The sequence below is a fragment of the Phacochoerus africanus genome, chromosome 2 (assembly GCF_016906955.1).
Source record: "Phacochoerus africanus isolate WHEZ1 chromosome 2, ROS_Pafr_v1, whole genome shotgun sequence".
In the NCBI taxonomy this organism is placed as follows: Eukaryota; Metazoa; Chordata; class Mammalia; order Artiodactyla; family Suidae; genus Phacochoerus; species Phacochoerus africanus.
This window is the reverse complement of record NC_062545.1, coordinates 227,802,404-227,874,492: the sequence shown is the minus strand read 5'-3', so window position 1 is coordinate 227,874,492 and position 72,089 is coordinate 227,802,404. Positions and strand designations below refer to the sequence as shown.

The following is a 72,089-nucleotide window of genomic DNA, read 5'->3' as shown; positions in this document are numbered from 1 at the left end:
TTTTCCTAACCCAGAATTAGAAAAAAATCTAAAGTATAGAAAAGAAGACAGTACTTAGAATCAAGAAATCTGGCTTCAAATATAATAGTGATAATCACCAGTTTTTCTAGAGATGTCTCCTCTTTTTAATGGAGACATAAAAATACCTAATGTAAAGTTGTTACAAAGAGTAATCATATTAACATTTGTGAAAACATACAGTGTAGTGCTAGATGGGTACGAATAGCACATATATTGAATGTTTACAATTTGTCAGAAACTGTAAAACACAACTGCTATGTGCCTTACATCTTTGCTGCAGAAAATGTGGTGCAGCACAAGCATCATTAGCAGAAGCTCGTTATACATGTGGGTTCTCAGGCCTCACCAAAACCTAATGAATCAGGATCTGCATTTTACCAGGATTCTCAGCTGATTCATGTGCATATTAAAGTTTGAAAAGTACAGCTCCATATGTTGTTTAATCATTACCTTTATCCTAAGAAGAAGATTAAGAAACGGAGGTAAAAAATTGAGTCCCAGGGCAATTTGTTCAAGGTTAGTAAAACACAATCTGATTCCAGACAGACTACATCCAGAGCCCATACACTTAATCTGCTTTACTATCTCTCCTAACAGGTGTCTGACCAAAAACTTAATTATAGTTGAATTAACCTATGATTCCATAGCCTTTCCTATCCCACTCTGCACTACCATCCTTGCTATAGGAATGGCCTAGAACTTATCTTGCAATTACAGAGAAGAAAATGGGAGAAAATAATATTGCAAAGCCCTTGGGGGTACTGAGGCAAAAAAGATTTAGAAGTCTTTATAATATCTCTTTCTGTTTCTCTCTTACCTTTTATTATTGCCAAATGTGGTTTCCTATATTAGTATTATTTTAAATATCTAAATGCACTGTTTTTCCCCTCTTACTAAAAGGTCCTGCCCAGAGGGAGACACTTATGTTGACAGGATCCCCTATGTTCAGTGAGGTATACTTGGTACATTCAATCTGTAAGTAAGACAAAAGTTAAATAAGAAAAATATTTGATTTAAATAGCAAGTTCAAGGCAGTATGTTTTAAATCTTTGATGGTTAATAATAACACATATATTATATTACAGATTTTTTTTTACATATTATATACTAATCCTGAAAGTAGGCATATTATTCCAGTCTAATAGATAGGGAAATGAGGCTTGGCTAGTAAGTGATGGACTTGAACTTATGCTTGGAACACATTGACATCTGTCATCCATATTACCATAATTCAGTGTATATTACTATAAAACAGCTTCCCCCAGTAACTGTCAAACTCCAATCCCAATAATTACGACTACTTGGGGAAGACTAGTCTGAAATGCTGAATTCTGAATTTTAATTATTTTTAAAGAAAGATGGGTGATTTTTTTAAAGTAATATGATGGTAATCTGTTCCCTGGTAGAGACATAAATATTTTCCCTACATTTCTTTTTATGTTATTAATTTGCATAGCTAATTCTTTTTTCATAGATTTTGCAGCAAAAATGTCATTTGTGAAAGCAGTTGGCACATGGAAGAAACTGAATAAAAGCTATTTAAAATGGAAAAACAGGAGTTCCCATCATGGCACTGTGGTTAACGAATCTGACTAGGAACCATGAGGTTGTGGGTTCGATCCATGACCTTGCTCAGTGGCTTGAGGATCTGGCATTGCCATGAGCTGTGGTGTAGGTCACAGATGCGGCTCAGATCCTGCATTGCTGTGGCTCTGGCATAGGCCAGCAGCAACAGCTCCGATTAGACCCCTAAGCCTGGGACCCTCCATATGCCACAGGTGCAGCCCTAGAAAAGACAAAATACAAAAACAAATATAATAGTAAAATAAAATGGAAAAACAAAAGCTTCAGCCCAGCATTTTTCCAATCCATCACAGTCTATTTCTGAAATTAAATACAATGTAATCCTTTTTGACATTACTTCAGAGAAAAAAAAATATTGTATATTAAATTGGCTAACAGTATTCAGATATACTTTGGCTACCCATAACTATATCTCTTTTGTATCAATATATGATACATAGTATAGGTGCAAATCAATGACATTAATGATGATGATCTACCATATTTTTCTTTCATTTTGTTAATGTCAATATCTTACCAAATCTACACAGGAAAAAAAAAAAAAACAATTCTTTGTGCCAAACTGGTAACTTCTATTATTTGGAAAAGCACACCAGGCCTGTGCAAGATTGCCAGGGTTGTACCCCTCTTGTGTCAATTGGGCATAAGTGAAAATAGCCATTTCTATAAGGCTTCTCCAGGATAATGGCTTTCTACTACTATACAGGCAGTGACATGAACATACCCTTCTTTTTCCAGTTGATGGAGAGTAGGTGGCAAAAGGGAAAATCAATTTGATCTTGTGAAGAGTATTGCCAATGACAGTTACTCTTCTCTGCTCCCTAATTTCAGAGGTTACTGATGCTCATTTAGGGCAAGGTCCTATTTATTGATCTCAGTAAGTTAAGCAAAGACCAAATGGGGAGAAACAATACTGACAAGAATCATAAGAACAAACACCTATTGAGGGTTTACTATGGGCCAGGCTTTATAAATGCCAATAATGATAATAATAATAGTAACTAGCATCTACTAAACACTTACACTGTGCTACTCACGATTATGTATGCTTTACATGTAATAACTTATTTGTCACAACAATTACACAAAATAGGAACTGTGGTTATCCTTATTAAATTATGCAGAAACCAGAAGAAAAAGAGAGGTTAAGAAACTTTCCCAAGATTACACTGCCAACAGGGAACTAGGGAAGGACTTGAATCCAGGTAGGTGGCCAAAGAACCTGAGCTCAAAACCTCTCTATCACTGTCTCATGCAATCCTTACATGCCCCATGACTGATATAATCCTGTTATTATCCCCATTAAAACAAAATAAAAAATAGGAGTTGCCGTTGTGGCTCAGGGGGTTAAGAACCTGACATGGTATCCATGAGGATGCAGGTTCAATCCCTAGCCTCCCTCAGTGGGTTAAGGACCCAGCTTTGCCACAAGCTGCCATGTAGGATTCAGATGCAGCTCGGATGCCACGTTGCTATGACTGTAGCGTAGGCCAGTAAATGCAGCTGCAGCTGCAATTAGACCCCTGGCCCAGGAACTTCCATATTCTACAGGTGTGGTTGTACAAAGAAAAACAGACTATGCCTTAGAGAGGTAAAGTGATTTCTTTAAAATCATTCAACTGGTGGAGTTCCCGTTGTGGCACAGTGGTTAACGAATCCAACAAGGAACCATGAGGTTTCGGGTTCAATCCCTGCCCTTGCTCAGTGGGTTAAGGATCCGGCGTTGCCATGAGCTGTGGGGTAGGTCGTAGATGCAGCATGGATCCTGAGTTGCTGTGGCTGACGCAGGCCAGTGGCTACAGCTCCGATTAGACCCCTAGCCTGGGAACCTCCATATGCGGCCAGAGCGGCCCTAGAAAAGGAAAAAAGACAAAAATAAATAAATAAATAAAATCACTCAACTGGTAAGTAAGATAAACTGGACTTAATCTCAGTCCCAACTGGCACCAAGCTTCAGTACATTAACCACTTGACGATTCCATCACTAGATTGAAAAATTAAAATCTTTTAATCTATTGTCACATTAAGTGATCTATACATAGTAGTTAAAGGCAGAATACAATAGCAGAGAAAAGGATCTGTCATTACTGGTAATTAGAAACGACTAGTGATTATAGCCTGTGATCAAGCAAAAGCTTCACCACCAGGCTTCTTCAGAGATCACATAAAGTAAATGTGTAATCAAAGGAAATGATTCTCACTTAGAACCAATGTCTGGCATCCCTAAAGACTATTATTTACTCCACTATCTAACGTTCTTCGCCTTCATTAAACATCTCAGTAGGAGGGGCCAGGGGTTTGGGGCATAGAAACAACAACACACCTGAAACAAAGCCAGGTATTACAAACACATACTACATCTGGGTCTTTGTAGAAAGTCAATGAAATTCAATAGTAACCTCCAAAAAGCTTGCTTGAGATAAAGGAGAACTAGAAGAGGTTAAAAAAATGAGAAGAAAGTTCACCGTGAAGAGTTATAGGTGATTTTCTCCCTCTATTTTCTAATATTTCCTGAATTTTCTAGGTTTTTTTTATAATAAGTGTATATTATTTTTAAAATAAAAATAAATTTCTAAACTTTAGAGAAAGTACCTGATTGTAACTTTAAGATGAAAAAAAAATGTCCAATTATGAAATGGAATTTTTTTACTTAACATGGTGCCCTAAGGGAGTTGCTCATAGGTACCTAAATTGCTCTTAAAGCAAATAAATGTCCAATTGGTTATGTCTAAGTAGGCCATGCTTAGGATGGTAGTGGAAGTTTTGCTAAGAAAAAAGAAATGAAGATGCTACTGGAAAGTAAGATCAGGAAACAGGAGGGTGAGTATTTCACTATCTTTTATATGAAAACAGTAAGGTGAGTCTCTGCATTAGGCCACCTTATTTGGACTTTTCCCAAAGAGTCTCTCCTAGAAGACATAAGCAAATGTTACCAAGTGATTTTGGTTTACTCCTTATCCTTAGAGACAGAACATATAACAATTTATGGTGTTCTGCATTATGCTTCATTCTAAATAGTTGTCTTCACTTAATTGTCTGATATTTTAAAAAATTCATTGCTTCAAACTTTATATTCATTTCAGATGAAAATGAAAGCACTATTTGCTTTAGATGTTTCCAAATACCAATCTGAATTTTAAAATCTGCTTGATTTAAATATTTTGCTTTTTGCCTTAAGAAGTCAAACTAAGTCTAATGTAAATAGAAAACATTGAAAAAAATATGTAAATTAAAAATTTAAACTTTCCAAGTTTTCTTATTTGTTATGCACTATATTTCTCAGGAGACTGAATCTCACTTAAGGTGAAAAATAATACACTGGAAATGATGAGACTGGAAAGCAGGCCAAAGCTTAACTTGATGAAGTCTTCCTTACTTAGTAGGACATAGGTACTCACCACCCCCCAACCCCGCCACACCTCATCCAAATGAGTATCTAATGCATTAGTTTGCTAGGACTGCCATAACAAAACAACACAGACTGAGCTGCTTAAACAACAGAAATTTACTTTCTCATAGTTCTAGAGGCTAGAAGTCTTAAGATTAAGGTTTTGGCAACTTTGGTTTCTTCTTAAGCCTCCCTCCTTAGCTTGTAGATGGCTGTCTTCCTGTGTGTCCTAACATGGTCTCCTTTCTGTATGTTCATATCCCTGATAGCTCTCTGTGTGTTTTAATCTCTTCTTTTGTGGATACCAGTCAGGTTGGATTAGGGCCCACCCTAAAGACCTATTTTAATTTAATTACGTCTTTAAAGGCCCTACATACAAATACAGCCATGTTCTGAGGCACTGGAGGTTAGAGCTTCAACATATGAATTTGGGGGCCTGTGTGGGGTACACAATTCAGCTCATAACATCTGAGAAACAGCAAAGCAAACTGAATCTATCCTCATTGTTGAGCCAGTGGGAAATATAATCTATCCAAATAATATCTCCATAATAAAGTAACAATATTATTTCTTAAAAAAATGATTTCACAATCTTGGCACTAGTGACATTTTAGGATGGATAATTCTTTGTTGTGGAGGGCTATCCTGTGCATTGTAGAATGTTTAGCATCATCATTGACCTCTATTCAACAGATGTTAGTATCCCCATTGCACATATACCGCTGAGTTTTAGCAACCAAAAAAAATTTTTTCTTTTTTATGACAACACCTGTGTCATATGGAAGTTCCCAGGCCAGGGGTCGAACTGGAGCTGAAGCTGCAGCTTACACCACAACTACAGCAACACTGAATCCAAGCTGCATCTGAGACCTACACCAAAGACTGCAACAACACTGGACCCTTAACCCACTGAGCAAAGCCAGGAATCAAATCCCACATTCTCACAGAGACAATGTTGGGTCCTTAACCCCCTGAGCCACAATGGGAACTCCCCCAAATTTTCTTCAGACATTAGATAAGTGTTCCCTGGGGAGAAAAATCACCTCCCATTGAAAAGCACTATTTCAAAATGAGTCATTTATTCACATGTAAAAAGAGAAAAGGAGGAGAAAACAAATGTTGATCACCTTCCTTCTACAAGAACTGTACAAAGGTGATTTCTCACCTTCAGTAAATCTCCATATCAACCATGAGAAACTGATGTTAGAATTCCTATTTTCCAGAGTAGAAAATGAAGCTGAGAGGATGAATGACTTCAAAATGACCATGTACCTGGTAAGTTATAAAGATGTAAATCTAAATGGGCATCCAAAGTCTGTGTTCTATTAATAGGATCAGATAAACACTGTCATGCATTTACACAAAAATCACACACTATACTCACAAAGAAACCAAGATACCTGTCCCTGGGTTAAACAAAGTTTAACAGTCTACTTTTCAGCAAAACTCCCATAGTCTCTAACTGCACTAAGAATTCTCCATGAAGCTACAGGACTAGAGTTTGAGGACCATACTCTGGGAAACAACACAATGGTGTTGTTATCATTTTGGAGTCATGGGAGGCTGAATTGTACAGAGATTGATAAAGGAATAAACAGTGAAATCCAAACTCTGCTATAACTTGGACAAGTAGCTTAAAATCTTTTAGCTTCTTCACCTGTAATTATTTGTACCTCATGGGGGTATTGTAAGAATTGATGAGATGACATATATTAACTGTTTAAAAAAATGTGTGGCACATAGTAAGGGGATCAATAAAGGTTAGCTGTTATTATTAATGTGTTGAGACAAAAAATTCCATTAAACACAACTGCTATGGTATTTCTATATCAAGTACCTGGTATATTAGTTTCCTAGGCTGCCATAACATAGGACTATTAATTGGGTTGCTTGAAACAACACAAATTTATTCTCTTGCTGTCTATAGGCCAGAAGTCCAAAATCAAGAGGTTAGCAGGGCCACATTTCCTCTGAGAGTCTGAGTAGAATCTTTCCTTGCCTCCTCCTTGCTTCTGGTGTTGGCTATCAATCTTTGGTATTCCTTAGCTTGTAACTCTGGCATTCCAATCACTGCCTATGTCTTCACATGTTCTCTCCTGTGTGTCTCAGTATGCAAATTTCCCTCATCTTATAAGGACACAAACAATATTGGATTGGGGCCCACACTAATCTGGTATGGAATTATCTTAACTAATTTTACCTACAACAACTCTATTTCCAAATTAAGTCACATTCTGAGGTACTGGGAGACTTCAACATATCCTTTTGGGGGACCCAATTCAAGTCATAACCCTGGGGATGTTGGCCATATAATTTAGACTCCTGCTTCTCTAGGGTCTATAGGACAGCTCTTCATTGAACATATTTATTAATGCCCACTCTGTGCTAGTCATGGTTCTAAGCACCAAACACATATCAATAAACAAGCAGGCAAAGACGACAGACATCTTGTAGACCAAATATTTCCAATTTAGTCCAACTGTCTATAAATACATAAAATAGCTAGCATTTGTTGGACAATTACTCTATGTCAGGTACTGTCTAAATGTTCTATATGGATTACTTTTTAAAATCATCAGAATAATCCTATAGTGTAGATATTAAAGAGATCTCTATTTTACCAAGGCAAGGGGAGTTAAGTGAGTTAACCAAAGTCACACAGCTAGCAAGAGGAGAAAAATAAGGTAACAAACTAAGCAGGCTGGCTCAGAGCCCAGGCTCATAACCACTGGACCAGACTATATCCTTTATGGATAAGCTATTGACAAAGTAGGAAGCACATACTGAAAGTTCTCCATTCTTATTCCTAAACATTAAATATTCTTTAAATTTTATAATTTTCCATAGTATTGTCTAAACTTTTATCAACAAGTGTGTACATGTGATAGGTATTCTTAAGATGTTAGGTGTAAATCAAAAGTCAATAAATTAAATCATAGACCATGCTGGGACATATATATTTTCAGAAATGACTTGACTTCATTTTCACATAATGTTTTGCTGAAAATGGTTCCTAATTCTCAAATTTACTTGTTGACAGATAACTCACAGACAAATAAGTGACATGTAATCATGAATAATTCCTCCATAGCACCTTTCTTTCTCACTTTCTCTCAGCAAAGGCTTAAATCCACCAGGAGAAATTGCTATTTAAAAGAATCACAAAGAGATTGTTTTTGAAATAGGGTAAATGGATTTCAAATTAGATATTATCTGGCATCAGGATCTCAAATGTAACACTGAGACAGAGTTAGACCTACCAGCATTTATAGTTGCATAATTTAAAGGGAAATTCAAATCCAGTAAAGTCATTTCCTTGAGTCTCACACCAAGGCTATGCTGGGGAGTGAAAACAAAAACAGATCATGGATATTTTCTAAACAATTTATGGAAAAACGACTGTGGCTGGAGGGCAATTCCCACCACCACCACCCCCAATCCCTGGGAATCCACATGCTTGGCAACACTCTTCCAATTGTAATTAATTTTACACACTACTTAGATTGATTCAGTTCCCCACTTAAGAGAGGAATAAGAGCCAAAAGATTAGAAAATCTTTTCCTTTGTTTTTCTTTGCAAAATTTAGGGAAAGAACTTCATTGGCAAAACTGTTTGCATTTGGGATGTTCATTCACTCAACCTCCCACGACACAATGTCTAGGAGCTTGGAAAAGCATGCAGGGTGATATCTTGAAAACCCCAGTTTTGGAGAAGTTGGAAGGAGAAGACAAATCTTTTTCTGGTCATAGTTGCATAATACTGTGACTCCTCATATCAGTGAGGCCAAAGATCACACACATAGAAATAAATAGGAAATCTTCTCTACTTCTTTCTGTATGCACCCAATTTCCTGATCCTGAGGAGAAAGATCTTAAGGGTTTAAAACCTTGCTCTGTTTCCTTTACATCCTCAGATATACTCAAGTGGAACACTACTAACATCTTCAGGTCAAATTACTAAAATAGCTACATACATGAATAAGGTAAATCATGTGGCATAACATACAAAAATTATAAAGTACTAAACAGATGTATTAAGTTTATAACAGTTTCAGAGTTCCTGTTGTGGCTCAGCAGAAATGAACCTGACTATATTCATGAAGATGTGGGTTCGATACCTGGCCTCCTTCAGTGAGTTAAGGATCTGGTGTTTCTGCAAACTGTAGTGTAGGTCACAGATGAGGCTCAGATCCTGCATTGCTGTGGGTGTGGCGTAGGCTGGCAGCTGTGGCACCAATACAACCCCTAGCCTGGGAATTTCCATATGCCACAGGTGCAGCCCTAAAAAGACTAGGGGGAAAAAAAAGTTTAAAACACTTTATAAGTATTATAGGAAAGTGGTTATCAAAGAGTAGAAAAACTATTAGCCTAGGCAAGGGCTTGAATCTCCAAGTCTGCAATTCATCTGTTGTGGGATCCTTGGCAAGTCTCTTAACCTTTGAGCTGGAATGTCTTCATCATCATCATATTGTAAAAGGCACTACATGAGGATATACAAAAATGTGAAACCTAAAGCTTTGTCCTCTAAGTATCTAAAAGACATAAAGATATGAAGTAAAGATTAATTGCAAGTTACATCTAAACAAGAGCATAAGGTTTGATATGCAGGTATAATAACTACGCATTGGATTATTTTATGAAATAAATGCAAATATGTCAGAGTGCTTCATAAATAAACAAGTTTTGAAAATTACATGCATTAACCTCATTTCAACTAGACCATGTTTTGTTTTTATTGTTGTTGCATTATTTGACTAAAACATTTGCAGTAGTGTTGGAATAGTTACACTCAAATGTATGAATCCCAGTATATGATTCAGACAAGTATTCCTGCACCCCCTGAAGAGGATTAAGAGACTCTTTCCACTGCTTCCTTCTAGTTGTAATATGCAAGAATGTAGCATCATACTTAGGAGACTTTTACCATCATACCTACAGAGTAGAAATCTCTTCCTTATTATCAAAGAAAACACAAATTTTAAATCTATGCTTGACTGAAATACTTCTTCCTTAATTAACTTCACCATAAAGTTCCTCTCATTCCCACCGTAAAGAGCTTATAGAATAAATGTTCTGAGCTTGAGCTTGGAAATATTGTGGAATATTAATAAGGGAAAGTTATAAGATAACATAATAGATGCAATGACACTGAGCTCTTCCAAAAGAATATTCATGACCACAGCATGAGTTTTCTTTCTTTTAGTTATATGAGATTATTTTAAATTTTACTCACCTTCCCTTAGCAAGCATAAAGATATGTTGGGCACACAGTGAATCCATCAAATTCCAAAGCACCCAGTTGCAGTTGGGCAGAAAAGTGAGTATGATAGATCTAATGGGCATCTCAGCTCACAGCTTTCTAGGATATAAACAGGGGATCATTTTGTTTGATCTAATAATGGGAGAGCAAGGGAAAGCCTAATTGTGGAGGGTAAATGCTGTGCCTTAAATAACCATAAAACAACAATCTGTGTCAGTTCATGGCAGGCAGAAACTAGATTAATTTTGGAACACAGCATGGTATAAAAGAATCCATTAATTCTCAAGATTCTTATGCCCCCAAAGACTGCTGACGCCAACTTTTCCTGTGCTGCAATCCTTGCCACCCTGCTGGGCAGCAATATATAAATACCAGCCATTTAAACACTGCAGATGAAGTTTGTGGCTGAGAACTAGAAGTCAGTATTAGGAGCATGGGATCTACAATTCTTCAATGGCTTTGACTCCTAGTGTACGTTTAAGTGGAAATTCTGCATGCAGGTAGTTGAGCAGAATAATAAGTGTCATTTCATCTCTGAGATGTGAGGTTCCACTCATAAGTATAATTAATAAGTTGAATGATAAAAACATTTTTAACGACTGGCATCTCTGTGAAACAAAAATCCAAACTAAAATAAAAAATTTGCCACTAAAGGACATCAAAGCCTTTATTAAAACATATACAAATGAAATGTTAAATATAAATAAAATAATACAAACATTTAACAAGATTTGGAATGAATGGGTTATAAAGTCCATTAAAATCAAAAATTCATGTCAGGTGACACATTGAATATGACTTATTTTCATGATTAATTAACCCTACAAAATAAACAACTACAAAATCTCAGCAGCAAAATATATAAAGCATCTATTTTTCACTCATGCATCTGCTGGTACTCATCTGATGTAGGTTGGCCTCTAAGCTTTGGGTTGTATCTAGGTCTGGTCTATCTCTAGATTCAGTTTCATCCTTCTTAGACCAGTACTTAAGATAGGTACAAGTATGTTTCAAGCTTTTGCTTATGCCACATCTGCTAATGTACTGATGGTTAAAGCAAGCTGCGTGACTAAACCTAAAGCCAAGGGGGCAGAGAAACACATTTTTCCCACTGTAAGGCTCTGGTTATAGTATGAATGTATAATATCACCAAATCAAGAGAATGGAGAATTGCAACCAATAATTTAATCTACAACACCATGGATGTCACAAGGAGAAATGAGCCATTTATTGTCCATATTAGGCCTTTACATATCAGAAAAATTCTACACTAAAATAAGAAAGAAATTTAATAATCCTCAGAGCTAGAAAGAGCCTTAGCCTAACAGCCTCACTTCACAAATGAGGAAATTGAGTTCTCAAGAAGAATATTCCTCCACAGTGATGTGATGGTTTAGCAGCCTACACAGATTGGGCCGATTCACCTTCTAATATGCAAAAGCAGGACACACCAGAGGAAGGGAGAGCCCTCTCCCCACACAAAAGGGATTCAGTTCTGGTAACAAGGCTTTCCTAAAAATGAAAATCTTTTTTATAAAATTGAAGTGTTTCACTAAAACACAGAAGTTTGGGGCTTCCTAGAAATTTCTATCAAGAACACATGATATAAATAACTGTCAAACTCACAACTTCCATAACCAGCTATAATGCCTAATTTAATAAAGACAATATCATCTTATAATCTTTATGCTTCCTCTGATGGAACCAGAAATACCATAAATCACTGCCAAATTTACTCTCCTGGATGGTACCAGCCAGTATGTCCTTAAGTTTCTAATGCTTTACTCTTCAGTCAATGGACCCACACCAGGAACCTCATCACCTCTTCCAAGGTCCTCCCTCATAATACCCAAAACTATCTCATATTCTTTTCTTTTTTGGTTTATTATAGTTAATTTATAATGTTTCTTCAATTTCTGTTGTACAGAAGTGACCCAATTGGGAGTTCCTGTTGTGGCGCAGTGGTTAACGAATCCGACTAGGAACCATGAGGTTGCGGGATCTATCCCTGGCCCTGCTCAGTGGGTTAAGGATCCGGCATTGCTGTGAGCTGTGGTGTAGGTCGAAGACGCAGCTCAGATCCCGTGTTGCTGTGGCTCTGGTATAAGCTGCCGGCTACAGCTCTGGTTGGACCCATAGCTTGGGAACCCCTCCATATGGCACAGGAGCAGCCCTAGAAAAGGTAAAAAGACCAAAAAAAAAAAAAAGTGACCCAATCATAGACAGTGCCCTGTGCTGTACAGTTGGACCCCAGTGCCCATCCATTCCAAATTTTAAAACTTTGCATCCACCAACCCCAAACTACCCGTCCATCCCACTTCCTCTCCCGCTCCCTTGGCAACCACAAACCTGCTCTGCTTGGCCTTCATCTATTTCTGTTTCTGTTTTGAAGACAGAATCAATTTCACATTCTTTTCTTTCTCTACATCTTACCCTCCATCTTCACAAAAGTATTTTTTCACTATCACATGTTTCTCTCATTGTAAGTTTTGAAGAGATACATGATTTGCCTTAACAGCTGAACACCAGAGCTAGCAAAAGCCAAGCACAAAGCCAATGTGCTAAATGAATGAAACTGAATGACAAACTATGAAGACTGCACAGAGGCGTGCTGACTCTCTCAATAAATAAACCCTAAAACAAAGCTAATCTTTTGTATATATAATCACGTCCTTCTGGGTCAACAAGCACAAATAAGCTTTCAAATAAATGAACACAAAATAATGTCACATTGAGAAAATAAAATCCTGTATTTCTTCTACAAGAAGAAAAAGGAGGTTAGGTATAGTAGAAGACTGTTCCAAAATCCCTCAGTTCTTCAAATATTTAAAGGTATGTCCATCAGAAGAAAGAAAAGTCATATTTGGTAGAGGTCCAGAAAACAGAACTAGGACAAGTAGGTGAAGTTAGAGAGAGAAATTATTTATGCTCAAAATATGGAATAACTGGGTAATAATTAGAGCTATCTAAAAATGGACTAGGCTGCCTCATGTGGCATCAAGTTCCAGGTCACCAGTACCATCTAAGGATAAGCAAAGTGACAACTTATCAGGGGTGACATTTAGGGGGGATTCTTTCTGGGGTCGGGCAGAATAAGAGAGGAAAATGCTATGAGGTGACTTTGTGATCATGATTCCCACCCTCTAACCCCCTCCTAGCATCAATAAGTTCTCCTGGAAGGCAATAATGGTGAGGTGGATAAGAAGAAGAGCCAAGTGAGTTCCTGCTGTGGCTCAGCAGGTTAAGAACTGGACTAGTATCCATGAGGATGCAGGTTCCACACCTGGCTCACTCACTTGGTTAAGGGTCTAGCATTGCTGGGAGCTATGACACAGGTCCCAGATGTGGCCCACATCCCGAGTTGCTGTGGCTGTGACGCCGTCTGGCAGCTGCATCTCTGATTTGACCTCTAGCCCAGGAACTTCTCTACGCAGCAGATGCAGCCCTAAAAAGAGTCACCACCCCATCTCCCCCACAAAAAAAAAAAAAAAAAAAAAAAAAAGAAGAAGAAGAAGAAGAAGGAAAGCCAGGGCAAGAAAACTTGGGTTCAAATCCCACCCCTACCACTTATTAGCTGAGCGACCTTGAGTCACTTAACATTTTGAGTCTCTACTTCCTTATCTATAAAATGTAGTTTTCTACTATTACCTGATATGATATATAACATGTGAAGTACTTCAAACAGTGCCTGGCAAAGCCCAAGTGCTTAACAAATACTAGTTGTAACAATGATTATTATGACTCAAAGTAGAAGAATATTAGAGGAGCTAGAACCACACTGGAAAGAATGTCATAAAGATTTAACTACCAACTCTGGCTATGCTGTGCAAACACACAGTGGTGGGGTTGGTGCAGACAGACTAAGGGCGAAGGGCCCATTCTGGTAGCCTATTAGCATGCAAGTTTGCCGTGCACGGTCAATATCATGAACTATCATGGGATTTGAGTCAATGAGTACTTTTTCACAGTACTCATTGACTCACTACCAACATTGGAATATACCGCGACTCTCCCCTTCACTACGGTCTTGACTTTCAGGTTTTTTTGTTTGTTTAGTTTGGGGTTTTTTTGGGGGGGATGGGGGTGTTTATTTGTTTGTTTTTAGGGCCACATCTGAAGCAAATGGAAGTTCTAGGACTAAGTGTCAAATTGGAGCTACAGCTGCCAGCCTAAGCCACAGACACAGAAACTCAGGATCCGAGCCATGTCTGCGACCTACACCACAGCTCTTACCAACGCTGGCTCCTTAACCCACTGTGCGAGCCAGGGATCAAACTCGCATCCCCATGGATATTAGTCGGGTTTGTAAACCACTGAACCACAATGGGAACTCCTGGTCTTTACTTTCAAAATGACCAAATCTCCCTGGAAATGCATATCCAACTGCCCATTCTCACCCTTAGTCTCTAAACCAGACTTAGAGAAAACTGTGTTCACTGGGGCAGGTTGGAAAGAAAAACTTTCAAGGACTACTTGCAAATAACAAGTAATACAGGAAATCACACCCAGTGGATTCTTTTTTAGCTGCTTCTTAGTATATGGGCACACTTGACTCACCTCTCTGTGAGCCCTTTTGGCCCACATTTTCTATCTCATCCCACCGAAATATCTGCAGCACACTCCTCCTCATGTCTTCCGAGATCCACTCCTGCTCCCCAGCCCCAGCTCTGAATGGTTCCTTTCCTACATCGTCAGCCCACAGACCTAGCCTGACCTCTAACATCAAATCAAGTCAAGTATGCATTCCACTGCTATACTGCTATGAATTGTTCAACAATGCTTAGGTCCAAGCTCCTTGGGGAAAGGACCTTGTCATTACTACTTTCACTTTGCAAGGTACTATGTGTATTTCCAGCAATATATAAATAATAAGTCAGGTTAAAGGTAGATTTTCTATGTGTTCAAGTTGTTAAATGAAAAATGGCACCTTCTGTTTCTGATTTTAATGCTCTTATTTACTAACACTCATTATATTTTCATTTTTGGTGAAGAAAGAAGTATCTCACTTTAATTTAATAAGATCTTCTCTGGTGATTTTTTGAAGTAATGAGGCCTGCCCTTGAGTTTAAATTTAAACACCAGGTCACCATGCAAAAATTTCAAAGCTTATTTCTCCCTCCAGTAATAATGTATTTTATTTATACACTGTTTTCTTAATCAACATGTACTATACATTTAAGTATTTGTTAAACGAATAAACGGATGAGCCTCAGTGGCCCCCATGACAAGGTGAGAAGGTAAGCTGAGTTGATAATAATTTTCCAATCTTACTATTAAGGAATTAGAAGTCTTAACAGTGGTATCATGGTCATGATTTGAATCTAGGTCTCCTGAATCCAAGTCCTAAGCCAGATTTATCTGATGATCATTTCTCTACATTATGATTTCCCAGATATATTGGCATATCACCTTCAAGATTGTGCCATATCTACATACCATCTACACTATTGTTTGTTATACATTTTTCTTCAAATTCATTTTGATGAGTATTATACTAGACAACCATATTTTTCAAAGTTCACCCATGCATATCTTATATCCATGTATAAATATTGACACAGGCCTGCTGCCTAGCTCAGAACCTCTACTACACCTCCCTACTCCACAAACCTTACCTCCTCTAACACATTCATACCTTAAGATTTAAAAAAAACTAATATAAGAAACAAGTATCTTTCATGCCTCTATCATTTCATGCTTCTATCATTTTCTAGGCCTTCTATTCTCCATTCTTCCCTTTCAGGGGGCCCTGGAAAGGCCAAACAAGCATTGACATCAGGCTCTCCTCATTCACTGAGGTTCTAGCTGCTGAGACAATCTGGGAGTCAGCAGTGGGAGGCTCTTTCCTCAGCTAAGATAGATAGCAGTGGGCATTTGAATCACAAAAGCCCTTTAAAGATATCCACAACCTTCCTCTCCAGATCCTATTTCTTTCTTTCCATTTTACTGCACTCTACTTAATTAAGACCTTTATCCTCTCATGGCTGGGTCCTTGCAATAGAGTTCTTCCTAGCTAGTATGCCAGTTTTCCACCTTTCTAACCCTATCTAATCACCCCAGTCTTCGCAAGCTGTTTTGAGATCACTCCTCTGCTTACAATTTCTCAATCACCACTCCTGGGCATCTATCCAGAGAAAACCATTACTCGAAAAGATACATGTATTCCATTGTTCATTGCAGCACTACATACAATAGCCAAGACATGGAAACAACCTCAATGTCCATCGACAGAGGAGTGGCTAAAGAAGATATGGTACATATAGACAATGGAGTATTACTCAGCCATTAAAAGGAAAGAAATAACACCATTTGCGGCAACATGGATGGACATAGAAATTATCATGCTAAGTGAAGTCAATCAGATGCTGAGACACCAACATCAAATGCTATCACTTACATGTGGAATCTAAAAAAAGGACACAATGAACTTCTTTGCAGAACAGATATTGACTTACATGGAATCTAAAAAAAGGACACAATGAACTTCTTTGCAGAACAGATGCTGATTGACAGACTTTGAAAAACTTATGGTTTCCAAATGAGACAGGTTGGGGGGTGGGGGAGATGCACTGAGGATTTGGGATGGAAATGCTATAAAATTTGGTTGTGATGATTGTTGTACAACTATAAATGTAATAAAATTCATTGAGTAATTTAAAAAAATTCTCAATAAAACTTTCCCCCACACCTCACCCCCCCCATCACCATTCTGTCCTGGAGAAAATAATTAAGATCTTAGTATAATGAGGAAAGAGAGTCCCCACACTCTTCCTTGATCCTATTCTGAGGGTAACACATAGTTGAGAATTCCTTACCCATCCTGATTGATTTCAACCTTGGCAATGATTCCAAGACAGTAAGACCTGGCTTAATGCATTCAAAATGGTTTAATTCCTCACATATGTCCAAAATGGACATTCAGCTGGTCTGTCCCAGAATGGCCCTATTGTTACTGAAATGTTGAAATATTTTTCTACCAGTTGGCAAACAGCCACTACTACTAATCCCCAGGTGTCCTTCCACTGCCTCAGTGGACCTGGTCCTCCTTCTCTCTTTACTTAGAGAAAGTAAAGCACAGAAGAGGTCCCATAGTTCCTTGTCCAATGAGTTCTTAAGTATTTTGAATATCACTATCATGAGCTAAATTTTCTATCCCCGAAATTTATATGTTGAAGTCCTAACCCCTGGTACTTCAGAACGTGACTGCTCAGGGAGATATTAAATTACTTAATTCTAATGTAAAAAGTAATCAAGGTAAAATGAGATGGGTTCTAATCCAACATGACTGGTATCTTTATAAGAAGATGAGATTAGGGAACACACAGACATACACACAAATACACACAGAGAGGGAAGACCAGGTGAAGATAGAGTGAGAAGACGGCCAATTACAAGCCAAGGAGAGAGGTCTCAGAAGAAAGCAATCCTGCTGACACCTAGATCTCAGACTTCCAGCCTCCAGGACTGTGAAAAAAATAATTTCTTTTGTGTAAACCAACCAATCTATGGCACTTTGTTATGGCAGTCCTGGAAAACTAAAACAATCACCCCTCACCACAATCACAATTGATGAGGTAAGATCTGAAACTTATAAGGTGGATTAGAAGTTGAGAGGAGTACTATCAATTCCCAAGGGTGATTACTACGCATATTCCAATGCAAGCTGGTGATTGCTTGTTCAGAATTTATATTTTTTAAATATTTTTTAAAATTTATTTATTTTTTTAGTCTTTTGTCTTTTGAGGGCCGCACCCGCAGCATATGGAGGTTGCCAGGCTAGGGGTCTAATCAGAGCTTTTTCTGCGGGCCTACGCCAGAGCCACAGCAGCGCCAGATCTGAGCCACATCTATGACCTTCACCACAGCTCATGGCAATGCCGGATCCTTAACCCACTGAGCAAGGCCAGGGATAGAACCTGCAACCCCATGGTTCCTAGTTGGATTCGTTTCCACTGCACCACGACAGGAACTCCCTGTTCATGCAGAATTTTTAGAAAGAGCAAATCTTTGAAGCCACAGTTGACTCCAACCTTGATTTAATAATCTAGAAATTCTTTGAAGTTCCTATTCTTTGAAGTTCCTATTGGAAGAACAATTATGGAACCCCTCATTTCTAATTTCATGAGACAGGGTTTTTCTCTTGAATTCTTTTGTCCATATTCTTTTGATAATGGCTCAAGAACCATCACCATATTGCATCTCTTCCAAAAAAATTTTCTATATCTTCCTTGTTGGAACACTTTCAGATGAGGATGTAGAGAGGACTCCTTTTGATAATGCCTAAAAATAGTACTTTCCCTGATTATAATTTTATTAGACTTTTCAAATGTACCAATTATTCTCATAAACAAAAAAGACAATATTTAGGCAAAAGCCTTGACATCAAATGGACTTATATTCAAGGACTGGCTTTGCCACTGGTCATCTGTTTGAGCTTATATGCATTGCCTAACCTCTCTAAGTTATATCACCTATTAAAAAACAAACAAACAAACAAAAAACAAAACCTCTTTATTCGTTCAATACATATATACTGAGAAAATCAAATTATACATATAGTCACACTTGTACCTGAGACTAGAGATGTAGTGGTGAACAAGACTTAAAACCTTTCAAGGGAACAGACATCAAACAATTACACAAATGAGGATTTAACTGAAAATGAAACAAATGCCATGAGAGACAAAGTAATGAATAAGGACTGAGTACATTGTTCAAAGAAGACATGATAACTGATCTAGCTTAGTGGAGGATGGTAGGGAAGACAGAATTATTCCTAGAGGAAATGACTTGAAGGTGAGATTTGAAGGTTGAGAAGTTGTCAGACAGGAGAGGAAGAAAAAGAAAAATGAAGAAAAACTGTTAGCTTGGTAAAGATCTGGCATGGAAAGGACCCTAGCAGTACACACGAAATACTGAAAAGAAGACCAACATGATAGAGAAAGAGGGGTTTCAAAGAAGACTGAATTCACAGGCAGGACTTATGTGAAGGTTTTGTTAAGGAATTTAGACTTCATCTAAGGACAATGAGAAGCCATTGGTGGGTTTTAATTAAGAGTAAGACAAGAAGATATTTAAATTTAGGATCTCATATGCCTTTGTGAGTATCTATGTAAAGTGTTTTGCTATTAATTACATAACAAATTCCAAGTTCTTTATTAGCATTCTCATTTATAGCTGGAGAGTGATTTAGTCACCAACTCTGTAGATGGAATTTCCTCTGATCTGAAAAAAAGGAAGGAAGGGGGTAGGGAGGAAAAAGAAAAAGAAAGAAGGAGAAGAAAAAATTGGGAAAAAACAGCTCTAGACAGCCAAAGCCAATATTTTTGTTCCTCATTTTATAAATTAAAAAAATTAAGAGGTCACATGGAGTACCCGTCATGGTTCAGTGGTTAAAGAATCCGACTAGGAACCACGAGGTTGCGGGTTCGATCCCTGCCCTTGCTCAGTGGGTTAAGGATCTGGCATTGTCGTGAGCTGTGGTGTAGGTTGGAGACTCGGATCAGATCCCACGTTGCTGTTGCTCTGGTATAGGCTGGCGGCTACAGCTCCAATTTGACCCCTAGCCTGGGAACCTCCATATGCCATGGGAAGCAGCCCTAGAAAAGGCAAAAAGACAAAAATAAATAAATAAATAAATAATTAAAAAATTAAGAGGTCACAGAGACTAAGAAACTTGCCCTAGGCCACAAAACTAGGAAGTGGCAGCTCTGGGTCTAGAATACAAGGGAACAGTTAAAAAGATTTTGGAGGAGAAGTTTCTGTTGTGGCATAGCGGAAACAATCCAACTACATATGAACCATGAGGTTTCAGATTCCATCCCTGGCCTCAATCAGTGGGTTAAGGATCTGGCATTGCTATGAGCTGTGGTGTAGGTCGCAGACATAGCTCAGATCTGGCATTGCTGTGGCTGTGGCATAGGCTGGCAGCTGTAGCTCCAATTAGACCCCTAGCCTGGGAACCTCCATAGGCCATGGGTGCAGCCCTAAAAAACAAACAAAAAAAAAAATTTTGGAGGAGGGAGGAAAGAGGAAAAAAAAAAACAAAATACTGCACTGAACACCTACTCTGTGCTAAATGCTTTAAATGTATTATGCTATTTAATCTTCAAAAAAATCCAGAAAAGTAGGTATAAGTATGCCCATTTTCAACAGGAGAAAACTGAGAGTGGAGAGATTACATCTTATGTCCCAAGTCTTCTGGCTCCTGTTTTAGTGAACATGCTATTTATAACGGCATTGCTCTTTTCTGGATGATATAAAGGGCCTGCAGACAATATCAAACTCCAAAAACTGCTTTCTTCATCCCAGATGGAAGGAAGAGGGGGATAGGTGATAAATGCATACTTTAAACCAGTGAATAAATCCCCTTTTCTTAAAGTTCCTCTGGGAAAAGGCAAGATAGATCATAAAGGAAAGGAAGTCCTTTGTCCACTTCCTTTCTAATCCTAATCCGTTTGAGTAATCTTCTTCTCTCAGACAAAAAAAAGAAAAAGAAAAAGAAAAAGACTAATGGATAGGTAAGTAGGTAGGTAGATAGATAGATAGATAGATAGATAGATAGATAGATAGATTGATTTTAGAATCTTGCTGAGGACCCCTTCTACCTCTTTTAAAATTCTGTTTATCTTTTTCACATTACTGGATGTTAAGTCTACAATTAAGAATGTAACTTTGTTACAGTATGTGTAGCAGTGTGTGAAATGGTTTAAATCATAGTGTCAGGATTCAGACTGCTTAGGTTCAGATGGCCATCTCCATCATATGGACACTGCCTCACTTTCTTTATCTGTCACGCAACATTCTTCTGCAACCCACACCACAGCTCATGGCAATGCTAGATCCTTAACCAGGCCAGGGATCAAACCCGCAACCTCATGGTTCTTAGTCCAATTTGTTAACCACTGTGCCACGACAGGAACTCCCCCAAAATTTTAAATGACTATTTCTAGATGACTATAATTTGGGTCATTTGATTTTTGCCATCTTTTCATTTTCTTCATTGTATGAAATTTTTTACTGTAGGAATGTATTGGGTATTTGTTTAATCCTTAATAAATAAAGTTTTTTGATAATCTATAAAACTAAAAATGAGCAACATTTTTATGATTAACATATGATTTATGATATGTAAATTACCAATTCAGTAGCAAAATTAGTAATAAGTATATAGAACCTGTCAAGAATGGCAAGCTTTGACTCAGAGAGTGTAGATTCATCAAAGCTATTGAAATTTACTGGTACCTTTTTGAGAACACCAATCTATTCCCACTATTCTGCTTTCAGCAACATTATTTCATTTAGAAACTTAGAAGAATACTGTTAGCCTTGTGTTCCTCTCCATGCCAACTGCTTTCTAGAAGCTCAGAAGCCCAGCACTGGGAAGTTTAGAGATGAAATCAGCTCACTAATCCTACAAATAAATGAAGGATCTGAGACAGGGAAATGATATGACCTGCCCAAATGCCCCTCAGCTAAAGCTTGTCAACACAATCTCTCTATCTCATCAATCATAGAAAGTGGTATACATTAAATATGTACAGCTTTCGTTTTGTTTTGTTTTTCTCCTTTTGCCTTTTCTAGGGCCTCTCCTGGGGCATATGGAGGTTCCCAGGCTAGAGGTCGAATCGGAGCTGTAGAGCCATAGCAACGCCAAATTCAAGCTGCATCTGCGACCATACCACAGCTCATGGCAACACCAGATCCTTAACCCACTGAGCGAGGCCAGGGATCAAAGCCACAACCTCATGGTTCCTAGTCGGATTCGTTAACCACTGAGCTACAGTGGGAACTCCGTACAGCTTTTTAAAATATGTAATTATACCTCAATAAAGATAAAATTATCTCAACCCCATCATCAAACTTCCTTAGTCTCCCAGAACTCCCACATGAATCCAAACTAAGCTTGAGCAGGGATGTTTACTGTCCTGGCTTGGCTTGTACATACCCACAGAGTTCTGGAGTGAAGTAAAAAGTGATTTAAAGACACTAACAGCTATAACCTATAGAGAACCTACTATGTACTTTACATAAAATATCACCCAAACTTGCATCACAACCCACAAATCTTGGCTCTTCAATTGATACTACATGGCCTTCCTGACAGGACAGGTCAGAGTAGTAAGAAAAAGGCTTTGAACATCATATAACAGAATGTAATATAGAAGAAGAAAATGCTAAAGGGAAGGTTATTCCTGTCCAGTGGTGCTCTAGAGTTTAGAAGGATGAAGACTATGAAAAGCCACTGGATACAGTATTTAGGACATTTTCAATATCCTTTCAGAGTTTTATTCTCCCTCCTGTCATGTTACTGTGAAATCTGACCCTACTTGGCTAAGTGAATTTAATTACTAGGACTAAACTGAGTCTACAGTAAGGGAACTATTTTCTGAAAGTAAATGATTCATCTGTATGAGGTAAAGGAAATTTTTCAGGAAGAGGAGTTGCTATTTAGCAAATGCCTTCAGCTTATCAGACAGTGGTAATCATTTATTGACTCACTCACTTCTGCAGTGAGCCCAATCTATAAAGTCTATAAATATGCTCTGTAAACCATTCCTCATTCTTCCCCTTCTCCTATCCCTACCTTCTTGCCTAAAGCTATTACAGTAGTCAGCAGAAACGTGCAGTTAAAATAATCAACCACAGCAAATAGGATGTGATTCTGGCACATTCCCCTGAAGTCAGACTAGCTCTTAACTGTTTTTGTTATGAAGAAGTTCATATTCACATACTTTAAAACCTGTTATCATTATTTACCTTTAAGTGTTTTAATCACTCCCATTTTCCTGCTTCTCTCTTGTCTTCAAAATATCTGAATTTCTAATGACACACATTCTATTAGACCATTCTTAGCACAGTAACTATCTTCCACATCTGAGTATAGATTAGTGATCTAACTTTTTCTCAAAGTATAATCCACTGATATTGTGTCCTAGATCAGCACTGTCCAGTAGAAATAGAAAGCAAACCATATATGTAAATTTTTTTTTTTTTTTGGTCTTTTTAGGGCCTCACCCGAAGCTTATGGAAGCTTCCAGGCTAGGGGTCTAATCGGAGCTGTAGCTGTCGCCCTATGCCACAGCCATAGGAAGGCAGGATCTGAGCCTCATCTGCAACCTATGCCACAGCTCATGGCAATGTCAGATCCTTAACCCACTGATCGAGGCCAGGGATCCAACCCATGTCCTCATGAATACTAGTCAGATTCATTAACCACTGAGCCAGGACAGTAACTCCTTCGTATACATAATTTAAAATTTTCTAGTTGCCACATTAAAAAAATTAAAAACAGAGTTCCCGTCATGGCTCAGTGGTTAACGAACCCAACTAGTATCCATGAGGAAGAGGGTTCAATCCCTGGGTTAAGTGCGTTAAGTGGGTTAGGGCTCCGGCATTGCTCAGTGGGTTAAGGCTCCGGCATTGCTGTGAGCTATGGTGTAGGTCGCAGATTTGGCTCAGATCCCAAGTTGCTGTGGCTGTGGCATAGGCTGGAATCTACAGCTCCGATTAGACCCCTAGCCTGGGAACGTCCATATGCCCCCAGTGCAGCCCTAAAAAGCAAAAAAAAATTGAAAAGGTAAAATAAATTTTCATTATACATTTTAACTCATCATATCATACTATCATATCAACATTGAATCATATCAACATTGAATCAGTATTTTTAAATTGTTAAGGGGATGTTCTAAATTTTTTTTCCACTAAGTTTTCAAAATCCAGTGTGTATTTTACACTTTCCACACATTTCAATTCAGACTAGTCACATTTTGTGTGCTCAGTAGCCACACGTAGCTAGAGGCTGCTATACCGGACAACATAGATCTAGATCCTGAATGAAGTCATTAAATGAGATCAGACTTTTATCTGGGCCTTCTGTTAAGGTCCTCTCCTTCCTCATCTCCTCTCTACCACCACCACCACAATTTAGAAATATAATTCTTTCTGGAGGAGTTCCCACTGTGGTGCAGCAGAAACGAATCCAACTAGGAACCATGAGGTTGCGGGTTCGGTCCCTGCCCTTGCTCAGTGGGTTAACCATCTGGCGTTGCCGTGAGCTGTGGTGTAGGTTGCAGACGCGGCTCGGATCCCGCGTTGCTGTGGCTCTGGCGTAGGCCAGCGGCTACAGCTCTGATTAGACCCCTAGCCTGGGAACCTCCATATGCCGTGGAAGCGGCCCAAAGAAATAGCAAAAAGACAAAAAAAAAAAGATATATATATAGAACTATATATATATAGTTCTTTCTCAGGTCAATCTTTCAAACTAAACAGAAGTTATATAGACATTTCTATAATCTCTCTCCCACTCTCCCTTATCTTGCAAACCCTTCATTTCATAAATGGGAAGTAGTGCCCAGGGAGGTTGGCAATTGACCCAAGGTGACATAGTGGGTAGGACCTAAATTCAATCTTACTGATGATCAGACAGAGGCTTCTGACTTTCTTAAGAACCCAACCATTTCCCTTCCCCTTACTTCTATTTTAGAGCTTAGAAACTCTTCTTTTCAGACTCACCAAAAAGAAAGAGTTGCTCTCTCTTACCCTTCTCCTTGAATATTAAATTTAGTGGCCAAAATTAAACTGATCCTCCAAGAACAACAGACAGATTTAAAGTATGTCCACTGGCAGCTGAGACCTGGCAACTTCTCTTTTCAGTCCTTTAAGTATAAAGTTAATAAACCGTCCTACTAGGAAGGAAGGAGAGTTTATTCACTAGTCTTCTTTCTGACTAAGCGTTATGCTACATGCATTCATTTCACTCAGAAGACTGGAAGATGAGGTTCCAAAATGTTATGATAGTAATCTCTCTGGTTGCCACTAGCAATGTGTTATTGTTGCTTATTTGTGCTTTGAATTTTTCTACAATTAATACATGTATTATTTTTGTGTAAACAAATAATATATGTAAATAATAAATGAATGTGCCTAGTACCTTTTATAAAGAAAGAGTATGCTCATCCAGTCCTGGTTTAATTTTCCTAGATCTACAAAAAGAAGCTTAAAAATTTTCATTTCCAATTTCAGATAATCGTTTAAATATTTTCCAGGAGTAGAAATGGAGACACAATGCAGTCTGAGGCCCTACTGTATAAAAATCATGCATCAGAATAAAATGACTTAAAGTAATTCAGGCTGAGCACCCAGAGTATTCCAGTTAGAGTTCTATCAGTGCAGAATATGACAATACTTGATCCCTTCAGCAAAGCTCAGGGTAACCATTTATTGTACTCTTCTTCTCTCAACCACCAAAAAAAAGCAAAACAAGATAGGTTACATTCAGCTTCTAATATTATACAGCCAAAGAAATTGAGAAGGATTACATTTTATGCACTTTCAAAAAATACATTCTTCTGTATTAGGTAATTTTATTGATCATTTTCAACACACAAAAAAAGTAAAATTCAGAGCTCACGACATGGCTCAGCGATAACGAACCAGACTAGTACCCATGAGGATGCAGGTTCAATCCCTGGCCTTGCTCAGTGGGATAAGGATCCAGCATTGCTGTGGCTGTGCTGTAGGTTGGAAGTTGCGGCTCTGATTTGACCCCTAACCTGGGAACTTCCATATGCCACGGATGTGGCCCTAAAAGACAAAAAGAAAAAAGAAAGAAAAATTCCCACACGTATCAATCTGACTTGAATGATTCATACTTTAGCTTTCAACATACTATGTGGAGGTGGGAAAGGAGAAAACCATGTATTTTCCTAAGATTTTCATGCTGATATTCCATGCTATGATAAAATGAAGCATGAAAGTTCCCATGTAGCACAGCAGGTTAAATATCTGGCATTGCCACAGATGTGATATAGGCTGCAACTGTAGCATGGGTTTGATCCCTGGATGGGGCACTTCCACATCCTGCAAGTGTGGAACAAAAGAAAAAAGAAAAGGAAAATGAAGCCTGCATGTCTACAGGCAGAAAATATTTATTTTATAATTGTTGGTACAGATGCACTATTTGGTATAAGTCTGGTACAAAATGCACAACTACATTAAAATAGCTGTTACTATTTCATTTAAATTAAATTCCATAATATTTAAGGTTAACTAGTGGAGTTTACAATATAAATGAATAAAAGGGTAAATGTTTTGCAATTCAAGTTTACAGGACCGTGTTATAGTTTTGTGTGTTTAGATGTCCATTTTATTTCTCCTAAAATAGTGATATATCTTTAGTTTAGAAGATGCAAAAAAGATACAAAAAAAGCATCTAGCCTAGTAACAGGATCAGTCTTTGGGATTCTCAGTAAACTGGTGTTTATAGATAGAGATTCTGCTCTTTTTGTCAGGAGAGGCAGGGGTAAGGGGTGCAGTGGAACTGAAGAATTTGCAAATAAACTTGAGAACTAAGTGTTCTTGAAAAGAAACCTTGAGGATCACCGATGCAATGTCTTTCTTCACTTCAGAGGAGACAGTAAGTCTTTCAATTTCATATCAGAGTTCTTGCTATATCATAGAGAGTATTCTCCAGTTCGCTAAGTGGTGGAACCCCCAGAAGTCAACTTTTTTTGTGGAAACATTAAAATGATAATATATTTATGTCTGCCTGAGAAACAATTACCAGAAATAAATATGATTCTATTACATTTATATGTTATATTCAGCCTTGACTATGTCCGGGGTAAGGGGTGGGGATGACTTCTTTCAAAGGTTTTCTATTTATGTTTGTATGCTATCTATTCATTTGGTTTCCTGCACTCATCAGCAAATAAGCAGTACAAGATGGCAATGATTTAAGATAAATTTGAAGAGAGTGAACTTAAATGTAGAAATCCTAAGTTTATTTTATTTATTTATTGTCTTTTGTCTTTTTAGAGCCACACCCACGGCATATGGAGGTTCCCAGGGGTCAAATTGCAGCTGCATCTGCCAGCCTATACCACAGCCACAGCCACAGCCACAGCCACAGCCACAGCCATGTGGGATCCAATCCATGTCTACAACATTTACCACAGCTCACGGCAACACCCAATCCTTAACCCACTGAGCAAGGCCAGGGATTAAACCTGCATCCTCATGGATGCTAGTCAGATTCATTTCTGCTGAGCCATAACGGGAACACCCCAGAAATCCTAAGTTTATTATCTTTTTTCTAAAACTAAGATAAAGCCATACAAATATCTAATCACTACACTGTATACCTGAAACGAATATAACATGTCAATTATAACTCAAAAAAAAAAAGGGGGAGACCAATTTAATTTTATGTCAATTATGGTGTATCTGTTCTCCCTTGGAGACTAGTTCAGTTTTTTTGAAATTCTAAGTTGCTTTTCATTTGGTATAACAGAGATAAAACATTTGAATGACTATTTTTGCTTTGTTTTCAACCCACTCTGCTAAAATCATGTGGTTACTGCATGTACCTATGCTCTTCAAAAGGTGTTCTTAAATGAAAAGGTTTTGAGAATATAAGGACTCTTTTATTGTTTGGGGGCAATTACCACAATCAAACTAATTTTGAAAAGTACTCAATAAACTGCAACTGGGACTCAGAATAAAGATGGTGGAGAAATAGGGTATGGGCTCACCTTCTCCCAAAAATACATTAAAAAAAAAAAAACCCTACATGTAGAACGATTCTCACAGAACATCTACTAAACGCTGGCAGAAGACCTCAGACATTCAAAAAGGGCAAGAAACCTCCATGTATCTGGGCAAAACAAAAGGAAAAAAAAAGAGAGAAGAAGGAAAAAGGAATCAGAATGAGACCAGCACTCCTGGGAGGGAGCTGTGAAAGAAGAATGTAATCTGCACACTAGGAGGCCCCTTGACTGATGGAGAAATCAGCTGGGATGGAAGGGAAACCTCAAAGCCTTGGAGAAAAGTACAGCAGCCAGTTTGGGAAGGGCAAAACAGAGAGAGACACACAGATGATCAGTACCAATACCCAACGCACCTCAGCCTGAGACACTTAAGTGGGGGCTGGGTACTTTGGAGGTCAATTCTGGGCAGATGACTAGGGTTGGTTATGTAGAAACAGCATGAGGGGGCTAGGGAGTGGGGTGCCACAGCCAAGGGAGTAGAAGAGGGCTGGGCCTGCCAGAGAAGCAAGGCAACATTGTTGGGCAGTGTGAGGGGGAAAGGAAGTGCAGGGCCACCATAAGAATTTCCTTATCTGCACATGTGTGGGCTTTAGGCGGTAGAGCACCTCTTTAGCAACAGGCTAAAGGGGCAGATACAAGCCATCCCAGCCATCTCAGACTCCACAGGTGGGTGTAGCCCGCCACTGCCTGCCACCTCCACCACTCCAGGTTCTGATGCCACTGTGGAGGGCCCTGCTACCAGGTGCAGCCCACCACTCCCACCTCCCTCTAGGTCACCATCAAGGCCAAGGGCCAGTGATCAGGCAGTGACTGCAGGTGCCTCCCACTGCCCCAACCTCCCTAGAGCACTTGTAGGTTATGCAACTGCACACTCCCTATCAAGGGGATAAGAGTCTGCACACATTGGGAAAGAGACAGCAAGCATTCAAACCAAAAGCAACCCACAGGCCAAAAAAACAGTAAACCTACACAAGCTACGCAGGGATGCTCTACCATATAAATAACCCTCCAAGAATATAGTAGATAATTTACAGAGTAAGAAAAATATGAGCAAAATGAAGAGCCATGGGAACCACTCCCAGTTAAAAGAGTAAGAGAATTCCTCTGAAGAAACAAAGAGTGAAAGAGAACTCTTCACTCTAAAAGACACCAAACTCAAAAAGGAGGTAATAAACATACTGAAGGAGTTTAGAAGAGCTATCGACAGTAATGCAAGTTACTGTAAAGAGGAACTAGAAACTATAAGGAGGAGCCAAGAAAAATTAGAAAATTTTTAGAGATGAAAGCTGACCAAAGGTAATGAATAGGAGTTCCCATCGTAGCTCAGTGGTTAATAAATCCAACTCGGAACCACGAGGTTGCAGGTTTGATGCCTGGCCTCGCTCAGTGGGTTAAAGATCTGGCACTGCCATGAGGTATGGTATAGGTCGCAGATGCAGCTCAGATCCTGTGTTGCTGTGGCTGTGGCACAGGCTGGCAGCTAAAGCTCTGATTAGACCCCTATCCTGGGAACCTCCATATGCTGCAGGTGTGGTCCTGGAAAAAGACAAAAAAAAGAGAGAGAGAAAAAAAAAAGGCAATGAATAGAATGAATAATGCAGAGGAATGAGTAAGTGACTTGGAAGGTAGAATAACAGAAATCACCCAATCAAGACAGGAGATAGAAAGCCAAATGGACAAAAAAGAAAAGAAAGCAATATAAGAGAACTATGGGATAATATAATGCATGCCAATCTATGCATAATAGGGATCTCAGAAGAAGAAGAAAGAGAAAAAGGAATTGAAAATGTATTTGAAGAAATTAAGGCTGATGGAGTTCCCATTGTGGCTCAGTGGTTAATGAATCCGACTAGGAACCATGAGGTTGCAGGTTCGATCCCTGGTATTGCTCATTGGGTTAAAGATCCAGCATTGCCATGAGCTGTGTGGTGTGGGTCACAGATGCAGCTCGGATCCTGCGTTGCTGTGGATCTGACGTAGGCCGGTGGCTACAGCTCCAATTCGACCCCTAGCCTGGGAACCTCCATATGCCTTGGAAGAGGCCCAAGAAATGGCAAAAAAGACCAAAAAGAAAAGAAAGAAAGAAATTATGGCTGAAAATTTCCCAAATCTAAAGAAGGAAACATATAGCCAGATACAGGAAACACATAGGATTCCCAACAAGGGGAACCCAAACAGACCTATACCAAGACATGCAATAGAGAAAAGTTAAAGATAAGGAGAGAATTATAAAGGGAGCAAGAGAAAAACAATGAATTAGTTACAAGGGAACTACATAAGGCTATCAGCTGATTTCTCTATAGAGACGCTACAGGACAGAGGAAGTGGCAAGATACAATCAAAGTTCTCAAAGGGAAAATTTTGAAACCTAGAATACTCTACACAGCAAGATTATCATTTAAAATAGAAAGAGAAATAAAGAATTTCTCAGACAAGCAAAAACTAAAAGAATACAGCAATACTAAATCTATACTAAAAGAAACATTGAAAGGTCTTCTCTAAATAGGAAAGAAGTAAAAACATATAAAATGAAGGAAATCACAGTTGGAAAGTAATCACTTAAAAAAACAGTATAGAGATCACAAAGGGGAAAAAAAAGCCTATTTCTGATAGTTAATGATAAACATAGGGAAAAGCAAAAGGATAAATACAAAGATGTAAAAACAGAACATCAAAATCATAAAATGTAAGGAAGGAGAGTAAAAAAATATAGACTCTTAATTTTTTTTCTTTTTAGGGCTACATCTGTGGCATATGGAAGTTTGTAGGCTACAGGTCTTATCAGAGCTGCAGCTGCCAGTCTATGCCACAGCCACAGCAATGCAGGATCCAAGTCATGTCTGCAACCTATACCACAGCTCACAGCAATGCTGGATCCTTAACCCACTGAGTGAGGCCAGGGATCAAACCTGCATCATCATGGATACTAGTCAGATTTGTTTCCACTGTGCCATGAGACTTTTTTTTAGAGTTTGAGCCTCTGTGATTATCAGTCTAACACAAGGGGTTAACATACTCAAAAAAGAGGGCAATCGCAAACCAAAAACAAGTTAAGAGATTCAAAAAAACAAAAAGATGAGGACATCACCATAAAATAAAAGGAAATCATCAGACCACAAAAAAGAAAAACAAAGGAATAAAGAAGAAACATAGCATCAACTGGAAAATAAGGTTTAAAATAACAATAAATACATATATATCAATAATTACCTTAAAAGTCAATAAACTGAATGCTCCAGTCAAAAGACATAGAGTGGTAGACTGGATAAAAAAACAAGAGCCTACAATATGCTGCCTACAAAAAAAGCCACCTTTGAGCAAAAGACACATGTAAATTGAAAACGAAGGGATGAAAAAACATATTTCATGTAAATGGAAAAGACAAGAAATCAGAAGTCACAATACTCATATCAGACAAAACAGATTTAAAAACAAGGCCATAAAGAAAGATAAAAAAGGACACTAATGATAAAAGGAACAATTCAAGAAAGGGATATTATACTTGTCAACATAAATGCTCCTAATAGAGGAGTACCCAAATACATAAAATGGATACTAACAGACATAAAAGGAGAAAGTGATAAAAATACAATAATAAGAGATTTTAACATCCTACTCACACCAAAGGACAGATCCTCTAGACAGAAAATCAGTAAGGCAACAAAGATCATAAGTGACACAATAGAACAGTTAGACTTAATTGATATCTTCAAGACATTACACCAAAAAAATTATGAAATATACATTCTTTTCAAGTTCACATGGAACATTCTCTAGGATTGACCACATACTGGAGCACAAAACTAACTTCAACCAATTTAAGAGTATATTTCAAGCATCTTTTCTGACCATGATGGCATGAAACTAGAAATCAACCACAGGAGAAGAAATGAGGAAAGAACTGACTACATGGGGACTAAATAATATACTACTTAAAAAACTATGGGTCAAGGAAGTCAAAAAGGAAACTAAAAAATGCCTTGAAACAAACGACAATGAAAACACAACCATACATAATCTATGGGATGCCACGAAAGCAGTTCTTAGAAGGAAGCTCAGAGCAATATAGGCTTTCCTCAAGAAACAAGAAAAGTCTTAAATAAATAACCTAACCTACCACCTGAAAGAATTAGAAAAAGAAGAACCAAAAAAACCTAAAGTCAGCAGAAAGAAGGAAATCATAAAGATCAGAGAGGAAATAATAAAATAGATATTCAAAAAAACAACATAAAAGATGATTAAAACAAAAAGCTGGTTCTATGAAAGGGTAAACAAAATTGACACGCCTCTGGCCAGGCTCACCAAGAAGAGAGAAAATCCAAATAAGCAAAATAAGAAATGAAGACGAAATCTCAAGACACTGCAGAAATACAAAAAACCATAAGAGAATATTACAAACAATTATATTACAAGGAACTTGACTGCCTAGAAGGAATGAACAACTTTCTAGAAATACACAGCCCACCAAAACTGAATCAAGAGGACATATATAATCTGCACAGACCAACTACAAGAAATGAAATTGAATATGTAATTTAAAAAAAAAACCCTCCCTGAAAACAAAAGTCCAGGACCAGATGGCTCCACAGGTGAATTCTACCAAACATACAAAAAACTTATACCCATCTTTCTTAAACTTTTTCAAAAGATTGAAAAAGATGGAACACTCCCAAAGACATTTTATGAAGCCACTATCACCAAAACCAGACAAAGATACTACCAAAAAGGAAAATTACAGACCAGTATCTTTGATTAATATAGATGAAAAAACTCTCAACAAAATTTAGCAAACTGAATCTAACACATTAACACATTAACACATTAAAAAAAAAATCATACACCATGACCAAGTAGGATTCATCTCAAGTTCATAAGGATGGTAATCCACATGCAAATCACACTGGGAAGTATGTCTAGTCACTTATGATGGAGCATGATAATGTGAGAAAAAAGAATGTATACATGTATGTGTAACTGGGTCACCATGCTGTACAGTAGAAAAAAAATGTATTGGGGAAATAAAAAAAATACATATATTTTAAAAGTTTTTTGAAAAACAAAGACATATGCAAATAAATCAAGGTAAAATACTATATTCACAAAAGAAAAGTCAAAAAAGACATAATCATCTCAATATATGTAGACAAAGTGTTTAATAATATTCAACATCCATTCATGAAAAAACTCTTACCAAAATGGGTATAGAGAGAGCTTATTTCAACATAATAAAAGCCATTTATGACAAGCCCACAGCTAATATAATACTCAACAGAGAAAAGCTGAAAGCCTTCCCACTAAAATCTGGAACAAGACAAGGTTGCCCACTCTCACCAATTTTATTTAACATAGTATTGGAAGCCCTGGCTACAGCAATCAGACAAGAAAAAGAAATAGGAGTTCCCACTGTGGCACAGTGGAAACAAATCTGACTAGGAACCATGAGGTTGCAGGTTGGATCCCTGGCCTCACTCAGCGGGTTAAGGATTTGACATTGCTGTGAGCTGTGGTGTAAGTCAAAGACACGGCTCAGATCTGGCTTTGCTGTGGCTGTGGTGTAGGCCAGCAGCTGAGCTCCAATTAGACCCCTAGCCTGGAAACCATATGCCGCAGGTGTAGCCTCCCCCCCAAAAAAAGAAAGAAAAAAAAAGTAAAAGAAATAAATGTACCCAGATTGGAAGAGAAGATGTAAAATTGTCACCATATCCAAATTACATGATAATATATATAGAAAACCCTAAGGACTCCACACAAAAACTACTCAGTCTAAACAAATGCAGCAAAGCAACAGGATACAAGATTTACATTCAGAAAATGGTTGCATTTCTGTATACTAACAATGAAATATCAGAAAAGGAATGTAAAAAAACAATACCTTGGAGCTCCCCTCGTGGTGCAGCAGAAACAAATCTGACTAGGAACCACGAGGTTGCAGGTTCGATCCCTGGCTCGCTCAGTGGGTTAAGGATCCCGAGTTGACGTGAGCTGTGGTGTAGGTTGCAGACGCGGCTCAGATCCTGTGTTGCTGTGGCTCTGGCGTAGGCTAGCAGCATCAGCTCCAGTTAGACCCCAAGCCTGGGAACCTCCATATGCCACGGGTGTGGCCCTAAAAAAAAAAAAAATTTTTAAATCACACCAAAAAAAAAAAAAATACCCAAGAATAAATCTGACAAAGGAGGTGAAAGACTTACATGCTGAGAACTATAAACATTAATAAAGGAAATTAATAGATGATTCAAAGAAATGGAAAAATATCCATATCCTATGCTCCCGGACTGGCATAACTGTTAAAATGGCCATACCGCCCAAAGCAATCTACAGATTTAATGTGATCCCTATAAAAATACCCATGACATTTTTCACAGAACTGGAGCAAATAATCCAAAAATTTATATGAAGCCATAAAAGACCCAGAATGGCCAAAGCAATCCTCAGGAAAAAAAAGGGGGGGTTGGGGGCAGGAGGCATAACTCTCCCAGACTTCAGACAATACCACAAAGCTTCAGTAATCTAATCAGAGCAGTGTGGTGTTGGTACAAAAACAGACATAAAGATCAATGGAACAGAACAGAGAGCTCAGTGAATAAATGACAAGGTTGAAAAGAACTGAAAATATAGGTCCCAGATTAGTGATAGCTCTGAATACTAAAGCCAGCACCTAAAATATCAAATGTCTCAACTACAGCAAGGACAAATTTGGGAACAAGCTAGACAGCCTCTTAAAACTCCAGAGTATAATTTCCCAACTGATTTCCCTAGTTTCCAAATTTATGAAGGAATAGATTTTCAAAGTCTCTACAAGCTGATGGTTTCCAAATCTAGGCCAAATAATTGATTACAACAAAGAGTGTTAGCTAAATACATTCTTTCCTTTTCTACTGAGTAACAAATAAGACCTAGGCTAAATTTGCAATACAATTTTTTCAGAATGTGAACCAAGTAATATGTTCTTGAAGAACAGACACATTTTCAAGACAAGTTATGAATTCTCTTTTCTGCAGCTCTTCAGAAGTAAGAAGTAACTGTGTGGCTACATGACTTTGGTCCAGTTCTGCTTAGATGCTGGTGGGAGAGATAATTGGTACTGTGAGGCTAGAGCTGCTTAATGTGATAAGGAAATTCAAGTGCATCCATGCTAATTTTTCCCTCTGGATTCCAGAATTTTTAAGTCAGAGAGTGTCATTTTCACAAGCTTGAGCCAGCCTACATGTAACCATTTCCATTATTATCAGTGCTCATAATTAAAACTGGGAAGAACATTTCAATAAACATTTTAAAAATAAATTAAAAATTAAATTGGGCTAATAAGGAAAAAACTGTAAAGAACAGTGGAAATGTAACATCTCAGAAGCATTACGCAATTGAGTAGAGTAAAAGGTAAGGAGGATTCCCTGAGAAATTAAAAGTGCTGGATTTTCTACCATTTCTGATATCTATAGTACTAGGAAGAAGTATGAACACATAAGATACTCTAGTCCTGGTTTATTGATATAACATTAGGTTGACCTCTACAATAATACTAATTAGAAGTGCCATAATAACAGTCATGGATGTAATCAGTGTTTACAATTATAATTGCATGTTGAACCAATGCAACCTCCAGGCAAACAAAGACTCTAGAGCAACGTGATCTCCACAAGCTGATACTATATGCATTTGCATGTGTACAATGGTTCAAATGATTCAGGAACTTTGTTTTCAAAAGGCAATTTCAAAACCTAAAATTATTTTATTCCATTAAAAAAAATTCATGTTTGAGAGAGAACTTGCTAGAGAGTTACTCCATAATTCATGTACTAGGTGTTTCTTTATGCATTTACTGAGTGCCTGGTAGTGTGCTGAGCATAAGGACCCAAAACAGAAAAACAAAACATGGTTTGATGACTATACCAGCTCACACATAAAACATAATCATTAATATGACATTTTACATATGGGGGAAAATAATACACTTTCAAAAGTAATTTTCTGCCTCTGGTTGAGCAGAAGGTGCTAAACCACAAAAATTCACAATTCTGTGCAAAAATTCACAATTTATTCAGTGTGAGTGTAGAAACATACATATATTTTGGCCTTTGAGAGAGAAATGTTATTATAATTTTAATGATATTAACCACGTTTATTGAGCACCATTATTGGGCCTGGATTTAATATTACCTCCAATCTTCAAAACAACCCTGAAAATAGATATTACATGGATGCGTTATGCTAAGAAACCCCTCCCAAGAAAAGCCCACCACATTCTGAACAATTTGCAGTTTCAGAGTAGCAGCTGCAGCCCATTTAAGATGATGAAATAACATGTACTGAACATTTATTTGCTTTGTCCTTGCACTGTTCCAGGTCCTTTACATTATTGTTTCACTTAATTCTCACAACAACCCTGCAGGATAGATAATAATGTCCTGATGCTATAGACATAGAAACTGAGGGTCAGAAAGGCTAAGTAATGTGCCTGAAATCACACAGCCAGTGAATGGCCGCCTAGCAGGGTTACCCACCTGGGACTGTATGATCCTTAAACACTTAACTTCCTCCTCTCTAAAATATCCCCCTATTTCAATGACATCCCTTCTACAGGCCTCCACTCATGCTCTGCCTTCTGCCTAAAATGATCTTCCCTTCCTAACTGCCAGTTATTCTTCAAGGTCAAGTGCCAACCACCTCAGATATTACCTCTTTAGTCCCAAACACTCCAGAAAAAAATCTGTAGTCATAGCACATATTTTTGCTACTACACTAGCATGTACCACAGAGTATTGTAATTATTTGTATGTATTTCTCTCCCAGGGAGATTAAGAAGACTTTAAGTGCAAAAAATGTTTCTTACTCATTTCTAAGTTCCCAATACGTAGTTCACAGCTTGGTACATAGATTGACACGCTAAGTTAACTGGTGGCAGAACTAATAACTCAAACATGCTATGAAATAAAAGAACCTCTAACAACTGATAAAACCAATCCTCCTGCCTCTATCTGCGAACCATATTTTTTTGCATGTTTTTATGTCTTATAAAAGTTCCTCGGAAGCGTAAATGCTACCATTTCTCCACCTTCTCTATTTGTGATTTTCCGAAGAGTTTATTCTAGCCTTGTTCCTGCAGGTTTGTGCCCTCTGAGAAAATTCTGCCTTTCCTTAGTTCAGAAAACACAAAATAGAATTTTCACAAATCTGTCTTAATTTTGCCTGTTTCCTGGTTAACTAAGCTGTACATGCACATTCTCTCTGGATTCTCATCACACCAATAAGCCTTTTTCTTGCCAGTTAGAAATGTGATGACCACAAGGGAGTCTACCTGAGCCAGAAGGAAGGAGCACATTGAAATATGGTGTGTGCCTTAGACCTTCAAACAGAACAAATGCATTTTTGTTTACCAATTCTTTATTATCCTGTAAGGAGATAAGTAAATGCTTTGATTCTTGTTTAACAGACTGGAAAGCAAAGATATAGAATGAGTAAATTATTTAGCCTAAATACTATTGACCTAGAGTTTGGAATTTAATCCTGCTTTTCACCTTCCAGCCTGTACTCAAACCTGAGGCTAAATTTTCAGAAAATGGATTGTGGCTATATTATTTTATCTAGACAATCAGGTCATCCCTTTAAATAACTCCTTTCTGCTTTAGAAGTGATATTAATATATAATTATCCTAAAAGCTTATACATAAAACAGGCTAATAAAAATATCTAGCTTTTTTTAAAGTCTACACTGAATAGAAATATCACAGATAATTGGCAGTGCTATCTGGACAAAGAGTTACAGCTTTGTGGTGTAAAAACATAGCCTTCATGTCCAAATTAGCTCAAGAAATTTCCAATTTCTAAGAGGGTAGGCTGGCTGCCAGCTCTCTAAAAGAAAAAAACAATCTCTCAGAACATGAATCATTACACAGCACATAAAGTGAGTGTGTGCATGCACACATACAGAAGCATTTTAAATAATTAAGGTTTTCCAAAATATCCCTTTACCACATATAAGGTACACATTTTACCAACCAAGATCAGTTTGTCCTTTTCCCATCCATGCTGTCAGAAAGGGTAAGCTATTTACCAACATCATTGCTACATGAGAAGGCTCAAGATGTGCTGTAAACAGGGGTGCCAAACACACAGAGCAGATGACTCAGAACTGATTTTAGAGTACACACTTGTAGGTTGAACTTAGTGCCTGCAGCTAGTTATTTGTCAACCCTGTTTTAAAAACAGACTGGTTGACCTTTATGCCTAGAACTAGTTATTTTCTAAATCCCATACCTGAAGTACAGCCTTCTTAGAGAAAGTACTACTCAGTGCTTTTTTAGCATAGGTGGACCATTCTTCGGAAATGTGGATTGAAATTTTAAACAAGGACAGAGGTGAGCTGCCCAAGCTGAAATACAGCACAAAACCAGAGGCAAGGTGACCTGCCAGAACTTACAGTGGACATTTGGATGGCTCTCATCCATGTCATAAATGAATGCAGTGTGTGTCCTTATTCTTTTTACTGCAAATACTCAAAAGTATTGACACATTATGATCAGATGGATAGTTTACAATTGAAATGAGATTGAAATATTTCAAAAATCTAAAGGAAATGGAATCCAGATGTCTCAACATGCTTCCCCAAAAAGTAAGTTTAAAACACATAATAAAATGCAAAAAAAAGAAAACTTACAAAAATAAATGATGTTCTGTTTTAACTGCCTTGAGACAACAAATTACTCAGAACAATCAATCTACATTAGCTAACAAGTCAAAAAGAGCTACTGAGTTGGAGCAAAGATTTTTTTCCCCATTATAAACATTGATAATTTAATCATATATGTTACAGTATCACTTACTGTCCAAGGGTCTTGAAGGGTTTGTTTTTTTTTTTTTGGTTTGTTTGTTTTTGCTTTTTAGGGATGCCCCCACGGCATTTGGAGGTTCCCAGGCTAAGGGTCAAATCAGAGCAACAGCTGCCAACCGACACCACAGCCACAGCAACACTGGATCCGAGCCACACCTGAGACCTACACCACAGCTCATGGCAACACCAGATCCTTAACCCACTGAGTGAGGCCAGGGATTGAACCTACAACTTCATGGTTCCTAGTTGGATTCATTACCGCTGCACCACAATGGGCACTGCCTAGAAGTTAATTTAATAGAGTAGAACCTCAACTTTCAATTTCTTTTCTTTTAATATTGGAAGAATATTTGTCTATTTTATACCACTTTTTAAAGGTATTTTTGTTAATAAGGCACTTTTGGAAAAAAATTTTACATTTTTCAAGCTAACTCTACTTTTTAATAAAAACTAATCCAAAAAAAGGCAAATGCAGATAAATAATTAAGAAATCAATGCATTTGTTACTGACAAACCTCTGGTTAGACTCACCAAGAAGAGGAGAGAAAAATCCCAAATAAACGAAATCAGAAATGAAAAAGGAGAAGTCACAACTGATACTACAAAAATACAAAAAACCATGAGAGAATAATATCAACAATTGTATGCTAACAAATTTGACAACCTCTGTTGGATAGATACCTAAGAGAGGAACTGCTAAATCACAAGGTACATATAGTATTTTTAGTTTTAGCAAAAGAAATCAAAATGCTTTCCAAATTGGTTAAATTAGTTTCCATTACTATCAGCAGCTGTATGAGAGTTTCAGGTGGTCTACTTCCCTGGCAATCTTTGCTTTGTGTGTGTGTATGCGTGTGTGTGTGTGTGTGTGTGTGTGTATATGTGTCTTTTTGTCTTTTCTAGGGGCCACCCCTACGGCATATGGAGGTACCCACGGCATATGGAGGTACCCAGGCTAGGGGTTGAATTGGAGCTACACTGCCAGCCTACACCACAGCCACAGCAATGCCAGATTGGGGCTGTGTCTGTGACCTGCACCACAGCTCACAGCAATGCCGAATCCTTAACCCACTGAGCAAGGCCAGGGATCAAACCTGTGTCCTCAAGGATACTAATCGGTTTCATTAACCACTGAGCCATAACAGGAACTCCACTATTTTGTATTTTTAATTTCAGCAATTCTAATGGACATACAGGAGCATCTCTTTGCACTTTTAATTTGCATTTTTTGACAATTTATTAAATTGGGTATTCTATCATACGTTTATTGACCAGTTAGATATTCCTTGTTTTGAAGTAGTTATTGAATCTATTTACTCATTATTCTATTGAACTGTACTTTCTCATTGAGTTGTACAACTTCTTCATATATTCTGGATATTCTTCCATATTATCTTCTAAAGCTTTATTATTTTGCCTTTCATAGTTAAAGGACCAACAATTTACATAAAATTGGTATTTTTGTATATAGTGTGAGTGATTAAGTTGAGGGTTTTTTCCCAGAGAAAGTATCGTTTTTTCCAATGCTCAGCAGTATCATTTTTGTCATCACTATTTAATTCTTTCATCAATTTTCAACAGACTCCTAACTGTGTAAATTGAGGGTGTTTGTACCCTTACCATTGCTTACCCCTCCTGTCTACCTTTCATCTCTCAACAACTGTCAGCTAGAGCTTTACTTTAACGTCATCGAAGTCTAGAGTGTTTACATCTGGTTTTTATTTATTTATTTATTTATTTTGTCTTTTTGCCATTTCTAGGGCCGCTATTTATTTTGTCTTTTTGCCATTTCTAGGGCCGCTCCCGCGGCATATGGAGGTTCCCAGGCTAGGGGTCGAATTAGAGCTGTAGCCGTCAGCATACGCCAGAGCCACAGCACCGCAGGATCCGAGCTGCGTCTGCAACCTACACCACAGCTCACAGCAATGCTGGATCCCCAACCCACTGAGCAAGGCCAGGGATCAAACCCGCAACCTCATGGTTCCTAGTCGGATTCGTTAATCACTGAGTCACGATGGGAACTCCTACATCTGGTTTTTATTATTTTGGGGTTTTGGTTGTTGTTGTTTTCTTTGCTTTTTTTAGGGCCACACATGTGCCTATGGAAATTCCCAGGCTAGGGGTTTAATCAGAGCTGCTGCTGCCAGTCTATACCACAGCCACTGCAATGCCAGATCCAAACTGGGTCTACAGCCTACACCACAGCTCATGGCAACACCAGATCCTTAACCCACTGAACGAGGCCAGGGATTGAACCCACAACCTCATGGTTCCTAGTCGGATTCGTTTCCACTGCACCACAAGTGGGACTCCCACTTGCCTATGTTTTTGTCACAATCCTGTGCCACTCAAAGGAAAATACATTAGTGCCAAGGTTAGAGTCTCCTGGCTTACATTTTATCAACTGCTGAAAAACGATCATGTGTTAAACTGTTTCACATTTGGAACATGATGTTCTGATAAAGTGTTTTGATCTATCTAGAGTTTCTGGGTATTCTTTTTTACCTTAAGATTCATAGGCTTTTCCCACCATATCCTAATATATTGCAATTTCTCATTAACAGCACAGCTATTATCTGAAAGTGATCCTTTTCTTTTCCTTGAAAACTTTTTTTTTTTTTGTAGACCTACCAAACTATGTCCTAAAATACACCAATTTCTTTCCCTGGCCAACTACATAACTTTCATCCTTGGATGCTATTTTCCTTATTCTCCTAAACAAGTTCTGTTGTATATTCCTGAGAAGAGGTAGACCAACTGCAAGGTTAAAGGAAACACAACACACACAAGACCACACTCACATGAGACATAGCTTGCAAGTTTAAGAAGTTCTCCAAATCATACTCAGTTTTGTTAATTCATTAGAAGGACTCACAGAAGTCACTGAAAGATATTAGATTTATAGTTAAGAGTTACTGCAGAGAAAGAATAGTCAACCAGGGGAAGAAGTACATAGGGTGGAGTCTGGGGAAATACAAGCGCAGATCTTCCATTGTCCTTTCCCTAAAGTTAAGACCCATTACTTCTTCAGTACTGATTTGTGACAATAAGCACATATGTTTGTCAATCAAGGAAGCTCAATGGAGTCTCAGTGTTTAGTTTTTACTGAGACTCCATTACAAAGGCATGGTTGTCTGCCCCAAGGGCCAACTTTAATTTTCAGTCTCCAAGCCCTCAAGATATGGCTCAAGCCCCCACTTTGAATCACAATGTTATTTGGCTGCCCCAAAGCTCCCAGGAAAACAAAAACACTCAATCAAGCATGACATTCCAGGAATTTAGAGATAGCTCCCAAAGCCGACAGCAAAGGCCAGACCTCTTGTGGGGTAAGGTTAAATTATTAAACAATCCCACATCTTTCACTTTCTCGGTTTTCACCCTCTTTTTACTGGAGTACATCCTCAAGTAAAGGTTCATAGATACAAATTCCCATTTTAAGTTTTTAGTGTTCTGAGACTGCACAACGATATCTCTAAATACAGGCCTTTTAAAAATGTATCTGACTTTGCTCTTACAGACCCTTTGAATTAAAAAGTCTCCCTTTAGCTCTGGAGATGTTATTTCTTTAACCATTCTATCCCTCTACCATGAGTGCTTTGTCTTTCTAGAACACCTACTAGTTGGCAATTAGACATCTTGAACTGCTTATGGTCCTGAGTACAAAGCTTCGCCAGGGTCCTTCAGGGCAACTTAGTGACTTCTATCCTTAACAGTCCTTTTCTCTTATATTGAAGTGTTGTTTTCTCCTCTTCCTCCTCTCTGCTCCGCTATAAACTTAATAAAGCATGTTTATCCTTTCCTCATCTACTCACGATCACTATAATTCTATTTCTGTGGGCTAAATATCTTTTTTTTCTTCAAATATTATTTAAATTGGTTCTGTAAGAGAGGAATAAGTAAGCGTACTCACCTTGATATTGTGAACCAGAAGCTACCATTATGAATTTCAAAAGTATTTTAAAGACAGGTGGCTTTTTTTCACAGTATTTTTTCTGTGACTACATTAGTGGCATGACACCCAACAATGAATGCATTCCCTGAGCTTTGACTACACAATTCTAAGACTAGAGCATCTTAGGAGAGGTATACACGTACAGCCTTATATGTCCCTTCTTCCTTTATCATATTACATATAGAAGATATATCATGTTATAATATATTGAAAAGAAAAAAAATGACCTAAGTTACTTTATTTTTTAAATATATTTTCAAAGCTGTTCCCACCTAAAGAGAAACAAACAAACAAAAAAAAATATAAAACTCTTACCAGGTTCCAGATGGCAGCTGTGGTATAAAAGAAAGAATCTTGGCTTTGGTATCAGAAGACCTGGCTTTGAGGCCTGGCTCTGCTTCTGTTGTCTCTGTAACTTTGATTGAGTTACTAAACTTTTCTGAGTCACAAATTTCTCATCTATAAGCAGAATGATAACACATGTCTCTCACCACTGTTGTGAGACTGAAAACAAATAACAGAGATAAAAAGAACTTCATAAATTGCAATGTAAATAGAAAATAAAACACATTTTCCAAATGACTACATTCTCTAGGGGAGGTTTTGTGCAGAAATCAATGGAATCCTTCAGGGGGAAGAAAGTTTACATTTCTGTGACATCTTTCCTCAAACAAGGGAGAAAAATTCCTACAAAATTTACCTGAATTTTCCCAGGGGTTCCACCAAATAGATAAACATGCCCACTGGAGAGGATCACAAACATAATCATAGATTCTAAAAAAGGTATATAAAAACAAATTCCTAACTCTGAGTTTATTCATTTATCCTCTCCATCAACAAACATACAATGAATGCTAATGATATTAAAAGCCCTTGAAACACTTTTTAAAAACATCAGTTGGACCTAGCACTTTCACTCAAAAAGCTTCTTGTTTTTAGGGGAGATCTTGTATGTACCCTTATATCCACAATATAATTGGCTATAACAAGTTACACATGCCTGATGCAAACTAGTAAGAAATTGTACTTGAGTTTAGCCTACTAAAAAATTAGTAGGTACCATTCCACTTCCTATCTATCAGAGTCACAAAATTCCAAAAAGGTGACACAATATACACCACTGGAAACACCACAGAGAAACAGACTCTGACAAACATTATAAACATTGCTACTGAGAATGTAAGATGGTACAAAGCCTATGGCAAAGAACTTGGCAATATTTAACAAGATTGGACATATATTTTATCTTATCTTGACTGGACTCAGCAATGTACCCAAGATACAGTATCAAAAAATGAAAAGACATAAGCACAAGTCTACTCACTGCAGCCCTATGTAAATCAAAAACTAGAAAAAAAAAAAACACCTAAATTTTCATCTATAGGAAACCTGTTGAATAAAACATGGCCCATCCACAAAATGGAATATTACATCACCAGTTAAAAGAAAGGAGATGAGGGGGAGGGTCTGAAGTACATGTTCTCCAGAATATCTTGTTAAATGAAAAAATCTAGGTGAAGATATGCAATAGTATGCTACCATTTAGGAGAGAGGGGTATATAAATAAATACACATATTTGCTTGTTAAAAAATGGGGCAGGAGAAAGAACAGTCTTTTCAATAAATGCTACTGGGGGGAGTTCCCATCGTGGCACAGTGGTTAACGAATCCGACTAGAAACCATGAGATTGCGGGTTCGATCGCTGGCCTTGCTCAGTGGGTTGGGGATCCAGCGTTGCCGGGAGCTGTGGCATAGGTCACAGAGGCGGCTCAGATCCCAAGTCGCTGTGGCTCTGGTGTAGGCCGGCAGCTACAGCTCCGATTCGACCCCTAGCCTGGGAACCTCCATATGCCGCAAGAGTGGCCCAAGAAATGGCAAAACGACAAAAAAAAAAAAAAAAAAGCTACTGGGAAAATTGTATATCTACATCCAAAAGAATAGAGTTGACATTTATTACACCATATACAAAGTAAAATGGTTCAAAGACCTAAATATAAGACCCTAAAACTATACACATCTCTTAGAAGAAAACATAAAAAACTTCTTAAAATGAGAAAAAAGAGAGTAGGCTTTTGATTGGCTAAAATAAGTTGAAAAACATTCCAAAAAAACGGATGTGGGAAAGTAAGCCTTGTGTTCTAGAAACAGAAAATTTTGCATTGCCTGAAGAACGGGTTCTCTATATAGGATATGAAAAATAGGCCATAATGGAGAGGGCCTCTTAAAACAGGCTAATGCATGTGGACTTAATTCCATAGGCAATAATTAACTTTGGAAGGTTTTCATTATCGAGGGGGTACATAATAAATGAGCTTAATACCAATAATATTTTACTTTTCTATTGATCTTTACACTTTAAAAATTGCTTTTACATACATGATCTCATTTGATCTCCACCACAGTTCTGTGGTGGAGGTGGTCTTATAATTTGTCAGTAGAAAATAAACTTTAAACAAGACATACAGCCTCAGGTCTTTTGATCTCAAATACAATCTACTTCAAATCTACTCCCATCTTAGAAAGACTGATGTGTTGTGTACAAAATATACCAAAGTGGAGTTCCCGTCGTGGCGCAGTGGTTAACGAATCCGACTAGGAACCATGAGGTTGCGGGTTCGATCCCTCCCCTTGCTCAGTGGGTTAAGGATCCTCAGCGTTGCTGTGAGCTGTGGTGTAGATTGCAGACTCGGCTCGGATCCTGCGTTGCTGTGGCTCTGGTGTAGGCCGGTGGCTACAGCTCCGATTCGACCCCTAGCCTGGGAACCTCCATATGCTGCAAGAGTGGCCCAAGAAATGGCAAAACAACAAAAAAATATATATATACCAAAGTGAGGAGATCCTGCCGTTAGGAGCAGGGCAGCTCCTAAAGAGCAAAGGAACTGCTGAGACAAAGTTGGAGTTTAGGAGCCAGTGTTAGCAAAGTAATAAAAAACAAAAGAGTAGGTTTCTTCTCCACTAGAAAGTCTAACTCTGCCATGAAGACAGCAGGAACAGGATAATGGAGATGATCTCATATTTCTTTAAAATCCCCCCATTGCACTGAGTGCTATCCTAGGCACAGAGTGTTGCCAAATAGGTGCCTGGGGCATCCATTCCTCTCAGTCAGGTACTAACACTTCATGCCAAGGACAGGGAGAACCTTAGTCCCTACAGTGTTCTGAACTGTACTAAATGCTTCCAATTGCCTGGTGCAGACCCAGATCACATCACACCAACAGAATGAAATTAGACGCCTCTCCCAACGTAACAAAGATATGTTTGTTTAAATGACAACTGTAGAATTCCTCCAAGGAACATGTGGGCCATGTGAAAACTGGGAGCACAGAACTCACAGCTGTTCATTTCAGCAGTCAACAGTGGACAACTGGTAAGAATCCAAACAATTTTTTATTGTTTAAGTCTTTTGCGCTGTTGTTTTTCTAATAACTTCCATGCTAATGATGCAAATTTGATCTCTCAAAGATTTTTTTTTTTCAGGTAAAATCTTGCACATGTTAACAAAGACTTGTGTAAAGATTTCTCTAACATTGAAATATAAAGTGATTAGAATGAAGATTTCCTATCATATCACCTTTAAAGGTTGTTTTTTAAAATAGTTAAAACATTATACTCCAGCTTTGTTTCCAGGCCCTCTCCAGGTTCAGTCTTGGGCTAATTTGAGCCTCCACAGGACTCTAGCACTGACTCACTCACCTAGTTGAGACTCTTCTTCAGAGTCCCTGAGAAACGCTGATAGAAGTGTAAAAGCAAAGGATTAATAGCCCTCATCCTAATTCCCTCAATAGTGGTATTCTTTTTTCTATTTTCAGCTTTTTGTTTGTTTATTGTATTTTGGCTTGAGAAATCCTATCTGTACAAGAAATCATTGTTGGCATCCACTATATAAAATTAGCTAAAAGTAAAGTTGTGGTCGAAGGAGACTGGAAAAGAGCTGAGGGAGAAATGAAAACCTGATCATTTACCCTCCCTTGTGCCCAAAATCTTTTGCTGGTCATAGAATAAAACTGCTGACCTTGAAGATTTCTGAGGTAGTTTAGAATCTGATGCATCATCTTCAGAATATACAAGCAAAAAAACACTGAGTTAGACCCACCTTCTGGATGTGAATAATAGAGCAACCTATTTGACCACTTCACTCATTCATTCTTTCCACATTTATTCACTGAATATTTATGAGTTGTCAGATACTGTTCTTGGCACTAGAGACATAGCAGGAACAAAAGAGACTAATTTTCTCCTTTCATGGAGCTTAAATGATAGTGAGGGAAGACACCTAATAAAGACATAAATAATAGTACCTATGTGTGATGTGATAAGAAAATGGATATGAAGAAAAACAAAACAGGATAAGGGAAAAATAAAAGAGTATAAATGTGTGAGTGTATGGTGTGTGTGTTTACTCTTTATTTCCTAGGTTAGGAAAGGCCTCCCTTGTGAAAATAACCTTTAATCAGAGAGTCAATAAAGTGAAATATCTGGAACAAGAGTTGTTCATGTGAAAGAAAGAGTAAGTGGAAAAGTGCTGAAGCAAGTGAGTGCTTGGCATGTTTGAGGAAGAACAAGGAAGCCAGAATGGCAGAAGCAAAGTGATAAAGAGTAAGAGCAGTAGAAGATGAGGTTAGGAGGACATCAGCTTTTCTGGAGGAAGAGGCCAAATCACCCTCAATGTTGCTCTGCAGGAGCTAAGCTGCAAGTTTCGAAATAAATGTACCATAAATATATGTTGGAGAGGGAGTTCCCATTGTGGTACAACGGAAACAAATCCAACCAGGAATCATGAGGTTTCGGGTTCAATCCCTGGCCTTGCTCAGTAGGTTAAGGATCTGGCATTACCATGAGCTGTGGTATAGGTTGCAGATGCAGCTCAGATCTGATGTTGCTGCAGCTGTGGCGTAGGCCGGCAGCTGTTGCTCCAATTCGACCCCTAGCATGGAAACCTCCATGTGCCTCAGGTGCAGCCCTAAAAAGAAAAAAAAAAATTTAATGTGTTGGAGAGAATCATAAAGTCCATTGTTTCAGTAAAAAGAACAAATTAAAAAGTATATACAATTTTTTAGTTGTTCCATGAGAAAGCCTGAGGTGGAAATTTTGTAATGTGTTTGTCTGATCAGAGTACAGAACATCCTCTCCCTCCCTAGTGACCCCACGTTGGGGACAAAGTGCTCTCTGTGTTTTCAGGGACACATCTCCCACCACATCCCCAAAGTCAGTTTCTGATGTTCTTAGTGCTCAGATTATACAGGATGGCACAATCCAAGGAAAATGATGACTAGTGAAGGATGAATGCCATTAATAGATTAGATCCCCTGGCACGCAAAAATCACTTTTTGTTTTAGATCAGAAAAGAAAGAAATTGTTGCAAAATCAGTGGCCTTCACAGTACTCCTGAGCTTCATAGTACTTCCGTCAAGTACAGTTTTGGTCTACTGTATCACTCCCTCAGCCACTTAGTGCTGTGTTAAGCACAACTCCAGAGCTAAACTGATATTATGAGGTAAAAACTGGTTGACCAATTTGTATTTCTGGAAGAAATTTTAACATAATGTCTTAGGTGGAACAATTTTCAAATGAACTTTTATGGCAAACCTTATAAAATCTTACCAAATAAGCTGCGTTTCTTTTTGTAAGGATAACCATAGTCCCATCATTCCCTCTCTTGGCACCCTCCATCTCCCAAGAAACATGACTGTTCCTGGTTTTCTAATCCCCTTTGCAATTTGTGACTGAATTAACAACAACAAAAAAAGTCATTCTATTTACAGCTCTAAATACATCAAGATTGCCAGACTGTTCAAGACAATAATTCAATCTTTCCTTTTAGATTTTTTCTTAAAGGGACATTTCATCTTTGTTGTAATGAGGTTAATTCCAGATAACATACAAAAAAAGCCCTAAATCTGTGCAACATAGAAAATGAAGTAACTTAAGACTGTTGATTGCAGGTAAAAAAAAAGAAGAGTAGAAAATTTTGCAGTTGGAGTTCCCATCGTGGCACAGCGGAAATGAATCCAACTAGGAACCATGAGGTTGCGGGTTCAGTCCCTGCCCTTGCTCAGTGGGTTAACCATCCGGGTGTTGCCGTGAGCTGTGGTGTAGGTTGCAGACGCGGCTCGGATCCTGCGTTGCTGTGGCTCTGGTGTAGGCTGGCAGCTACCCCTAGCCTGGGAACCTCCATATGCCGCGGGATCGGCCCAAGAAATGACAAAAAGACAAAAAAAAAAAAATCATGGGCTGTATAAAACTTATCCAAAGAGAATATAGTCATAATCAATATTTTGAAAAATAGCATAATAAAACAGATATAGAATTCCACCCCAAAATTCTTGTGTTGTTTTCTCTTTCCTTTTTCTTTCATCCCCAATATCCCTCCAAAATATAAAAACAAATTTGCTATAAATGGCAAAATGTCCAGGTTACAATAGATGAGCTATATGGCATATAATTCACTGATAATGAGAGCTGACAATAGTAAAGAGTCCACAAAATTACACCTAAGTACAAACTGAAAGATATAGACACCTTGTTGAAAATGTTTAGCAATGAATTCTAAAGAATTTGATAGCTATTTTTATCCAATGTTATCTTAATAGTCATAGAAGACATTTAAATGGAAGACTAAAGTTACATTTCTCTGAGGTCTTTGCAAATTAGATAATGGTAATAATCTGGATTAAATCTTCTATCACAATTGTAGGGAGTTTGGAATGGATTACCTTGTTAGCACATCCTTTTGCAGTATTAGCTGTATCATCGCAGAACCTGAATGCTGAAGATGCTATCTAGAGGACTTGTATGCTGGGTGGAGAGCTGAAGGACTTGTATGCTGGGTGGAGAGCAAAATTAAAATTTTGTAATTATGACTAGTTTCAGAAAAGCATTGCTGCATTGGAAACAACTTGAGTTCCAAAGCCAAATTGACTTGGGTTTGACTTTACTCTTTAATAACAACTGTATGATCTGAGATATATTACTTAACTCTATGTAAATCTGCCCTATCTCTGTCAAAAAACATGATCATCACTACTTCGAAGGATTATTGTAAAAATTAGAAATAAGGTATATAAAAGCACAGTGTAACCCCCAAATAAATATTAAATTCTATTTGCCTGAAATTTTTAGTTCCTTTAATGCTTATGCAGTCATATTGCATTTTTCATTTTTTAAAAAATTTATTATGAATTTTTGGCTTTTTATCCTCTAAAAATTCTACCTTAAGAGTTCCCTGATGGCACAGTGGTTTAAAGATCCAGCATTGTCAATGCTGTGGCTCAGGTTCAACCCCTGGCCCCAGAACTTCTGCATGCTATGGGCATGGATAAAAAGAAAAAAAAATTCTATCTTAAGTGTAAAGTCAAGTGATTACAAAATAATAAAGCTTTAAAAAACATTTAATGAACAGAAATGTAATCATTCAAATACGCTCTCAAAGAAATCATGGGGTTTTATACTTGCCCGGGATAAAGAAGTTATCTGGTTGAATCTAACTCCTATTGCATGAGTCCTTTATTTCATCCTCTCCTCCTGAAGGCTACTCAAAAAAGCATGCTTCTTAGCCAGAAAAAAATGGGGGAAGAGAAGTCTTTTTGTTTTTTTTGTTTGTTTTATTTTGTTTTTCACTTTTTAAGGTTTCACTTGTGGCATATGGAATTTCCCAGGCTAGTGGTCAAATTGAAGCTGCAGCTGCTGGCCTACACCACAGCCACAGCAAAGTGGGATCTGAACAGTGTTTGCCATCTACACACCACAACACCGGATCCTTAACCCACTGAAACAGGCCAGGAATCGAACCCAAGTCCTCACAGATAGTCGGATTCACTATCACTGAGCCACAAGGGGAACTCCAGAGAAGTCTTTTTGAAAGGACAAGCTGGACTAGAAGAAAACCACAAATGTACCTGGGGTATCAGCATCTATCTCTACCAGAACCAGTGCACTAGGTGATAGCATTTAAATCTATGGAAGTGGGTGAAAATACTCTGAGAGTATGTACAGTAGAGAAACAGTGTTCCGGTGTTAGAATTAAGGAGTACCACATTTAGAAGGTCAAGAGAGAAGTTAGAACCAGCAAATGAGACTTAGAAGGAGCTGCCTGTTAAGTTGGAAGAAACTATCTAATCAGAGTTTCTTTTTTTTTTTTTTTGTCTTTTTGCCATTTCTTGGGCCGCTCCCGTGGCATATGGAGGTTCCCAGGCTAGGGGTCAAATCGGAGCTGTAGCCACCGGCCTACACCAGAGCCACAGCAACGCGGGATCCAAGCCGCGTCTGCAACCTACACCATAGCTCACGGCAACTCGGGATCGTTAACCCACTGAGCAAGGGGAGGGATCGAACCCGAAACCTCATGGTTCCTAGTCGGATTCATTAACCACTGCGCCACGACGGGAACTCCTAATCACAGTTTCTATTAAGGTCACAACTCTGGGTGAGATGAGTGTGATACACAAGATATACAAGGGTGGTTCATATTATAATGGAAAATGTAAGTAAAATGTAAATTAAAGGGAAAAATGCTTCTCGAGAGGCAGCAGAACACCAGACCAAGGGACAGAGGGCTAAATTCCCAGCTCTGACTCTCACTAGATGCATGACATAGGACAGAACACATGAGTTTGCCCTGAGCCTCAGGCAACTCCTCTGCAAAAGGAGAGATGATAATACCATTTCAATGGGCTGTTGTGAGAATGTATGGAATTAGAGCATTTGAATACACACTGTAAATGAAAAAATATTACACGAACATAACAAACTTGCCTTGGCTCTCTGCCTAGAACTTGCATTCCTCCAGGACAAGGGCCCACCCTACCCATTTCTTTCTTATCAGTCTTCTAATTGAATTCTGACCTCCCTCATGGCATCTACCTGCTTTCTGTGACAGCTAGGGCCTTAGTGCCAATTGCCACTGCTAGAGCTTTAAACAATTCCAGTTGCTGTGGAGCTCTCGCCAAATCACTGACCTCATTCTTGACTATCTCTCTGGCCCACCCCCACCCATGAGCCCAAGTTATGACAAGCTCCAAAGTGTTGTTTCAAAGCCAATCCGAGGTGGAACTACTGAGATACAAAATAAGTACTTAACATTGATAACTAGTTTGTTCAGTCACAAAGATTTCTTAAAGTTCTTGAGACCAAAGTAACTAGTTTCTCAAAAAGGTGATATCCAAAGCAGTGTACACATTATAAACACACACACATTAATTCATCAATTTCTTTCAACAAAGTTTTTTTTGGTTTGTTTGGGTTTTTTTTTTATTTCTTGGGCCACTCCTGCAGCATATGGAGGTTCCCAGGCTAGGGGTCCAATTGGAGCTGTAGCCTCCAGCCTATGCCAGAGCCACAACAATTCAGGATCCGAGGCATGTCTGCAACCTACACCACAGCTCATGGCAACGCAGGATCCTTAACCCACTGAGCAAGACCAGGGATCGAACCCGAAACCTCACGGTTCCTAGTCAGATTTGTTAAACACTGAGCCATGACAGGAACTCCTCTTTCACCAAAGTTCTTGATTTAGGTGATAAATAGTAAAGGTTTCTGGTCATTTAAATAGCAATAAAAATTGTCTATGTTATACTGACAGTATCTGGATTGTGTCTAAAAGTCTCTAAAAATGTAAGCCACCCATACCACTTATTTGAAGATTCTTTGATCAAGTTGTTTTCATTGAAAACAAGTATGGCTTTAAAATTACCAAAAGGACTACACAATATTTAAATTGCTACTTGCTTTATCCCTTCCCTGGGGAAAAATATTCACCAAAGCACTTGATGAGCTAGGTCTAAAATCAATCCATTATTGGACTCACTGATATTTTAATTATTAATTATTAAAGAGAAAAAAATTTAGTTAATGGTATGCACTGTTAATTTTTTAATTAATTGATTTGCTCTAAATATAATATTACAATCCTTTCAGCCGATCATTTTGAAAACAATAAAAACATCATTCTGTCTCATTACCTTGATCTTTGAAATTTGTGAAGGGGCTGAGGAAGGAAAGGGAAAAAGGGTACTGTGTGAAAATGAAACAACACCCAATGATTTCTAAAACCCCAGCAAAGACTTGGTGTTTCACCAAGCTCTACTCAAGAAAAGATAAAAAAATGAAGTTACCCATGACAGGGTATTACAATAATGCCACAGAAGCAAGTCCTATTCCATAATGGAAAACTATATGTCAAACTAAAATAACTCCAGGTCTTTCATATTTTACAGTGCACTAATAATTTTTATTGCTATTTTTAAAGGATATCAGTTTCTACTTTCGAAGAAATCTTAAATAATTTTCTCTTCTCCAATCATCAGTCCCCTTTTGGCCCACTCCTAGATTACAAAGAAAAATGTATATGAACTTGAAATGACTCTACCTGACTTCTTAAGCAGAATACAAACTGTTCTTTCTCATATGACATAACAGTTTGCTACAGTTAACTACTTCAAGGAAATAAGCCTGGTTCCACTGGCAATGGAGATGACTGATTCCACTCAGATGTGGATGAGTTCTCAGCAACCACTGTGATTGCTTATATGCTCCCATAGTATTCTGTACCTTTCTTTCAAAATACTTACCAGTTCATAATTATATATTTATATGATAATATTGTTAACGTCTTTCTCCCTAACATGGCAGTAGAGTCCATGAGAATAAAGGTAGGGTCAATTTTTCCCATCAATGTGTATTCCAACACCCAATTAATGGGTAAATAAGAATGAAGTTAAGTGTGCAAAAAAAAGAATGAATTAGAAAATAACTGAGTTAGGAGTTCAACTCATGGCTCAAAGGAAACAAATCCGACTAGTATCCATGAGAATGTGGGTTTGATTCCTTGGCCTTTCTCAGTGAGTCAGGGATCTGATGTTGCCATGAGCTCTGGTGTAGGTTGTAGACTCAGCTCGGATCCCACGTTGCTGTGGCTGTGGCACAGGCCAGCAGCTGAAGCTCCTATTCAATCCCTAGCCTGGGTGTCACAAGACATGTTTCTTTGAAAACTCCATCTTGTCCTTCTTTACTTTATCCCATCTTCTTGCCTTACTTTATCCCATCTTTCTGCTTGGAAAAACAGTCACAGTGCTGGTAAATGACTTAAGAACTGTTATGTCCCTAGAGGTCAGAGTAAGAGCTTAACCTTTTACCAGCTAAATGGTTTTTAAAATAGTAAAATAACTTATATAATAGTAAACAAACCCTATTATCATCCACCCATAGCCACTCCTCACTTGATCTCATCTAAAGAGCACAATAAAAGCAGTGTGGTTTCTTGAGGCAGGGCTCTTGGTCCCTGAGACCTTGAGTCCCCCGGTTCCCATCTTTACTTAAGATAAATGTCTCTGTGTCTTGTTTTATGTTAACTTTCTTTCCTTAAGTTCCACAGCACCCAGTTCTTCAGCCCCATCCTGCTGAGCTGGTCTCCTGCTGAGCTGGTCTCAGCACCTGGGAACTTCCATATGTCGCTGATGTGGCCCTAAAAAGACAAAAAAAAAAAAAAGTTAGCATTAGTTTCAACGAAAACTTGGGAACTGATCAATACCAGTCACTTGGTATGTCCCATATAATGAAATTCTGCAAAAAGTATTCAATGGACAACACCACATTTGGAGCATGACTCACTTTACCTGTTCTTTTTGGCAGAGGCTGGTTTCAACCTTCTCTGAGGACCATAGAATGACAGCTCTTTTGCATACTACATTAAGAATATTCTACTATGTATTTTATGTTTGTCTTTAAAATAGTCCAACTGAAAATTTAGAATATCAAAACAAAACAAGAAAACCTCTTTAGAAGCATATCACCTAATCTGTTATACCAGTAATATGAGAAAAAAAAAATTTCAAAACTTTTCCCTACACATAGTATGAGCATCTTGAGAGATGTCTTTATGGCATGGGTCTCAAACTCAAGCATGTATCAGAATTACATGGAAGACTATCGTTGAAACAGATTGAAACAGATCACTGGACACACCCCGAGAGTTTGTAACTCCATTAGGTCTGGTGTGGGGACCAGAGAATTTTTGTATTTGTCTTTTTCTTTTCTTTTTTCTTTTGAGAATCTGTATTTCTTTCCCCCCCCCCCCCCCCCACTTTTTAGGGCCGGCACATGGAGGTTCCCAGGCTAGGGGTCTAATCCAAGCTGCACCTCCAATATTTCCCTGTTCTGCCACCCTATGCCACAGCCACAGCCACAGCCACAGCCACATAGGTTCCAAGCTTCATCTGCAACCTATACTACAGCTCACAGTAACACCAGATCCCCAACCCATTGATAGAGGCCAGGGGTCGAACCCGCAACCTCATGCTTCCTAGTTGGATTCATTTCCACTGCGCCATGACAGGAACTCCCATATTTTGTATTTCTAACAAGTGCCCAAGTGATACTGATGCTGCTGGTGTATGGTCCACACTTTGAGAACAACTAGGGTAGTTGCTGCAACAGTAACTTGCTAAAAATAGGCTCAATATCAAGTACATTCCTGTTAGAAACAACCTTACAGAGAAAATTATGATTGGCTGAGAAGGTGCTACATAATATATATTATGCAATACCTTATTAAATAACCAGCTTGTTTTATTACTTTGTTGGTTTTTTTCTTTCAATCATGCTTCTTCAAGAATTATCTTGTTCCACTTTTTAACAACTAAAATGGATGTGTGTGGGGGGAAGAATTTCCAAGTTACTTTTGTCCTAAGAATCACCTCCACTATTTCCCTGTCCTTCGGTGCCTCAAGAGAGTCACTTATCCTCTTTCATCATTATTCACTTATCTTTGAAAATGGGTATATAGTACCTATCTCGGTGAACTGCTGTGAGGATTAAACGAGACCCTAAATGAAAAATCTTAGCCCTGAAAATGGCCTGTAAATGGTAGCTGCTCTGCTTTTACTAATTTGTCTACATGAAGAAAGTAAATTTCCTGGGACCAATATCCGAAACTACTTACATCTTCAACACATTACCTGCCTGTAGCAATAACTCCAAGTTGTAAAGAAAATGGTCAGTTACATTCTAGGGATTCAGCTTACTGTGGCAGAAAGCGGTCTGATTTGGAAACGTTGGCAAAGTGCATCAGGACAACATTCTCCCAGACAAAATTATAAATTAGAATCACCTGGATCATTATTTAAACTTCAAAGTCCCAGATAACCAAAACTACTTCCAAGAGAGAAGCTTAGGTGATTATTTAAAGGTAAATAATTATTCCAGGTGGATTTTTCTGATCAGCAAGTTTGGGAAACAAGGAAGGGACCTACCTCTCCATTTTAATGGTGGCTATCAGAAGGCCTAAAAACCGTTTCTATTTATTCATTAGGCCATTGTTTACTACAAAATTTTCGTAAGTCCCTTTCTGTGTTACTAATTTGGGTCTTCTGAGTTGAACTAAAGTCACCTGGAGAGGTCAGCTGCACGTGGGATTTTTTTGTTGCTGCTTTGAAAAGGTTCTGTTTTTAGTTAATTCACCCTTTCAAACTAGTCGGGGCCTGTGCCTCATTTCTGAATTGCCCCCTCTTGAATTTCCTCCTGCAACGCCTTCTTTTTTATCTCTCCCTCAGGTCTAGCTTGTTTGGCCCTTCTTTTCTTGAGTAGAACATTTGGTGCTTTCCCAGTTCGAGACGCTTTGCTGGAATAGCCAATTTCCAGGGATTTTACAGGCTGGCCAAGACAGTTTGTTCAGAACAACAACGCCGACGCGCGGGGCGGAGGACTGGCAGCCAGTGAGGCCAAGCATTTCCTGACTTTGCACAACCACCCGTGACCTTGGGCGTGCAAGAGAGCCAGCGCCGCCTGCCCTGCTCCTTCCCGACGGCAACAAGGCAACGCTCAAGCTGTACTTTAGAACCGAAAAGGTGTGGGAGGGAACTGGACGGGGAAGCGTCATAAAGAGGCGAGGAGACCCAGAGGCTATAGAGCAGTTCATTTTCTGAGGCGAATCCTTCTAACTCGTTCTCGAGGGGTGGGGGAAGGGGGAGTAAGGAGGAAAGGGAAATGTCTGCCAAGGGGTCGAGACAAAGCGTGAGAACTGAGATGGCGAAAAGCAGGCTGGACTGAGAAAATCAGGAGAGACGCTGAGGGCGGATAATCAGGTTAAAAATAGAAACGCGTCCTCCACCGGTCTAACTCCTTCCAGCTCCGCCCTGAGGCCGGCAGCCTGGCCAGTGACTCGGCTCCGCGCAACTGCAGAGCGGTCAAGCTCGGCCCCTCCTCCCCGACCGGGTGACTGGAGCAAGAGGCGCGGCGACGGGCACGTGACGTCATCGCGCTCCCGGCGCCGCCGGGGCCGTCGGGGTTTTCGATGACGCACAGGCCCCGCCCCCTCCCTCCCTCTTTCCCTCAGAGCCGGAGCGCCGGCAGGAGAGAACGCGTCAGTGAGCTGGAGCGCAGATCTGTCTGCATCTCAGTTTTGGGCTCCTAGCTCCCGGGAACAGCGCAGCTTCCTCGGTGGTAGAATAAGCATCAGAGAGCGCCATCCGCGGGCCCTTGCGGCGCCCAGGCCTAGTTGCGCGCGCCCCGCTCTCCCTCGGAGTCTGCCCAACCCGCCGCTGGTGGAGGCGTGAGGCGACGACGGGTGAGCGCCGAAAGCTGCCTTAGCTGCCGCGGCCTTCGGTCCTCCCTCCGCCTCCTCTGTCCCCCCGCCCCGCGCCGCTTCCCTCCTCCCACTTCCCGAGCTCCGGCGTGTCCCGGCCACGCTCACTGCTGCTGCGGGAACAAAGAAGGACCCCGCGGCGGCGGCGGCGGCGGCGCAACCTCCTGCGGTTCCGACCGGCCCGCGGCTGCGGCTCCAAGGCACCCGACTCGCCTATCCCTGAGGGCTCGGACCGGCCCCACCGCGCCGGCGTCGCGCGCGAGCCCGGCTCCTGGCCCCGCAGGGTGAGTGGTGTGGAGGGGAGGCAGGGCTCCCGGCTGTTCGTCCCGGGCTGGTGGTGGGAGCGGAGGACTGGGATGCCGTAGGCCTCCGGCGAAACCCTAGCGGCCGGCGGCGTCCGGGGGAGGGGAGCCCGCCCGCCAGTTCAGGAAGCACAAAGACGGAGGCGTCATCGTGTCGTCGTGGCCGGAGACCCGGTTCCCTGCCTCCGGTTCAGTCGCACTCGCACGGTCGTGGAAACAATGCCTGGCGTGCGGCCTCGGGGTTTCGGGCTCCGGGCCTCCCTCAAGTCCACCCCGGCCGTCTTCGGCGGTGGCGCCCGGCGTGGGCGGCCTGACCAGGAAAGACAAAGAAATGGTGGCGGCGGCGGCGCCCCTGGCCCCTTGCCTTCCTCACCCCCCCCCCCCATCTCCACCTCGGAGGAGCAGTTGAGGGTCGGGGGTCGGCGCAGGACAGGCTGGGTGAGGGGCCGGCCTGGCCTGCGGAGCTGCTGTTATGCATGACTCAGTGGTTTTTGAAGAAGGCCCTGATGGGCTCTCCTGAGTGAGGCCTTCTCTTGGAGGGTCATAGGGGTATGGGTGGAGGACCAATGGGACCCGAACTTGTTCTGAATTCGCCGAACATTAGGTGAGGGGGCCTTCTCTGTCGTGGTGTTTCAGTTTTACCGGTGTCGCTGCGTTTCTCAACCAAGATCTCTTTCATGAAGGAAGTGGAGCACCTACTCCTTTGTTTCATGCATTTAGGCTGGTGAACGTGAAATTCTTTGCTCGCTTTACACGCACTCCGTGGAGCTGTTTTGGGGAAAGGCTGGGATTACCTTGATTGATTTAGCGTCTCCGAAGAATCTGGTCTGACATATTAGGGTAAAGAAGTATATAGGTCACGGAGCCACTGTCCTTAAACTTGGCCATTTAGGTAATTTGCAGGCTTTAAGAAAAAAAAAAAAAAAAGCTAAATGAATTTTATTTTACTTCTTTTTAAAAGTAGGATTTCAGAACTTTATTGGTGAAAACATTGCATTTTTTTTTTCAGGTTTTTCCCACAAAAATGTCGTCCTCAAAAGATTTTTTTTATTCCTTTTTTTCCCCCCTCTCAGGCCCGATATTAAGCCTGAAAAGGAACCTTTTAAAAATCACACTAACCTCCATTTGGCAAGAGGGAACTGAGATCTGGAAAGTAAGGGCTCGCCCAAGGTCACTGGCTTAGTTAGAGGTAGATTAGAGACTAGAACTCCGGATCTCTTGACTCCAAGTGGGTGGGCACTTCTAATGTCTTTTAACATTTTGTGCACCAGAAGTGCAAAATTTTTTACATTCATATTGGCGGCTGGGGGATTTTCAGTTACATGCCCTATATGCCGTAGTCTTTTTGATTTGTTTTTTAGCTATGAATTAGAGGTAACCAAAGTTGTAAAAATAGGCATTTCAGCTATAAAAACTATAAAAATTAACAATTTAGCTATACCTGATAGAGCTGACACATGAATGCTTAAGTTCCTAACAATTTAAAAGGTATTAAATAATAATGGTATATGTATTATTCTAAAATGCTGCAAAGTTCGGGAAACACAGTGCTTCATCCCCCAAACCCACCTCAAAAAATAAATACCTTTAACCAGGATTCTTTTTGCCTTGATGCTGGCTTCGCTGTCCTTGGTTTTTATAAACAACCCTGGCCATTTTAGCTTCATGAGTGATTAATGATGGTTGCATCTTCTGGCTTGAATTTGACATTGTTCTTTACCCTTCCTTATGTTAGAAAAACTGTAGCAACCTTAATGACATCCTTTTGGTGTGTTTTCTATATTACGTTAGATATATGAATGCTGCATCCTTAGTTTTGGGGGTTGTGTAGGAGTTAGCAGGCTCTGAGATATAAATAGAAGCTGATTTCAGAGGCCCCTGTTGACTAGGCTTTATGTGAGAGCCTCCATCCAGCTCAGCCTGTCACATTGCAGCCTTGTGACAGGCTGAAGCGCTCCCCCCCCCCATGTGATCTAAGCTTCTGAGAAATATTAAGGCAAGCTGTGCACATGTGATGGCATTTAAATGCTGGCTTTGAGGGGGGGTAAAAATTACAAGATGGGAATCCTTGTAGAAGACTAAAGTCTTGGTGTCTCCTGTCTCAGAATTTGGAGGCTATTTATAGTGAATTGAAAGTAGATGTGTTTTCTGAAGAAGGAGACAAGTAATTTTGCATGTGAAATAATGAGATTCCCCCAGCCCCATTTATATATAAAAAAATAAGATTTTAAGAATCAGGTTAGCTAATATTAATAGTGGTTGACTTTAGGTCAATTTACTTCTAAAGCCTCTGTAAGATGAATCTAGAAGTTAGTATAGAAAGTGAGCTAGCTAGCATTAAACTGGCTTCGAGGAATAATCCTACTTTTTGTGTAAGGCAAAAAGATTCACATACTTTGCATGGTGGGCATGCAAATAAATACACAATTTATTATTTGAAGCATTTTTTTGCACATGTTAGTACTTAAACCTAGTTGAAAGTGTTTATTAATAAACTTCATAAGTTATGTTGAAATGTTTATACTACCCTGCTCCAAAATGAGTCAGCTAAATTCCACTTGCTATTTAAAGAGACAGTATCAACTAAATTAGTACTATTGTCTGAAGTAAGTTGCAAATATTGGTCACTCCATACAAGCTTGATTGGCTTGAAATATTTTCAAGTTTGAACCAAGGTGTCTTTTTTGCTGACAAAAGATGACTGTCCTGTTTAAATGCTTTAGGGAATAATTGTCACTATTCTGGCCAGGTTAAGTTTGATTAGTCCGCTTCTCCCCTTTTTATAATTTTAGTAAGAAGTGTTAATACTCATTAAAACATAAGAGAGTATCCTAGTATGTGGTGGTTGGAAAAGCCATGAGATTCTAGGAAATAGCAAGCTCTAGCTTTTGAAGTACTTCCGTGCACTTATCTGAAATGTTCATAACTTAAAAATGATCTCATTTTCAACATTAAGGTACATTTAAATGACAGGGACCATAAGTTAATAGCACAGTATCTTCCCTTTGATTAAAAATGCTCTGAAATAAGTTTTTTTGTACATTCATACACATTTCAAGGTGACACAGGAACTCTCCAGTTTTTTTCATTTATTAAATGTTTATGTTCTATTAACTCAGGAAAATTGTACTGAATTTAGCAAAACATTACTGTATTTGTGCTAATTTTAACAAGGCTTCTGGAAAAGCAAGGGTATGTTTGTTTGCTGTGTAAAGATCTTTCTGGTAACCTAACATTAAATACCAGCCATCACTAAAGGTGGTATTTTGCTTCATTTTGCTTTATTGTAATTGGCGAGTTTGAAAAGAATTCATTATTTTCTGGTATAAGAAAGACAAGCACTTGTAAAAGTTTTAATAGAACCCTTGGCTGAGCAGTAAATCTATGGCTGATAATTTGTGCATTGCAGGTTTCTAGACACTGATTTTAAAGTATACTTAGACCTAGATTTCACATGTCAAAGGAAGAAGGAAAGGAATTTCCTAAGCAGCTGACACCTAAATTCTTTGTTAAAGAGCTTCACTTTTTGGTGCCAAGGTAACAGAAAGAGATGATCTATCAGCTCTTTTCAGTCTTCTGTAAAGGTGTTGGAGCATTTTAAAAGTACAGATGCTCTGCATCAGAGAATCGTTGAATTACTAGTGGACCCAACTTTTAGGTGTTAGATTTAAGAAGTCTTTAGAGCTACCTCCAAGATACAGCCAATTTAAAGAACCACTAACAGATACCATGAGTCATTAATTAATTGTCATTATTTGAAATGATCTGCCTGTAGTGCACTAGAGCAGAAAGTGATTTAAAGATACTAATTGCCCAAATTGATTTAAACATAATTCTGATCCAGAAGTGTGACCTTTTCAGAAATTAAAACACTGATAGGTAAGATAAAAAAATTAATTGTAATGTTTAATGAGAAATTTTTTATTCTGAAGAATGTAAAGTCATAATAAATTATTAGCAATCTGCAGTTCATGTCCATTGTTTCATAAGTGCAACAAAATATTCATAATTTAGCTTATTTTTTAAGATTAACAAGGTACAGTGGCAACTCACTAATTTAATGATTTTATTGTTTTACTATATGCTAGTTTCTAAAGTTTTGTTTTTGTTTTGTTTATAGCAGAAAAATATGGCTCAGGAGACTAACCAGACCCCAGGGCCCATGCTGTGTAGTACAGGATGTGGCTTTTATGGGAATCCTAGGACAAATGGAATGTGTTCTGTTTGCTACAAAGAACATCTTCAGAGACAGCAGAATAGTGGCAGAATGAGTCCAATGGGTAAGTTGTTTCCAAGGAATAACCCATTTGAAGAATTGGTGGACAGAAAATAGAGACCCAAGAATTGGGGACTAAGACTGAGAATGCTCAAAGTCCCAGGAGAGAAGACCCAAGAAAAGCTTGAAATTTAAAGCAACAGCCCAAGTACTTGGCATGGCTGGCTACATGAGGAATGAGTGACTGTCTACAAGCATCTTCTAGTAGTTTTTTCTCTTTTTTCTTTTTTTTTATGTTTTGTTTTATTCTTATGTTCTCTGGATATGACATTTTACATATATATACATATATATATTTGTTTGCCTGTCATTTGAGTGTAGGGCTCTGCAATACAGTGAAAGTGCTTAAGTGGCTAACCTGATTAAATGCAAGTATTTGTTACTTATTAATGGTTTTCATAGTGTTTATAGTGTTGTTTTGTTGCTTAACAATCCTTTTTTTAAATAGGGACAGCTAGTGGTTCCAACAGTCCTACCTCAGATTCTGCATCTGTACAAAGAGCAGATGCTAGTTTAAACAACTGTGAAGGTGCTGCTGGCAGCACATCTGAAAAATCAAGGTAAGATTGAATGTTTCAGGGTTTTCGTGATAAAACAGGGAAGAAATAAAGATAACTATAACATCATAATTATGAATGTTAATAAATTGTAAGGATGTTAATACATTAGATGTCCTTGGCTTTGCGTCTGTTGCATAATTGGGGATTCCAGTGTCCTTTAATATGACCTTGTAGGTCATTGAGTAAAGATGTGTATTATAATACATTCCAGAACGACTTCAGGGATACTATGTTGAGAATGCTGTGCTTTTATTTGCTTGTAATTCAGGTATAGGGATTGTAGAAAATGAGAGTATGGTAGACTGTATTGTCATGCTACACAAAGCATTTTGGCAAAGCTGCCCCTTTTGCCCTTAAACAAACTACAGGCACAGCTAAAAATTTCTAGTTGGCTGTAATAGAACATCATAACCTGTACAAATATGCAGCCTTGTTTTGTGAGCCATTTATCAAATTGCTTTCCTTAGTCTCAACTATTTGTGCTGGGTATCATTTTTAGATTATTTAGCTCCATTTGATCCTATTGAAAATAATATATGATTTAAATTGAACTGACAACTTATTACCTCGCAAAGAAGTACCCTTAACATCTTGAAAAATGTTTGCTTGAACTCAAATAGAAATGTGCCTGTGGCTGCCTTGCCTGTAACTCAGCAAATGACAGAAATGAGCATTTCAAGAGAGGACAAAATAACTACCCCGAAAACAGAGGTGTCAGAGCCAGGTATGCTTTTCATTTAATACTAGTTCAGTTCTGGATTTGGTACTATAAGGAAGGGTTGGTGGGGGGGAATTCTTGTCTTCCCATTGAAGGACCAAAGAGGAGAGAGAGTTATAAAATATAGGCCAAGCAAACCATTATCTTGAAAGTACCTTGAAGTGTAAAATAGTAGTCGCTCTTAAATCTTCTCTCCCTCCCCCCCATAATCCACTCCCACACGTGCAAATCAGCCAAGTTTATAATATGAAGACTGGACATGTTAAGAATTTGATAAACTTAAAAGATAGTTTACCAGTATATTTTAAAGGTATCTAAATCATTGAATGTATTCATAAACAGAAGAGATTATATAGATTAAATTCTAGAGCCCTGAGGAAAAATTTAGTAATCAAAAGCATTAACTCAGTCTGGTATTGTAAATATTATAGAAATTACTCAAGCAAAAGAATATACTGGACACAAAAGAAACTTTGAAGCTAAAGAAATATTAGGTCCCTGTGGGAATTTAAAACTCAGCGTGGAAAGGCATTTTAGTTTTCATTAGATAGTGACTGAGTCTGTGCTTAATTTGGATAGCATGACTCTCCAAAACCATTCTAGCAGAAAGTGCTCTAATATTGCCAGAAGTTTGACTTGTTTGAATTAACTGTGCTGGACCCTAGAACAACCATCTATGTACTGTATGGGCACATAGTTCATTTGATCATTATTTCCTAGTACAGTATTGACTGAACACAGTGTAAAACTTTATTATGAAAAAATAGTGTCAGTGACTATATTATCTGCTTTGAGCTTACTTTTGCTAACATTAGCTAGCCAAGCCTATGTGAACCATATCAATCGTAATTAATAAAAGGATGAAAATTCTTAAGGTGGACAAGTGAATCCATATTTAGTATTTTGAAATGACCTCCTTCCTTCTGAAGAACTGACCAAAATGGTGTTTGTAGGGCTTTTGTTCTGTTTGGGATTTGGGGGGCTTTTTGTTTTGCTTTTGTTTTTTTTTCCACAAAATGACTCTGACCTTGGAACTGTACTCTTGGATTAGATCTGTGGCTATTTATTCATTTATAATTTTTTAGTAGGCATTCTGTAGTTCAGTTTTCTTTGTCTTTTCTATATCATTTTTCTCTTAACCCTCCTTCCCTGTATGTCTTAAGACTGTCCGATTCCTTAGTAGTCTTAAAGTAAGAAGTTCCTGTTATGGCTCAGTAATGTAAACCCTACTAGTATGTATCTGTGAGGATGCTAATTCGATCCCTGACGTTGCTCAGTAGTTAAGGATCTGGCATTGCTGTGGCTGTGGTATAGACTGGCAACTGCAGCCAATTTGGTGCCTCGCCTGGTAACTTCCATATGCTGCAGGTGCAGTCCTTAAAAAAAAGCAAAATGAATAAGTAAATAAAATGAAAGCTTCGCTAGGACTTAAATTGTCCTAGAGACAGTGCTTCCTAAGCTTTCAAGGTTTTTTTACATGAGTGCTTTATATATAAAGCACTTACTGAAATGGCAAAATAATTATTATGGAACTTTGAGATGGGAAGTTAATTAGGGATAAATGATTTGAGTTTTACTTGTTGAAATTTGCTGGGTTTGTTTACAGTTTTTTTCCTACCAATATAAATCCAAAATGGCTATAGCTAAGTACCTCAGAAGTTGACAACCCTATATACTGAGTAATAATGAATTTGAACTACCCTAATTAAGTTTGCATATAGGCAATTGCAGTATGGAAAAACTGAGCCAATGACCACATCTCTTAGGTCTTTAAAACTTAGGGTTTTTTTCCCCAGTATAAGCTCTTAAGAGTGAGTTTAAAGGAATTTGAATTGAGTGATAATCTAATAAAATATACAGAAACAAGTGGTATTATGTTAATTGGCAAGAAATTCTCAGAATTGATACTAAAGTAGGAGATTTCATTTAAAGTACATGCTTTCAAGAAAGAATTCTTAAGTACTTTCACAAGAATCTTACCAGTTTTAATTGTTTGCTTTTTTTGCTTAGATAATAGCCAGTGAACTCTGGACAAGTTTCTAATTTTTACCCTTGTTTTATAGTTGTCACTCAACCCAGTCCATCAGTTTCTCAGCCCAGTACTTCTCAAAGTGAAGAAAAAGCTCCTGAGTTGCCCAAACCAAAGAAGAACAGATGTTTCATGTGCAGAAAGAAAGTTGGCCTTACAGGTATTAAAGAACACATAAGACCATGTATATTTTACTGCTAGGATTTAACAAGGAGCTCCTGGTTACTGCCTAAGGGGTTGTTCAGTCTTACATGTAAAACAAAATGCCCAACTTTGAAGAATAGAAAGTATCCAGAGTAGACTAGAAGAACGGACCATGAGAAGTTTGATTTCCATTGGTGTCTCTAATCATATGAAACCCTTTCCTAACTTCAGGCCTTCTATGTTTCCTTTATTGGATTGATAGAAATTCATCCTTGTTGATTTTTTCCTTTGTTTTCCTGGGGAAAAGGTGGCTAAATTAAACAGTAAGCACCTAGTTTGAACCAAGCACAAAATGTTCTAGGTACTTTTGTTTCCTTTAAGTTTTAGGACTGTATGGTTGTCTTTTCTTACGTTTCACTTGAGGAAACATTACCCAGTTAACATAGGTAGGACTAAGATTTTAATCCAGGTCAGCCTCCAACTCCAGAGCCTGTGTAATTTCTATCCTGTATGATACCTCCAGGTGTTTATGGAAGGATAGTTTTTCACCATGTCAGAGAAGGCCAAGAGCACTCTCAGGATTTAAAGTGACAGACTGTTTCATGTTGCAGAAAGCCATGAAAATCTGGTCCTTTTCTGTAGTGATTAATGCTTTTTTTTTTTTTTTTTTTAATTGCTAGACGTTCCCAAGTGACTCTCCTTCCTCTTGTATATACAGGGTTTGACTGCCGATGTGGAAATTTGTTTTGTGGACTTCACCGTTACTCTGACAAGCACAACTGTCCATATGATTACAAAGCAGAAGCTGCAGCAAAAATCAGGAAAGAGAATCCAGTTGTTGTGGCTGAAAAAATCCAGAGAATATAAATTACTACTTGTGAAGAGACTGATACTTTTGTTTTTATTTTAATATATCGTAGGAAAACATTAAAGAGCAGATGCATGGCCATTTTCCTTTGATGTTCTCCAGAGTTTTACTTTACACTTGTCTGTCTTACAATTGATATTTTAGGATGTTTGGGTGTTTGTTACAGGCAGAATTGGATAGATACAGCCCTACAAAATGTATATGCCCTCCCCTGAATAAAATTGGATGAAAATCTGCACAGCAAATTGAAATACACAGATAATAGGGACTACATTTAGTTCCCTTGTGCCAAACAATACATGAAATATCTGCATGTTTGCAGCATATCTGCCTTTGGGAATGTAATCAAGGTATAACCTTTGGCTAGTGTTATGTGCCTGTATTTTTTTTAAAAATGGTACACCAGAAAAGGACTGGCAGTCTACTTCTACCATAGTTAAACTTCACCCTGTTAATTTCCACATGTCCTTTGGAAGCAGGAAGAAAGCTATAAAGAGGATCAGACCTTTCATGAAACCATGCGGTGCCATATGTAAGCCTGGTTAATTGGTCTTCTAAAAAGCTGTCAAATGAGACATTGTGAAAGGTATAATCGCAACTGGTTATAAAAAGTAAAACACTTCAAGCCAACAGGGTCTTGAGCTATCTTTGAAGCTTATTGTGCTGGCCTGCACCAGAAGATGTCTGCATTACTCATTGCTAAAAATGTGTAGCACAGAACTGCACTAGGATTAATTTGTTTACAAGAAGAAATTAAAACTCTACGTTTGGTTTTCACATAATAGCAACTCTATTGAGTAACATGCATCTGAATTTTAAGTTGCAAAGGTATCTGAATAGTTAATTTTTCATGTGCATCTTTTGTTGAATGTTTTGGTTCAAGAAAGAATGTTCAAAGCTTTTTTAAAGACTTCAGTTCTTAATGTAACTGTACCCTTCTGCATGGAAAATCATAACCAACATGGCTGCAGTAGACTTCTTAGTGGTATCCAGCACCACTTGCAGAGGGCTGCTTTATCATATTAATTGTACTTGGGTGTAGGACTCTAGTGTTCTTGGGTGTATTGCATGGGCTGCATTATCTACAGCATTGTACAATAACAACTAGAAGAGGCAGTATAATTCACTGATGCTTGTCTGGTAATATCACTTCTGTGTTATAATGGAAGGTTTTTTGTGATGTATGAAACTTGTGTTTTTTATATATAAATGAGTATAGTTAGATTAGTGTCGTGGTAATGCCTGTTTTCATTTGTAAATAGTTAAGTATGTACACGAGGCACTACTTCTGATTTATTGCAGTGTTCCGTCTTAGTTTTTACTTTTATTCTTAAAGCATTCAGTTTTGCTTTCAATTTTATGTACCTTAGTTCTGAGTTAGATCTGCAGATGTGTACAGATAGTTCATATTTATGTATTGCACATAATCATGCTCTTCAGCATTGATGCTATATTGTATTATGTAAATAATAAAAGCCATGTACAGAGGGAAACCTCCACTTGTTCATTGGGTTTTTAAGCCATAGTTAGTAATGCTAAAGGGGGATAATTAGAAAATGTTTCATATTGAACGTCTTAGTTGCATATGTAGACATATGGTTGTTGCATGGTTGTCTTGTAATTTTTTTTCCCATTGCCATCCTTGAACATGATATATTCAAGTGAGAACCATGAGATAAGTGGTGTGAAACATTTTAAGTGTGGCACATAATTGTTCAATCCTCCTACCTCCAGCTTCCTCCCCCCCTTTTTTCCTTTATAAATGACACTTTAGGCATGACAGTTTGTGTACAAAAACAGGCACCGGTTTTTTGTTTGGAGTTTGGTTCTAATGTTGAGATGGATCTGTGGGCTTGGTCTTTGCAGATGTCATGTAAGTCAGTAAAGAAAAAGGAGTAAGTGACATGCTGATTCAAGTCTGCAACCTATACAGCAGCAAACCATGGTAACGCTGGATCCTGAACCCACTGGGTGGAGCCAGGGATCAAACCCACATCCTCATGGATACTAGTTGGGTTCTTAAACTGCTGAGCCACGACGGGAACTCCAAGAGAATATTGAATCACAATCAAGTTGAAAATTATAGTATTTAGAAGGCAAGCAAATGTATTCGTTTTTCCCCTCTCAGTGCTACCTCTACTAATCACATTTGCTTGATAAATTTTTCAATCTTAAGGTTTTGAAATCAGGGAGCGTTGGGGATAAAGAAGACAAGATGGAGGACCTTGAACTTAACTGGTCTAATGGTCTTTGAAATAAGTAGTGAGATTGTGATGATGTTACCGTAATCATTTCATTAATTTAGGACGTATTTGGACCCAAGGGTTTAATTTGTCAGGAACATTAGTTGGAGAGAGGGAATCAAGGTTTGTAAAGACAGCTCAGAAGATTCAATTCTACCTAGACCCCTGTATTTGAACCTGAATGTTTCTCAGGTGAGACTCTAAATGGGCTCTATCTTTGGAATGTGCACTGAAATATAAAACATTTAAAGAATATACCATATTTCTCCTTAAGTAGGTTAACATGGCACATCCCTACTCCAGAAATGTTTTGAGAGGACCATGATGATTTGTATTAGTTATATGGGCTAGGGCTAGTCCTTTTATAAAATTTATATTTCAGTGGGCATTACCTGCAAAACTAGGAACTCTGGTTTGGGCTGTAGTTGGATTCCCACAATATGAACTTGCAAAGGGAAAAAAATTTTTACAGCTGCACTTGCAGTGTATGGAAGTTCTGGGCTAGGGGACGTGTTGGAGCTGCAGCCAAAGCCTACACAGCAACACCAGATCTGAGCCACATCTGTGACATAACCATAGCTTGTGGCAACATAGGATCCTTAACCCATTGTGCCACAGACTCAAAAAATTTTTTGAATGGTATGGCCTAGTGGTAAAGAAGATAATGGACCCTGGAACCAGGCTTCATTTGTAAATAGAGGTGGTAACAATGCCTGGCACATAGTAAGTCCTTCCTATTAAATTTTTTAAGAGCCTAATTTTTTTAGAGTTAGGTTCACAGCAAAGTTGAGAGGCAAGTACAGAGATTTCCCATGTACACTCTCCCCCACACAAATAGCTTCATTAATATCTACCACAAGAGTTGCCTCATAATTACCCAAAGTCTGTAGTTCAGTGTTGGTATTTTCTATAGGTGTCTTCTATCAGTTTGGAAGAATCTATAGTGATATATATCCATGATCATATTATCATGCAGAGTATTTTCATTGCCCTAAAAATCTGTTTCTTCACTCTAACCCCTGACAATCACCGATCTTATTTCCTCCATAATTTTGCCTTTTCCAGGATGTCATCATAAATGGAATCACACAGTATGTATATAACCTTTTGAGATGGCTTCTTTCACTTAATATTCACTAAAGTTTCCTCCATATCTTCATGGCTTGATACCTCATTTCTCTTTAGTGTTGAGTAACCCATTTTCTGGGCGTGCTGCAGTTTATCCATATACCTACTGAAGGATATCCGTTGCTTCCAAGTTTGGGCAATTGTGAAAAAAGTTGTTATAATCATCAATGTGTAGGTTTTGTGTGCAATTTAAGTTTTCAACTACTTCGGGTAAATACCCATTGTAATTGCTGGATTATATTGTAAGAATATATTTGGTTTTCTAAGAAACCACCAAGCTGCCTTCCAAAATGGTACAAGCATTTTGCATTCCTACCAGCACTGTTGCTCTACATCTTCAACATGGTGTTGTCAGCATTCTGAATTTTGGCTGATCTAATAGGTGTGCAGTTAAGTCTCATCATTCTGATTTATATTTCCTTGATGACATATATGGAGCATCTTTAGTATTCTTATTTTGCCATCTCTATGTCTTTGATGAGGTGTCTGGTAATGTCTTTGGCCCATTTTTTAATTGAGTTTTCTTATTGAGCTTTAAGAGTTCTTTCTATATTTTGGATAATGGTACCTTATCAGATGTATATTTCGCAAATACAGTCTGTAACTTGTCTTCTTGCTTTTGGGCTTTTATTAATTTTAATATTCTAGAGATGATTTCTAGAGCTTGGCAAGAGAGTTTGATAATAAGACTGGTTGCATTAAGTTGTATAGTGAAAAGATAAAGACCCCTAACCTTTTAAAACATTCCGTTTAAAGTGATTAGAATTATTCTTTTCAGGGTTATGTTAAATGAAATTCTTTGCAAGTAACTGAACGTGGGCAAATGTCTCCTAAATAATGTAATAGTACCATGTTAGGCATACTAGTATTATAATTGTATTTTTTGAATTGGTAATACATGCACACAGCTTGAAAACAAATTTATTAATATACATTGAGAAGCAAAGCCTCTTGTTGCATGAGCCCCATTCCAAATGTCATATTTTAGGTAACTCATAACTTGGAAAGTTTTGACCTTCCACATGTAAACATTTGTATACAGAGTTTTAATTTGACTCTCATTTGCTTAATTATTTGTGAGTTTCTTGTGATTTTTGTTGTAAATTTAGCTTATATAATTTTGGAGAGAATGATGGGTGTCGTTTCTAACTGATTAGCAATGAGATATAGCTTTAAACTACATAGAAAATTCTCATGGGTGAAGCAGCACATTGTTAATGAAAAGTAATCTGAAATTTGATAAAGCGGTTTCTTATGTTTGTACATTCTGCTTTAAAGCAAATGTACTTGAACAACAGAATACAAAAGTGCTGTTTAATGCTTATTATTTTTACACACAAACATCGGTTTTTAATTCATATAAAAGCAAAAAGCATCATTTTGTGTTTTCCCCCAGAGTGCATTTCTGTTAGAGTTCTAGAAGTAAAAGTTAAATCATATTGTGGCATAAACTTAACAGCAAGATGACCAAAGTTATATGTTATCTTCTAGTTGGTTAACAGTCTGTTTTGAATATGTTTTTTTTTTCCTGATGGTTTTGATTAAAACAATCATTGCAATCCAGGCAAATTTAAAAATGGTAACTAATTCTTCCTTTTATGTCCTCTGCCCTCTTCCATCCCCTTTACTAAGAATGCATTCAAACATGCAAATTAGAATACCATGCAAATAAATGACTTTGTTTTGTTTTGTTTTTAGGACCACATCTGGGGCATATGGAGGTTCCCAGGCTAGAGGCTGAATCAGCTACAGCTGCTGGCCTGCACCACAGCCACAGCACTATCAGATCCGAGCCGAATCTGCGACCTACACCACAGCTCATGAGATCTTTAACCCACTGAGCAGGGCCAGGGATCAAACCTTCCTAGTCAGATTCGCTTCTGCTGCACCACAATGGCAACTCCAACTTAGATTTTTTTTTAAAGCATTTCTTTACTGAAAATTAACTCACCCTGATGTTCTATTTCTATATCTAACTCTACGAGAAATGTTCTTCCTTACTAGGGTGATTTTTCTTAAGGTACCCCTTCCCTAGACATAGTCCCCAATGTACTAATAGCACCAACGTACAAAAAAATATTGTCTTGCATAAATTACTACTGCAAAAAGTAATTCTGTAAAAGTTACGATACTTGAATAGTTAATGTGCCACCCTGCTTATTAGCCTTTAGCATCTGTGTTACGTTTAAACACCTGCCAAAATTATCTATGTTTGAACATTTTTCATTTTTACCAATTCTTTGGCTTTTATTTGGTTGGCATGAAATTTAGATTGATTTGAATATCTGAAACAACACAACCAGTTTTTATAGTGGCTAGATTATATATCAGGCGACAAAAATAATATAACACAATTTTTCAGAGATTTAACAAAGTATTAATACCTGTTAGAAAAAAAGTGAAATCTGGGAGTTCCCGTCCTGGCTCAGTGGTTAACGAATCCAACTAGGAACCATGAGGTTAGGTTCGATACTTTGCCTCGCTCAGTGGGTTAAGGATCCAGCATTGCCTTGAGCTGTGGTGTAGGTTGCAGATGCGGCTCGGATCCCAAGTTGCTGTGTCTCTGGCGTAGGCCAGTGGCTATAGCTCCAATTAGACCCCTAGCCTAGGGATCTCCACATGCCGCCGGTGCAGCCCTAAAAAGCAATAAATAAATAAATAGAAAAT

General features: G+C 38.5%; 1 protein-coding gene and 1 long non-coding RNA gene across 2 annotated transcripts; one reads left to right on the top strand and one right to left on the bottom strand.

Annotated features, from left to right (window-relative positions):
• Positions 1-42,896: 42,896 nt before the first annotated feature.
• LOC125120061 (uncharacterized) lies at positions 42,897-56,755 on the bottom strand. The gene is made up of 3 exons (XR_007133236.1): positions 56,032-56,755; positions 49,293-49,402; positions 42,897-43,082 (listed from the first exon to the last, which is right to left on the bottom strand). It is a non-coding gene; the product is annotated as an uncharacterized LOC125120061 (long non-coding RNA).
• Positions 56,756-56,899: 144 nt separating this feature from the next.
• On the top strand, positions 56,900-66,137 carry ZFAND5 (zinc finger AN1-type containing 5). Its single transcript, XM_047767775.1, has 6 exons — positions 56,900-57,438; positions 61,577-61,736; positions 62,181-62,292; positions 62,913-63,016; positions 65,074-65,199; positions 65,902-66,137. Exons 2-6 carry the CDS (start codon positions 61,586-61,588, stop codon positions 66,048-66,050), a joined length of 642 nt encoding a protein of 213 aa, XP_047623731.1. The 5' UTR covers positions 56,900-57,438; positions 61,577-61,585; the 3' UTR covers positions 66,051-66,137.
• The last annotated feature ends 5,952 nt before the right edge of the window (positions 66,138-72,089 follow it).

Bases quoted from the DNA above. Each gene is read 5' to 3' on its own strand.
- ZFAND5 (XM_047767775.1), top strand. From the start codon at position 61,586: ATGGCTCAGGAGACTAACCAGACCCCAGGGCCCATGCTGTGTAGTACA. The intron at 61,737-62,180 runs GTAAGTTGTTTC...TTTTTTAAATAG, and splicing joins TGGCAGAATGAGTCCAATGG to GGACAGCTAGTGGTTCCAAC. The intron at 65,200-65,901 runs GTATTAAAGAAC...TTGTATATACAG, and splicing joins AAAGAAAGTTGGCCTTACAG to GGTTTGACTGCCGATGTGGA.